General features: G+C 52.8%; 3 protein-coding genes across 3 annotated transcripts; 1 reads left to right on the forward strand and 2 right to left on the reverse strand.

Annotated features, from left to right (window-relative positions):
• Positions 1-20,571: 20,571 nt before the first annotated feature.
• Positions 20,572-22,502, reverse strand: CUNH1orf109 (chromosome unknown C1orf109 homolog). The gene is made up of 4 exons (XM_051770965.1): positions 22,249-22,502; positions 21,991-22,170; positions 21,800-21,918; positions 20,572-21,423 (listed from the first exon to the last, which is right to left on the reverse strand). The coding sequence occupies exons 1-4, from the start codon at positions 22,500-22,502 to the stop codon at positions 21,356-21,358; spliced, it is 621 nt and encodes a 206-aa protein (XP_051626925.1). The 3' UTR covers positions 20,572-21,355.
• Positions 22,503-22,594: 92 nt separating this feature from the next.
• Positions 22,595-26,325, forward strand: CDCA8 (cell division cycle associated 8). The gene is made up of 10 exons (XM_051770952.1): positions 22,595-22,973; positions 23,063-23,191; positions 23,396-23,436; positions 23,581-23,656; positions 23,993-24,132; positions 24,421-24,494; positions 24,811-24,909; positions 25,109-25,235; positions 25,687-25,773; positions 26,096-26,325. The coding sequence occupies exons 1-10, from the start codon at positions 22,892-22,894 to the stop codon at positions 26,150-26,152; spliced, it is 912 nt and encodes a 303-aa protein (XP_051626912.1). The 5' UTR covers positions 22,595-22,891; the 3' UTR covers positions 26,153-26,325.
• Positions 26,326-33,219: 6,894 nt separating this feature from the next.
• Positions 33,220-56,864, reverse strand: EPHA10 (EPH receptor A10). The gene is made up of 17 exons (XM_051770968.1): positions 56,763-56,864; positions 55,651-55,715; positions 54,130-54,799; positions 49,080-49,235; positions 47,985-48,326; positions 43,358-43,482; positions 41,613-41,775; positions 40,401-40,509; positions 40,255-40,310; positions 40,013-40,138; positions 38,705-38,890; positions 37,961-38,022; positions 37,670-37,873; positions 36,783-36,932; positions 36,390-36,583; positions 36,141-36,305; positions 33,220-35,785 (listed from the first exon to the last, which is right to left on the reverse strand). Exons 3-17 carry the CDS (start codon positions 54,731-54,733, stop codon positions 35,671-35,673), a joined length of 2,757 nt encoding a protein of 918 aa, XP_051626928.1. The 5' UTR covers positions 54,734-54,799; positions 55,651-55,715; positions 56,763-56,864; the 3' UTR covers positions 33,220-35,670.
• Between the last annotated feature and the right edge of the window lie 10,380 nt (positions 56,865-67,244).

Here is a 67,244-nt window from a genome sequence, read left to right on the forward strand (position 1 = left end):
AAATGAGAGTTAATTCCTCCCCCTCCTCCCTCATCGGGCTGGGTGCCAGTAACCATGTGTCTGCTCTGCTCCCTCTTTGAGAGCATCCACGGAAGCCACGGCAGATGTTCCCACCAGGCTCTTCAAGAAGAGGTTCTCCTCTGGGAGCCCTCAGGAATGGGAGTGCCCCTGGAGTCCTGGCTCAACCCTGGCACTAGCTTAGGTGGGAGCCCTGTTCATTTCCCTGCAGAAGGTCCAGCATTTCTTCAGCTGATATTGCATGAGCAATTTTTAATTTCAAGCACCAATATGCTTTATTTTCCTCATTGTTCATCAAACAGGCTTGAAAAAGCAAGAGGCCACTATGGTGAGCAGCGGTGGCAGTCTGTGGGGCTTGGCCCCATAATCCAGGGAGACAGCAAGGAGGGAAAAAACCAGAAAGAAGAGGTGAGAATGCTGGGAAAGAGGAGGCAAAATCCACTCCAAAGTGATGCGAAAGCTAAAGGGATTGAAAAAAAAAATGAAGTGGATTTTGTTTTGTTTTCTGGTCAAAATATTTCCGATGGAAAGTTGCAAATTTTGTTTGTTGTTTTTTTCAGAACACATCAGCATTTGCCAGTGTATGAAAACAGAAACTGCAGGGGCAGCATCCAGTAGCTCTTCCCTATGACTAATCTGGGACTTCCTGACACCGTCTGGCTCTGCAGGCTCCCGGCTCCACCCGCTGCCACACCTGCAACAGGTGCGAGGCAGAGAGGGGCTGTAACAAAGTCCTTGCTTAGAACTCAAAGGCACCTGCTGGGCACAGGGTGCTGGGCACAGAGTGCTGGGCACCTGCCAGTAATGGGGTCCCTGCTGTGGCACTGTCCCCTCTGGCTCGGGCACTGCGGGACTGGTGCTCACAGGCACAGACCACGCACGCAGCCAGGAACCCCCTTCCAAAAGCCGTCTCCTCCCTGTTGGGCAGCTGCATTTTCATGTTGGGAACCTGGAGGGTCTCAGAGTGAGCAAGAGACTGGGGGGCAAGAGGGAGAGATGGGGGACATGGGGCTCTCTGATGTCCTGGGACCAAGTGGCTCTCGTTTTCCCTGATTTGCACAAACGTGTCTGAAGAACCTTTATGGTCCCCATTGGACACTCATCCTCCCTGCCCACGGACTGCCTATTTGCCACTTCCAGGGCATCGTTTCCCTGTTAATTGGAAGTAATTTTCCTATAAAATGTAAAATTGCTTCTCCAAACAAGCCGTCAAGCACACGCTGCTCACCAGTGTGGTGAAATGCTGCGAGTGCGGCTCGGCGCTGGCACCGGGGTCACGGCCGTGGGCAGGGCTCTGCCTGGGGGGGTTTGGCAATTCCCACCAGCAGTGGCGGCTCAATGGACACAATGAGGCTGGTGGGCCCCAGGGCCAGCACCAGGCACTGCCCCTGTCCCTACCTACGGGATCAATGCGGGCCCTGGCTCTCACCGGCAGGGAGTGCGAGGAAGAAAGACACAAAAGCTTCAGAGAGTGAATAAACTCAATTAGATCGCTGTAATTGCAACAAGAATTAGTGTGGGGGTCGGGCACATGTGCCGGCACAGAGCAGTAATTAAAAGTGCCATGTTTGCCATGCTGGGGAGGTGGCCTGCTGGGTCCCAGCAGTGCCCTTTGAAAAGCTCCATGATGGAGCTTCGAGCCTGGATAAATACAAATGTCAGTGCCTCGCAGCCTGTGGGGGGACTCTCAATCCACACTCAGTGGGAGAATCCCCTGCTTTACATTCCCATCAGCTGGGCTAATTTCAGAGTCAGGCTTTGATGTGCTTTGGGGAGCCCTGTGTGCTACACACTTTCCCAGCAAGGCGTCCTCTCCCTTTCTCAAATGCTTTATTAATTTTCTCCTGTGGTTTTTTTTATCCTTTCTCTTGGGCCTGCCTGCAACTTCTCTTTTGTGCTCACCCAGCAGGGCTCATAGCGGAGAATTTATATCATTCTGAAATATATATAAAGAAGGGATAAAAGAGGAGATGGAAGAACATGCAGAGACCAGAATGACAATCTGTCTTGGGAGCCAGGGTACCCTTCCTCTGGCTACCAGCCCCGTGTGCCCCCAGTGCTGATAACACCAGTTTCCCAGCAGAACCCAGAGCTGCTCCTCCCCATATCTGCCATCAGCTCAGGGACGAGGATAGCTGATGCCCCGAGGGACAGCAAAGGTGGCAGTGGACTGTTAACAACCGTGACACTCCACAGCAGTGGGCAGGATGAAGTGGATGCTCAGAGGTCCCTTGGGGCCCAGCCTTTGCCACCTGCCCACAGCCAGCACAGAGGGCAGCAGTGCCAGCAGTGCCACCAGCATCTGCCAAGCACTGGCAGGGCAGGCTGTGACGGGCAGGTGATGGCACTGCTGTGGCACAGGGTGCTCCTGGTGCTGCCAGACACAGGATCCTCACCACCCCACCCCCTTTCCAAGGCACAGTGGCAGCGCTGCATGTGCCCAGCACAGGGCCCTGCCCACACTGCCGTGGTCCCCAGTGGTCCCCTTACCCCTGCTCCATCCCTGGTGCTCACCCGGAGCGGTCAGCACCCGCTGGGCACTGTGGCTGAGGCCATGGGAGCATTGCTGCTGGGGTGTGTGGCCTCCCTTCCATGCTCCTCCATGGAACTCCAGCCTCCTCTGCCCCATCACTCTCCCCTTGCCTGCCCCCACACCCCACCCCGGGCTGCTGCTGGGTGACTGTGACACTGCACACTGCAGTGAGCAGCCCCGGCTGCTCAGCTCCTCCACAACTGGCATCCAGCTCCCTTCCTGTTTTTTATTATCAACTGAATTTGGCATGGAGGGGATTCTCTCCCCACATCCCATTGGCACAAAAAAGGCTCAAAAACCAGCAAAACCATTGTTTGTGCTCGAAGGGTGGGGACCAGGGTGAAGAGAACAGCATGTTTAGAGCCCAGAGCTAGGAACCATGAGAGCATCTGGAACAGTTAGTGGGACAGGAGTGTTACAATTAAATCAAAATGGGCGATTACAGAACCATTCCCTGGCTCTGACACACACAAGGGCAGTTGCAGCACATGCCTGAGCACAGTTAGAGGGGGTTCCTCTCCTACAAGCCCGGAATAAATGGAGTTTTCAACAGGAAAGGCTGAGGTTGGTGTCACTTCTGTGCATGGGACAGAGGAGCACAGCTGCCCTTTGCCAGGACGTGGTGCAGAGGCACGTGGCTGCAGTGAGAGGAGCCACATTCCTGGGGCCCAGAGAGGCCTCGGAGGAGCCGGAACACGGCAGCAGTTCCCACTGGCTGCAGTTCCCACTGGCTGCAGCCGCTGCCACAGCCGGGTCCCCTCACATGGCAGGGAGGCTCCTGCGCCTGCCAAGCTCCCCGGCCCCTCCGAGGGTGCAGGGTGTTCAGCCTTGGCTGTCAGTTTGCAGCTGGAATGGAGACTTTGAGCCAGCTTTCTCTTTTAACAAATCCCCGAAGAGCATTTGTGCCCCATCCCTCCAGTTCCTGCTGTTTGGAGGGAACTGGCAGGGTTGGACAGCACAGCTTTTGCAGATATACAAGTCCTACAGAAAAAAATCCTACTGTTCAAAGACCTCAGCCCCATCCCCCGAAATGTGCTGTTTTCATTAAAACAGTGAAATCGGATTTCAAAAAACCCAGGCTTTGGACAGTGGCCCTTGATTTGGGCCTGATGAATAAGATCCAGAAGCAAAACAAAGGCTGTTTCCACAATGGTTGAAGGGAAAGGGAACCGGTCCAATTGCAAAACTTGGATCCTGGCACTGAGGGAGTCTTTGTGTGTGAGACCTGTGGCAATGGATGGCAGTGACTTTGGGAAATTCAATACTCGCCTAGCTCATAAACAGAAAACAAGGAAAATAAACTTGGGCAGATGGGAGGAAGCGCAGAGCCAAGCCGTTGATTTCTGCTGGGCTGGAAAGCAGCCTGGCTGTCCCCGGCCGTGGGTCCTGAGCTCCACGGCTACCGAGGCCGTGTCAGGGTGCTCGGGGTCACAGTGGCGGGCACTGGGCACCGGGCTCTGGGAACTGAGCTCTGGGCACCGAGCTCTGGGAACCGAACACTGGGAACCGAGCACTGGGCACTGAGCACTGGGCACTGAGCACTGGGCTGTGCAGCTGCGGGAGGCAGCATCCACCCCTCCACCGCGGGCACCGGCTGGGAGGAGAGGCCACGGGGAGCCGGGGCAGGAGGGGCACGGCGCGGAAGCGGCAGGGTGGGAGCCCCTGCACCGCCAGACAGGAGCAGGGAGGTGCCGGTGCTGGTGCCCACCGCAGCTCGCCCTGGGCGCGGTGGAGGCGATGGCGGCAGATTGCCTTGTGTCACTCCTTGTGGAAGCTGGAAACGCTTGGCCGCGGCGGTGACAGGGGTGGGATAACCACTTGAATAGAAAAGAAGTTTCTCTGCCAGCCTCCTCCCGGAGCGCACTGGTGCGTGGTGGTGCCGCTGGATCCCTCATGCAAACCCTCTGGTTGTGCAACGTCCCGGGGCAGCTCCTCGTCTCGGCGGTTTCACCTCCTCCCGCCCGGTCCCGGCCCTCGGGCGGAGGAGGGCCGGGATCCGTGCTCAGTGCCCGGGGCTGGAAGCGGAGCCTTTTTGGCTCACACCACTCCCCGGGACCGCCGTGTGGAAGGGGAGCTGCCCCTCGGCGCACGCCAGGTGAGGACGGGATGGCTGAGGATGCGACGGGAGCAGGGAAGGGCTGCGGAGAGATGAGGGCAGCAGTTAAACGTTCAGTGAAAGAAATTACTTTTGAAAAAACTTTTGAGAAACAGAGACGATGACTCCATACAGCCTCAAATCTGCTGCCAGACGATGCCGCCTAGTTCAAAAACCCAAGAGCTAACTGTTCCCTCTTGGCCACAGACAAGAGGAATCAGTATTTAGACCATTTATGGGCCACAGAAGGTCAGCGGAGATATGAAATCTGTGGATTCATTGAATTCCCTCAGTACCACAACCCCACATTTGCAATTACAGATTCATGGAGCTCAGCATCCCTCCTGCCACTGAGCACTGCCTGTAACCCTGCTGTGTGCACAGCCCTGGAGCTGAGCTGGCTGCCCCATGCCAGGCACTGGCCTTGGGTGCACCCCAGAGGGACAGCATGACACAAGAGGTTCCCCAAAATCTGGTGCAGGGATGCTGGATTGTCCCAAGTCACCCGCCGCCTCCACAGGAGCAGTGTGTGTGTGTAGGAAAACCTGCAGAATCTTTATGATAAATTGTCTTTCTTTTGGCTTGGGAAGAGAAGCATCTTCCTCCCCTCAATTTGGGCAATTACACTTGGTTATTTCATGTTTTAAACTCCTGGCTCATAACAGAAAACAACCAAGAGGGGAGCAGCACAGCTGAGCTGTGCCCACTGGGACGTGGTGCCAACGCCTGAGACACTGGCCCACCATCACCAAACCAAGGGAGCAGGGTCCAAGCAATGCTGGCACCACTGTCCTGACCCCAGCCTGCTCCTGTTGGTGTTTGCAGCACTGGGGCCAAGGGGCAGGACCCAGCCAGCCCAGGGCTCTGACTGTCCCTGACATGATGAGAAGCTTTTGCCTGTTCAAACCAGCACAGCCGGCTTAAAGAAATCCAAGCCAGCCACCTACTGCTGCTCCTTGGAAATTCAGAGCAGCATCGTGTCTGACCTTCCTTTCTGACACAGAATCACAGGAGAAATGCTAGGGATAAAATACAGTGGATACTTTGTTGGAGAAAAAAACATCATAAATCAGTATGGGAAGTACACTTGAATTTTAGAGGAATATGTCAGATACACTGGCCAGCCATTAAATTTCACAAGTTCAGTTTAAGAACTTCAGGAGATTGCTGGCTTTGCCTGAAAGGGAGAAGAAAATTATAAACATATGCAGGGGGCTCCGAGTGAGACACAGGAATCTGGAGGATAATCCTTATCACTATCCAGGATATAACCAAATAGCCACAATAAAGAATTCCATTCACCTGCCTGGAGAATGACTGACCATAACATCTAATGCCAGCCTAATTAAAGACATTTCTTCAGAGCGAGTGGATCAGGAATTTGTCGACTGCCACAGGTTTGCTTCAGCCTTGCCCGGCCCTTCCCCACCCCAGCTGATCTCCTCCCGTGCCACTAGTCTGCAATGTTGCACAGCCCATCCCGCAGCCCAGCAGCCGAGCTCGCTGCCCATCGTGTGCCCGTGCTGAGAGCCCAGGGAGCCGCGGTGCCAGGGCACGGGGACACGGGGGCAGCAGTGCCCAGCACTGTGCAGTCAGATCTGGCCTGTGGGGAGAGGGTGTGTGGGAAACAGGGAACATCACTGTGTGGGGCAGCTCTGGGAGGGCAGAGGAGGAGATGCCATCTGCCAGAGTACGCAGAGGAAGTGAGGAGACAGTCACGGTGCTTTTGGGCATCTCTAGGCATAAAACTGGGCCTTTGGGAAAGCAGAGGGAGGTGAGAACTATGGAGCACAGGGCCACGCTGACTCCTGGGACACCCTTGTCCTTCAGACGTTCTTACAACACCCTCCTGCTCAGCCTTGGGCTCAGATGATGCTGAATGGCCACTTGGAGCACCAGGACATGGGATGCTGTACCCAGGGAGCACCAGGACATGGGATGCTGTACCCAGGGAGCACCAGGACGTGGGATGATGTACCAGGGGAGCACCAGGATGGGGGATGATGTATCAAGGTAGCTCCAGGACACATGATGATGTACCAGGGGAGCGCCAGGATGCAGCTCTGGAAATGTGCCCAAGAGCCCTGCAGGTCCAAACTCAGCCCTGGGAATAAGGATCTTGATGGAGCAGTGTCATATGGAAGTGAAGCACTGGGAGCTCAGAGAAGTCCCTGCAGACACAGTGGGAAAGCCAAGAGGCACCATCAGCAGGGACTGTGGAGCTGGAAGCCTCTGGATCCAAGGACATTGTTACTATACTTCAGATTATATAAATAACTCGCTGAATAGAACCACATGTGACCACATTCTGTTCTCCATGCCTCTGCTCTGCCGGCAGCGCACAGGCTCTTGCAACACTTGTTTACTGGGGAGACTGTATATAAAGTGAAAATAATTTGCTGGGTCTTATGTTTCCACTTTAATTCTCAGTGTGTAAAAAAACCTGTGAATTTGCTAATGGGCTTTGAAAACGTATTTTTAAAGCAAGGGCAGCATGACTCGGTGAGTTGTTACAAAGGATTACAGAAGGAACAAGGTTTGCTAGGAAAATTATTCCCTTGAGAAAATCTGTAACAGCTGAAAGGCCAGAGCCTGCTTCTTTCCAAGAAAATAAACACATTTCTGCATGCAAAATCAAGCTTCATCTCAGGTATGGATTGTTTTCTGGTGTTTATGTGCTTCCCACAGGCTTTGGTGTTCAGTTTGACATGTTTGAAGGCCAAACATACACTCCAGTTCTCTCCCTGAAGGAAGATTCCCGTTGCATCTTTGAAGCACACTTTTGGACAGAGATAAATGGTAACGAGCTTCAGGAGTGTCAGAACCAGATGGTCAATTGACATTCCTTTCTACGTTTCTCTATTTCAACCTCAGAGATGATCTTGCATAAAAAATATTTTTTTTAGCATTAGTTCTGACTTCTCTGGAGAAGGAGAATTTGCAAATGATCTGCTCAGGGGCCACAAACCCTTGGCTCACTCTTTCCTGGTCATTATAACCCACGTGCTTTGGGAGTTTTGTACCCAGGGCCAATTCAGAGCATTTGATTTGCTGGAGGTTTTTGTTAACAACGTCCTCATCCAGGGGAGCAGCTCCTCTTGTCATTGGGAGTGGGGGAATCAGTGTGAGTCTTGCACTTCTACAGGTAGTGAATTGTTACTCCTTACTCACCGTACCCAGGAGCCTAAACCTCCTGGGGAACAATCCCTGAAATTCTCCACAGACATTTGCCAATTCTTCCTCCAACAGCCAGGAATACTCTGACAGGTGGGAACGCAATAAGTGGGGATCAGATTTATGATTTTACAATTTAATCTTACAAGATCTGCTGGGGAAATACCCACATCCTCTTCCATCATTCCCGCAGTCCCTGATTGTCTGTGGGGGCTGAGGGGGCTCTGTCCTTCCCAGTGAGGGGACACGATGCCCACAGCTCTGTGCAGAATTGGGGTTTGGTCATAATAATCCAGCACATCTCCTGCCTCCAGGCAGTTTCAGCATTTCCCCCCTTTCCACAGCCATCTTGGTGTCTCCCCAGCAGTGCGGGGAACACGCTGGATTTTCTGCATCCTGTTAATCAGAACCAGGCACGACTGCTGCCCCTGGGCTGGCGGGAGAGCAGGAGTTAACCCATCCTGCGGGATGAGGCTGTAATTGCCACTAGGCTCCTAAGATGAATGAGCTTTTAAGGACTGCCAACTTCTGAATGGAGGCAGGAGGACCAACAACAGCACCGACTTAATAACCAGCAGCCAGCGGCAGGAGCACATATGGAGGCAGCGTGGTTCAGCTGGAAATAAACCCCGGAGGTGTCAGGGCAGAGGATAAGGGCTGTGCTGGCAGCGTGGAGGTGGAAAAGATGAAATCTGACTGCTGGGGAAACAACCAAGGCTGCCAGGCTGGACATGCGTGTGAGCCTTGCTTCCCTGCTCCAGCCTGGGGACCCGGAGCCCCTGCACGGGGGTGACTCAGAGGCTGCGGGGCGGGGGGGGCGATCCCGGGATGGGGGGCGATCCTGGGATGGGGGAATGATCCCGGGCTGGGGGGCGATCCTGGGATGGGGGAATGATCCCGGGCTGGGGGGGCGATCCCGGGCTGGGAGGGCGATCCTGGGATGGGGGGACGATCCCGGACTGGGGGGATGATCCCGGGCTGGGGGGGCGATCCCGGGCTGAGGGGATGATCCCGGGCTGGGGGGGCGATCCTGGGATGGGGAGGCGATCCTGGGATGGGGGGATGATCCCGGGCTGGGGAGGCGATCCGGGACTGGGGGGATGATCCCGGGCTGGGGGGGCGATCCTGGGATGGGGGGACGATCCCGGACTGTTGCAAAACAGCTGCCGGCTCTCGGCTCCTGCCAAGATACATCTCTGGCTGGGACTTGGATCCTTTGATCCCAGCTGAGAAGCAGCAGAGAAAACCATCAAATTAGGCACAGGGTTTGACCTCAGAAGACCATGGAGAGGCTGTGTGCCCTGGGACCCCACAGAGCAGCACCTGTGGGGGCTGAGCAGAGACCGAGGGCTGCTCCTGCCTGTCATGGGTGGGGTCACCAAGGGGCACCCGCCCTTCCACTGTGCCAATATCACCACCTCTACACCAGGCCCTGTGGCACAAAGGGGTCCAGGGGACCTGTTGTGGCATTGCCCTGACTGAGCAGCTCTTGGAGCTCTTGCACAGCAGCAAACACATTTAGAACATTGTACATCACCCTGCAAGCAGCTCCCTGAGCAGGGGCAGCGGGGCTCTTGTGGAGGAGTCACAGCTAAGCTTAAGCATCTGGCTCTGTGCATTCCTATATTGTAATAAAATAAGTCTTTCCACAGATTTCACGTCATCTTTGTCTGGGCATCACTGAACTGTGAAGAGAGGAACTTTTTTGTGGTTTTCCAAGGAACAAAGAGATGATCTGCATCTGGTGAGGTGTCCTGGCAGCCTCCTGCACTCCAAGCCTGTATCTCATGCTAGCTGTGCAGCCCGGTGTCCTGGGACAGCTGCCTGGCACACAGCACCCAAACTGCAGAGCCTGTGATCCCCCAGGCCCGGGGACTGTGAGAGAACCTCACTGCAGCCCACAAAGACCAGGAACAGCAGCCCCCAAAGAGAAAGAGGTACCAGGAACACACCTGCAATCTGGATCCCACCTTTTTGGCCCCTGTTCAAATGAACAGGCAACAAAGAACATAAAACAACTGCTTAAAAACTCACAGTCCCAGTGAAGTTCAGGGAGGACCATTCCCTGTGGCTGACCCAGGCACCCACAGGCACAGCCTCAGCACCTCCTGGGGTGGGCGCAGGGACAAAAATTGCATTTTCCCTGCAAAGTATGAACCTGCTTGCACAGGTGGCTCAGCATAGGGAGTGGGCACAGATATCTGTGGGGAATTAACAGAGCAAAACTGAAGCTGGATTGGATCATGCTTTGCGTGGAACATGGAGCTGTCTTTGTTCCCCAGGAGCAGCCACGGAGCCCTTTGCTCCCACACTCATGTCCCACAGGGTCCTCCCAGCACTGCTGCTGCACCATGACTGCTCTGGTGCTGTTTACTTTTGATCATGGCCTGCTGACAGGTGCCCAAGTGGCCCAGTGGGCTCTCTGGCCACCCAGCATCCTGTGAGGACAAGTGACTCTCTAGCATCAACAAAATCGTGAAGAGAGTCCCCTTCTCCTAAATTGGTCAATGCAGCCTGTAACCCCTCAGCCTGCTGTGTTTATTTGGTGCAGGCATGTTTGAGAGACCCTGAGCTTATTGTGAGTCTCCCACTTAAGCAGAGAAGACACACCCACAGGGCTGTCCAAGGTCAGGGGAACGTTTGGCTGCAGCCACCCCTTGCGGATGATAAATGGCTGATGGGGGAATGCAGCGGGAAATGGGATGGACTTGGCTGTAAATGTGAGCAGAGAAAGTGCGTCTGATGGAACCTGAGCATTCAAGGAGGGGAATGCAGCCTCCACTCCCAAGTCTCCTCCTCCCCAGGGGTCCGTGCCCCTGCTCCCTGGTACACTCTTGCCTGTGTCCCTGTAGATCAGCACAGGGAGACCTCAGCCATAAATCTTCAGCAGCCATTTTTCAGTGGGACTAGATTACATTTAGGCCATAACTTACCAGTCTGTTTGGGAAAAGGGATTTCATTCCTTTGCTTCTTCTTGTCAGAATGGATTTACTGATCCCAAACATGTTCCTCGCACTTTATTTAGGGCTTATTATGCATTATTTACATTGCTGAGCTGTCACCAGCCTGTCTGCACAGTACAGGCAGGCAGGCAATGCACTTTCCTGCCCTCTTGCTCTCCCTCCAGATGTGGAGCTGGGAGGATAAGGCAGTTAAGAGATCCCTTGTCAGATGCCATTTGCTTTTTGGGGGTTATTCCACTCCATGCAGAGGTCAGGCAGGCTCAGCACAGATGGATATCTTCCCCCAGCTACATTCCCAGGAACAAGGCACCTGGAACAGGCAGTTTTGAGGGAGAGGGTTGTATTTTCTCATTCAGGGGTGCCAAGTGATGGCTCTTGAGCCCAGAACCTTTGCCTCAGCCTGTACTGGGACAGGAGGTTCCCCAGTGTTGACAGTGCTCACAGGCCACATTTCCTCCCTGGCAGCCCCTGCTGTGCAGTGCTGTGGGATCTGCCTCCCTACCCAGCACCCAGCATGAGGAACAGGTGGAGATCCCAGACCCCTCCTCCAGAGCCACTTTCTACCTGAAAGGATCCCATGGCTCCTCCCAGGACTCCAGGAACTGCCCTGCTGATCTCTGGGAGCTCTGAAAGCAAAAGGAACAGTGGCATTAGATGTCAGATCAGTGATGATCACTTGGGAGGGAAAACACAGTTAGGATTTACATTCTGTTCCTTATGAATGCTTTGGCTGATGTACTAAAAGCTGGATGAAGCATAAAAGTGGAATTTATTCAAATTAAATGATTGCAAATGTCATACTGCATTGAGCCAGAAAATTCTCCTACACGCAAAGAGTGGAATTTTCCTGCTTAAAGCATGTGGGTTTTTTACCTGCTACTGCCCGTAGCAGGCCTGTCCTGGACTTCTGATCTCAAAAATAAAGAACAAACAGCACCACCTTGTCGTGGTGCCAGGATGTATCCAGAAAGATTTCAGAAAGGCAATTTTCAATTAAATGGCTGAACACCATGTGAATACCAAAGTTACCTTCAGATGTAACCATAACAGTGGCTGTTACTGTTCAGCATTTGCCCTTAGGCTCAGAACCACTCACTCAGGAAAGGAAAGGGGCATCAAGCTGGTGATCAGGGGGTGCTGATCCCAGTGGGCCTCAAAAAGAACAGGTTAAAGAGGGGAGGATCTCCCTCCAAAAGGCAGACTCCTTTGAGGCTTTTTGAGTGAGGACCCCAGATAAGAGACCCCAGAGCCTCAGGACCCATGAAGAGGTGATATGTGTAGGATGTTCTCTGTCCCTGGGCAGAGGTGACAATCCTCATCCCTGCTCCTCCTTGGTCAAGGTCCTCTCCAGCCTCGGGGAACATTCTCAGGAACCAGCTCTTCTTTTGGGGGACTCTTGGAGCAGAGATCAGAGCTCAGCACCCAGGGCAGAGCTTCCCACTGGGGCTGGGCCCCCCATCCTTACCTGCTTGTTTTAGCCCATGACTGCCTGACTCCAGACAACTGGATTATCTTTCTGCCTGCTGTTAAACACACACCAAAGTCTGGTGTGTCCCAGGGCTGTGCGTGCTGGGGGGCCGGGCCGGGGCTCTCACGGACACGGGGGCACCCCCCAGCTTTCATCACCCCGGGGCACCCCCCAGCTTTCATCACCCCGGGGCACCCCCCAGCTTTCATCACCCCGGGGCACCCCCAGCTTTCATCACACCGGGCACCCCCAGCTTTCATCACACCGGGCACCCCCCAGCTTTCATCACCCCGGGGTACCCCCAGCTTTCATCACACCGGGGCACCCCCCAGCTTTCATCACCCCGGGGTACCCCCAGCTTTCATCACACCGGGGTACCCCCAGCTTTCATCACACCGGGCACCCCCAGCTTTCATCACATGTGCCGGAACACGCAGGGCCTGCTGAAAACAACGGTTTGTAAATGCAAAGCCCCATCTCCAGTTGCTGCTCCCCTGCATCAGCCCGTCCCCTGCTCTCCGTGAGATATGTTCCAAATGATAGCATTTGTCTTTAATAAATGGGCACTACATAAACTGGCTCCTATGGGAAACCTGGGGGTTGTAAGTAAAACCTGATGTTTCCATTTCATTATAATGCATTTGCTCAGAGATGAATTCCAATCCATTCCCTGTTTAATATCAGCCGAAGGTGTGCAGTGCGTTTGTATTGCTATTTATGAAACTCATATCGCTGGGTTTAATCTGTTTCAGATTCCCCAGCTGTCTCTGTGTCTGTATCAGCTTGACCTGAAACAAGGATGTTCTTCTTCTGGAGTCACTGATATCACCAACATTCTGGGAGGATAAGGGGCAAAGCTCCTTCCATGGCTACAGAATATCTGACTGTAGATACAAGGTTCTTATCCAAATGTTTCCTTATGATATCGCCTGGGATGCTTCCTTTTAAGGCCAAATTTGTCTGTATTGGTCCCTACTCTAGAAAGGAATCTGAGGTGCAGAACCAGTTCTGATGGCAGAGCAGCATTGCTGCCACACTCCTGCACATGTTGTAAACCTGAGGAACACAGCAGCTGCAGCACTCGGCGTCCTGGGCCTTCTTGTGTGCCCCTTGTATGCCCCTGGCCTTAAATACACTGATCTGTGTGCACAGCTTGGACCTTGACATGCTTCAGCAGAGAAACGCTTCACAGGTCAGTGATTATTTCTCAGCCACTCGACAGACACCCATCACATCACGGAGCACAAAACCCACCCAGAGGATAACAAAACAGCACAGGGAGGAGCATCTGTGCTTGGTTCAGACAGATGGAAACCATGCACTGAGCGATCCCTCGAGTCCAGGGCTTGTGTCTCACCCATCCATCATGTCCTGGTGCTGCATCGCTCAGGCATTTCTGACAGAAGTGATGAGATAATCTCTGCCCCGTGGGAGCTGCTCTGCTGGTATCTCCTGTGACAGGAGAGGGGAAGCAGAGCGTTGCCTCCTCCCCTGCTCATCTTTGCAGAGATCCCTGTTCTGACTCAGCCTCAGTAGGGAATGCAAGTCCCTCAAATAACCTCCAAAGATTTGGAAATCAGGCTCAGGGAGGCACCATTGGTTTGTGTCACTGCTGGAGAGGGAAGGTATTACCTGAAGTTGCACAGAGTCATGAACAACTGGATGAGAAGAAATACATATTGCAGCTGGATTTCTCTGCTCCCCATTAAAAAACCACCACCACAGAGAGTAAATGGCTGAAACCATAGAGCCATTAGCTGAACTCTCCAGCCTCAAAGCTGTCCCACTTGGGAAGGTCTGGACAGGACAGCTGCCTGTGGGGACCCTGCCACACGTTGACTCATGAGCTGGCTGCCTTCATGAACCCTACTGAGAACCTGAGTTTAGTTCGTAGCAAATGTCCTCTGGGGATGGAAAAAATAAAAATTTTTAAAAAAAGAAAAAAGAGAGACTGACCCATTTGAGTTCCATCTGTTGGGGTTTATAATGTTCTCCTTATAATTGCCAACAGACAATGTGAATTGCAATTAGCTAATTGCTTGCTAACTTTCCGTTCTAATAATAGTCATGTTCCAGTGTTATACAAGCTTGGAGGCTGCTGCTGTTCCCTTGCAACTGGCAATAATAAATAATATCATATTCCCTCAGCTTTGCCATTTCTTCCAAGTTTCATCCCCATGCAAATTGCTCCAGCATGTCCTAATCCCTGACGAGATGGCAGAGGCATCAACAGCATTTATTTGCAGTTCCCTGCACTGGGAGGGTTCGACACTTGCACGAGGATGTGGCACCAGGAAGCTGTGACTCCCGTGTGCCATTTGGCCCCACTGCAGGGCCAGGAGGTGCCTCTCCTCATGGCAGGGCAGCAGGACCAGGATCTACACCCCTGGAAATCCAATCCCTCCCATCAGAATGTGCATGGTTACAGCTCTTTGGAAGTTTTGGGTTTTGTTTGGCTTTTCACTTTCCCTCTGCAGAATCAGATGTGGCCTTGGCCCCTGTAGTGACATATTTCATTACCAGTAGCTTCAATAATGTCAGCACAGACCCAAACTGGAGCTTTCAGGAACACACACTCTCCAGCAGCAGAACAAGCTGTACAGTGTCACTGCTGCAGTGATAAGGGGCGACTGGATCCTGACAGGGCTCCTGGGGGGCACAGGGGTCCAGTTGGGTGCTGAGGCCTGGCAACCCCAGGATGGGAGCATGGAGAGCTCCCTTCCACATGGGTGAACTTTTGGGCACCCCCTCTGCAGGCTGTCTGACCTCCAGCTCATTACTGCCTTGCAGATGCAGCTAATTGAGAAGCAGAGCAGCAGCCTGATCCAGTGAAGTCAGGGCCAATGAAATGAGCAACATCATTCCCTGGCGCATGAGGAACTACTGAACAAGGAGCTGCCAGCAGGCTGACATCTCCAGAGCTTACAGACTAATCTCATTAAACTCAACCAAAAAGCCTTTCAGAGCTGGGGGAGCCACGTCCAGCAAAAGCTGGGCTGGATTATTCACCTCAGGGGTTTTTCCACACGCCTGGTTCCCTGTCACTCCACCCCACAGGCAGGGGAGTGTGGGCCCCAGCTGCAAAGCAGCCCAGGATGGGGGGTATCTGCCCAAATCCCACTGCTCCAGGGCTCAGCCTACAAGGGCTCCTGGCTCCCCATATGGGACTTGCACAGAGGGCAGCAGGGGCTCTTGCTCAGGTTCTTCATGAGCAGAACTTTCTGTCACTGCCTCAGGTGCTGAGGCACTCTCACAACCTGCTCTCACCCCTCCCCCAGGGCTTGGGCAGAGGTATCAGAATTGTACCATGAAAGGGAATTCTCCTTGGCAAAGCCACACCAAGACCTCTCCCTTGCTTTGCTCAGCAACTGGAGATGGCTGTCCCCTCCCCACAGCTCAGGTGCACAGGGCAGGAGGAGGCTGCTCTTGCTCAAACCAAGTAGCAGGACATGAGGAGCTGGAGGAATCCAGCCAAAGGAACAGCTTTGCTCACTTCTGCTTTGGTTTCCTCTGTGAACGTTTTCTCTCAGCACTGGTTGATGGGTTTCAGACTGAGGGAATGTTGGGAAATTAATGGGAGAATTCTGTGGCACATTGCATGAGGTGCCAAGGACCGGTGGTGATGCACAGCAGCTGGCAGAGCCCTGGTGTGCCCCTCACCTGGGCTGCCCCCACGGGACCTGCACACCCACGGCCACTGGTGCAGCTCCTCTGCTCACACCAGCACCTGCTGCTCCACACCCACAGTGTGGCACTGGCTGGGCTGTGCCAACAGTTTGTGGAGGGTTTGTGGCAGAAGCCACTCAGGGCAGGGGATGGGGTGGCAGAAAAGCTGCCAGGGCCTGGCAACTGCCAGCTCAGTTTGTCCCCAGGGCTACTGGCACACAGTAGAGGATGGCCATGGCACGGGGAGGGTGAGGTGCCACTGGACACGCTGCATCCAGGGGAGTGGCCCTTCTGCTACCCCTGTACCAGTCACTGCCAGGTGCTCTTGGACATAAGGCTGTGAGGTTTGACCAGCTTGAATTCACCTCCCGACCTCAGGAGAGCAGAGCAAAGGTCTCGTTGGGCTCAGGCTGGTCCCCAGCTGACAAGTGGCCATGGACTACACACAAAAATGCTCTAAAGCTGACAGCACCAAATGTTTCTTCTCCACCTAAAACAGTTGTTTGGGATTCAGTTAGGAACAAAACTGCATCTTGTAGGTTTTAATAAAGCTTTTGGCAAACAGTTCAAACACTGTGGGGGGAAGAAGAAGAGAGAGGTTGAATTTATGGGAGTGGGAGGAGATCATTTGCTTTCTTAGGAATTGGAAAAGATTAATAGTGTGCAAAGGCTCTTGGATTCATTCCTCACATAGCAGAATGATTAGGAGACTTACTGGCTTGATGTTCTTCATTCTGCCTTCCCCAGGTGGCTTAGAGAGTGTCTGGGCTGCAGAGAAAACGACCAGGGAGAACAGAGAGCCATCCCACATCAGCCCCAGGGAGGAGGTGGCTGTGGCATGCTGGGGGATGGAGGAGCATTGAATCACACAGATGGCTTTGCTGGGAAATTAAATAGGTGCTTAATATTTCTGTAAATGCTGATCTGTGGGAAGGCACCAGCACCTGAGAGGTGGTAGGAGTACAGGTCAACAAGGCAGGTTTGTCCTTCCAGCATATACCCACTCCTGGACCCGGGGTGCCGACAGCACAGAACTGTTCAGTAACAAGAATCTGAACCTGGAGAAGGTCCTGTCTCTCTCCCACCACCGGCATTTTGCAGTGACCTGGTACTGTGTGAGGTGAATCCTGAAGCAAGGAAAAAAGGAAGGAAAAAGGCAGGAATTTCCCAAAGGTTCTTTCTAACAGCCAAAACCTGATGCAAGCCTCACTGTGCACAGAGTGCAGGGGAAGGATGAAAAGCCACTGGACGCACATGGGGAACCACAGGACCTGACTTCCAGACAAGTCAGAGGCTGTGCTGGAAAGGCAGACTAGACTGGCTCAGGCACTGCTTCAGTCTTACAAATCTCATTTGGCTCTGGGATGACAGACAGCCCGTGTCCCCAGAGACCTGTGCCAACACAGCCTTTAGTGTGGCCCGAGAGGCTGCAGCAGATCCACCCAACAACCAGGACAGGACACACAGGTCACCTGGAGAGTGTGAGCAACAGGAGCCACTGACCGTGTCCCCTGCCTGAAGACAGTCATCTCCCCAAGAACAAAGTAAGCTGGAAACTAGATGAGAGGATGGGCAGAGCCACTTGCTTTCCATTGGTGGTCCCAGTCAGAGTAACATTGGATAGACCTCCCAGTTTCTCCATGCTGCTGTAGCAGGGACAGTCCAAGCCAACACCCGGACACTTGGCCGGTACAAGCAGAGCATGCAGTGTTTTCAAGACTCCATAGACATCCCTGGAGCTGTCAGCTATGGAAAATAGGCTTCTGTGCTATTTATGGCCATCTGTTGTGCTCCAGTTCAGGAGTGGAAGACTGCAGTGGTGCTTAAAACATTGCACTGGGAGGCAGCAGCAGCTCTCAGGCAGCCACAATCAGTCTGAGTTTTCAAATAATATTAGGAAATATAATGTTTACTCTGTCAGAGAATGAATGAGGAACTTGAGCAAAACTGCTAAACATGAAAGTTCCTGGACATCTGGAAAAGATTAGTTAAGGAAGGTGCTTGGGACAGGGAGTTCAGGCGAGTTCAGGAGACACCTACTGCAGATCTGTGTCCACAAGAGGAGGGAGGAGGAGCAAAAGGCTGGGGGGAAAAGCAGGAAGGGAGGATTGAAATAAAATCTCTGCAGGATGGGCAGTGAGAACAGGCTCCATCCTGCAGTGACATGCAGCACAGGCAGTCCTAGAGGGTCTGCAGGGGGTGAAGGGGTCAAGGGCCAGACCACGGTGGCAAAGAGCTGGCCAGGTAACAGCTCCTGCCCGGACCTGCAAGGGCAGACACGGGCACTGTGCTGAGCACGTCCCACCTTGGGAAAGCACATCACTGCTTCCTTGCCACGTGTCCCCACCCACCACACATCCATCGATGAGCAGGTTTTGTCCCTCTTGGAGCTAATCGACAGCTCAACAGGGCAAAGGCTGTGACAAAGTCAAGAGCACCAGAGAAACACTCAAGAGAGCTGGGCATGGGGGACAGAGGGACACACCCAGTTCATGGGCCGGGAGAATGTTTGCTTTATTTCGAAGCAGACAAACACTCAGGCAGCACCTTGGGCCCTGCAAAGTCACAAAGGAGTTCTGCTTCAGGCCAAGATGAAAGTCTCAAAAATGAAAGTCTCACAAAAACCACAGGGGCTTGTGAAACCCATGCTTGGTTTATTAAATGAATCACAAAGCTTTTTATCACATATTTCTGCCTCCGAGTCACTTTACACTTCAGTTCACGTGCCAAATTCTTTGTCTTTTCCCTAACTGTGGACCCTTGTAGTACACTCTGTTTTGGAATCTGTTTGAAATCCATGAGCTTATGCTGAAGCAGAGCTTTGGGGTTTCTTTTGGAAGCCTGGCATTACTCATAGCAGGTCTCCATTTCTGAGCAGAACTGTGCACAGGCCCCGCTGCAGCAGAAGTCAACGCTCACCCTGTAGGAGGAAACAAACCAACAAGATATAAGTCAGGCGCTCCCTATAAATGTTTGTGGGCCTTCAAATTTAGTAACTGAATATGGTTTGTGCTTCCCCTCTAAGTGAAGAATAACTATTTTCCAATGGAGTTAGCAGGAGGTAAAGCTGAAAATCAAAGTGTGAGCTTTGTGTTTCCTGACAATTTTCCTTTAACAAGGTAGTTCCAGCTGCTAACTGCATTTTATTGCATTCCTCAAAGACAGATCTCCGTGCGAGAACACTTTGAGAGCTCTGCTCCAAAAATAAAGGTACTTGGAGCTATTTTTATGTTAGGTATATTTTACCAGTTGGTCTCAGAGCCCTTGGTGCTGCCCTTACCCAGAGCCTCACTCAGGTATGGCACGGGCTGGAGCCCCTGGCTCTGCGTTTGGTTCCCAGGCAGCTGGAGCAGCGGGTGCTGCTCTCACTCACCTCCCTCCTGTCCCAAACTCAGGAAGGTGCTGAAATCTGGCACCCAATGACATCCCTGTGCCACAGGTATCTCACTCAGCCATGCAGGCTTCCAAGCACGGGAGGAAGAAAAGTGGCCTTTCCACCTGCCTGCTGTCAAGTGCAATGCTGAAAGACTGAATGCCCACCCTGACTGTCTTCTTGGGGGAACCCTCCAACCCCCAGAGACTCCCAGGTGAATGCTGACTGAAGGAAGTCCCACACACATGAAAACCCATGCCCTTGTTAGCAATGGGGACCCTGGCAGCCATCCTGACTGAACATCCGGATTGGAACGGAACGAGCCCACAGCTGATCCCAATTAGAGCATTCTGATGAGGAGATTCACTCCCACCCTTCAGAACACTGCAGACAAATGCAGCTGATGACATGGCCCACCAGCCAGGAACAGCACAGAGCAATCAATCACCCCAAAACTTCAATGAGCACCTCTATCATCCCATTTCAGTCAGTCAGAGTCAGGGCACGGCCACTTTCAGTGCAGAAAGCTCCTTCAGCACTTTTAGCAGGGCTGTTGTTAGCCCAAAGACAGACATCGGGGGCCAAACATCTGGGGGAAGCAGAAGGGCCACCACCAAAGTGTGCTGAACACCTTCCAGAATTTAAATCCATTTGTTCTTTGTGCAGATGTCCTGGACAGAGGCTGACAGAAGAGAGGTGTTGAAGGGCTGTGTAGTGTGTGCACACATAAAGAAAATTCTGCATCCACACACACTGTGACCTACTGGTTTGTGATGATGATACATCAAGGCCTGAGCAAGGATAACACCCCCAGCTCACCTGCAGCCATCAGCCTGTGTAAGGAGCACAAGGCTCTGCAGCCAAGCGAGCCCCCAACAGGACCTCCAGCCCCCACCCTGCCAGGAACAGAACCCACCTCACACCCACCCTGGGTAAACGTTGGCTCCCTCAGCCAGGACACTCAACTCCAGGAGGGGGACTGTGGTTTTCTTTGCAATTAGAACTGGTGCATGAAGCCCCATCCCATGAAGTCCCTGTCCCTGACAGGGGCACTGGCAGCCCGGCCCTGCAGCCAGCAGCCTCCCTACCTCCACACGCCGCTCCTCCCAGCACCCCGATCTCCTCCTGCACCCCTTGCACCCCGATCTGCCCACGAGCCCTGCATGCCCCTCTCCCCCAGCACGCCCCTCTCCGCAGGTCGCACAGTGCCCTCAGGTGGCCGCAGGGACTCCCCAGGTTGGAGACAGAAACGGGAGCACAAACACGACCACAAGGTGTCCAACACAATTCTTTATTGCCTTTGCAGGAGAAACTCCTGTTTCTTACCAAATACGTTATTTAGGGAGAAACATCCCACGGCTTCCCGGGAATGAGAGGATCAGCAGGTCAACAAAAGATGTCCCCACAGTGTCAGCAGCTGCTGCCACCAGACAATGAAGTTTTAAGACTGATTTCAGTGGGCCCTGGCAGATGTATCAGAGTAGTGTACTCTGACACCCTTGAAAACTGCCCGTGTCAGAACTCAGGCGTCCGTGCACCTCCATAATTACATTTTCAAGCGAGATTTGCTCCCTCCTCCTCCATGCCCAAGTGGGATGAACACAAACATACTGTTCAGAGGCACATGGTGCCCAGTGTTTGTAAGCCCTGATCTGAGATCTTTTCTTTATTTGTAAGGACAGAACTCAAACATCTTTCTTACATGGCATCAGCCTGAGGGAATCTGTGTTACACTCGTGCATCTGCAGCACCTCATGTCAGTAAGTCTCAGCATTTTTTCCATGATACAAAGCATCTGCCACAGGAGAACAAAAGGAAAGTTCCACAGCTGGAAGTGACTCCCTTCTATCCTCATGGTTTGTTCAGCTCAGCCTCTTCTTCAGACACCAAGTCCATTTCAACTTGAAAACAGGACAGTCCAAGCATTTCCTGCTGAGGCCAAGAATCAACTCATTCTGCTTCCAGAAAGCACCAGTAGAGCTCCTTCAATTCCTCGTCCCCTTTGCAGCATTCCAGAACACACCAGGCTGGCAGAAGCTGGTCAGTGTCAGTCCTTGCTGCTCTGTCAAGAGATAGGTGAGCAGAGCAGCTCTTGATGGTTCTCCACAAACAGCGAGACCTTCAGGAGTGTATCTGAGTCAGAGAGAAAACAACAACCTCGTCAGCTTAAGGCACTTTACCTATAGTCTGTACACCCCTAAACCTATGCTGTTTCTAAAGGCAATAAAGAAAAGCGTAAGTAAAACTGACTGAGCAGTGAAATGGATCACTGAGCCCTTGTTACATTGGAGGATGTTGCTTCCAGCCGTGCCCAGGTGTGATGGTGAGTATTTTCAACTGAAGCTGACCGAGACCTCACAGCAGATCACAAAGATCAACTGAGCAGGATGAGCTGCTGCTGCCGAGCCCGGCACAGCCACCACGGCCAGGCCTGTCTGCTGTCACCAGGGCAGGGACAAGACCACTGAGCCCCAGGAAAAGACCCTCAGGTCTGTGCACATGGAACTACCTTGAACAACGTCTTCCTTGTGGTGCTCCAAAATCCTCTCCCAGGACTGCGGGAGGGCTTCCATGTCTGCCAGGCTGTCACAGCTGAGGCGCTGCAGGAGCAGTTTGCTGTCCAGGTACCTTCGTGCCCGGTAAGGACAACAACGAGAGAACACCCCCCCGGCGTTGCCCAGAGCCCCCTCAGCAGGATACAGGTGCCGGTAGTAGCGCTCCACGTCCTGCAGCCCCTCCAGCACGTCGGACAGCGAGGGGCAGCGCGGCCCGCGCCGCAGGGCCCCCTCCAGCCCCAGCTCGGCCGCCCGCTCCTCGTACACCCGCAGCACGGCGCCCGCGGCGGCGGCCGCGGCGTCCCGCACCTCCCGGAGCTCCGTCCTGCGGGCACAGCGGGGTCAGCCGGGATCGCGCCCCCCGCCCGCCCCGGCCCCGGCCCCGGCCCCGCCACCCCCTCACCGCCGCCCGCCGAGCTGCTCCAGCAGCGCCTCGGCCGCGCCGCGCTGCTTCCGCCACAGCCGCGCCCGCAGCTCCGGGAAGGCGCCGAGCGGCGCCGCGTCCCAGGGCAGCCGCCGCGCCGCCCGCATCTGCGCGGCCAGCGCGGCCAGCGCGGCCAGCAGCGGCGCCCAGGCGGACAGGGCCGCTCGTCCCGCCGCGTCCGCCCGCGCCGCCGCCGCCGCCCAGCCCCGGAGCGCAGCCGCCACCGCCGCCATCGGGGCCACCGGGGCCACCGGGGCCATCGGGGCCACCGCCGCCATCACCCCGCCCGGCACCGGTACCGCGTCATCGCCGCGCGCCGCGACACCATTGGCCGCTCGCGGGCCGCGGTTCGTTCGAACGCGCGGTCGCGCCCGCGCCCGGGACTGACGGAGGGAGCGACACCGAGCGAGTGACCGGCTCCGGGACACCGAACACCGAGCGGGGCCTCACCGACACCGACAGCGGCACCGCCATCCAGCGAGTGATCGGCACCGAGACACCGAGCGAGCGATCGGCTCTGAGACACCGAACACCGAGCGGGGCCTCACCGAGACACCGAGAGCGGCACCGGCATCGAGCGAGCGACCGACCCCGAGACGCCGAGCGAGCGAGCGGCCCCGCCATGGCTCCCGCGAGGAAGAAGGGCGGCTCGAGCACGCGCAGCAGGAAGCTCGCGGCCTTCCTGAAGGATTTCGACTGCGAGGGTAGGAACGGGAACGGGGCCGGGAACGGGGCCGGGAACGGGAACGGGAGGGAACGGTGTCGCCGGGGCTGACGCCGCGTGTCCCCGCAGTGAACCAGCGGCTGGAGCGGCTGCGGGCGGACGGGGAGCGGCTGGTGAAGGAGGTGGAGAAGCTGTACGACATGGAGATCCTGCGCCTGCCGCTGGAGCTGCGCCAGATGAACTGGCTCGAGTACTTCGGTAACTGGGCTGGCGCTCCCTCGCATGACAAACCCCGACGGGAATAAGGGACCGGCTGGGGTCTGCTGTGCGCGGAAATCCCGGGGGGGCGGCCCGCGGGCTGCCCGGGAGCTGCTCCTGCTCTCTGAGGGTGAAAACTGGTTTGAGCTGGTTTTTGCACTCTCCCGGACTTGCACTGACTGGTCTGACATATTTTCTTTCTAGGTAAAGAAGGAAGTGGAAAGGCACTGGAGGAGGTGGCCATGGTAGGTTTCCAGCAGAAACACACCAATGCAGGGGCTCCTTGGGCTGTAACGAGCTGTTCTGGCTGTAGAATAGTTAGAGGTTTGCTCTACAGAACTCTGTGTTGCCAACAATCCTAACAGTGTCACAACTGTTTTTAATTTTAGGCAGACTTGGAAATAGCAGAAATAGACAAGCGGACAGCAGAAGTTATCAATACTCAGTTTGAAATCGTCAAGAAAGGTCGGTTGGAGCGCTGTGAGGCGACTGGGGAGGTGGAAGCATGTCATGGTTCCTTAATGGGAATAATAATTCAGTTCTTGCTCACATCCCTCAATATATTTAAACCAGAAAAATAATCCAGCTTTTATCCCTAGTACCTGCAGTAGGTCTAATTTATTTTATAAAAACATTCAATATAATTCAAAGTAGTGCTCTGTAACCATTGGGATTGCACTGGAATTTGGACTTTAGAAGCAAATTTTTGCCAGAAGTGCTTGTAGTCGTTTGCTGTTTGGCTCTGCTGCTAACTAATAATTTAAAGTTATTATTTACTTAGATAACACTTTCTCTTTCTAGTGGAGAAATCCAAAAGGAGTGTTGAAGCCATTGAGGAGGAAGCAGAGCCTCCGTCACTTCCTCTGCCAAAGAAATCCAGAGTTGACAGTCAGTGTCCTTCAGAGACAGAGGCTGAGAGTGTGAATCCAAGAACTGCAAAGGTAAATAGCTGTTCTGTGGGATGACTTTATCCCCAGGATATAAATTCCTGACTGAGCTGATGACTAGGGCTGTCCAGGATGCTCTGAGGGAGACTTCAAACAGCTTCCCTGAGAATTCTAACGATAGGGGAAGGTCACAAAGGCTTGAATGGTGTTTGTTCTGGGCTCTTGTGCCATGAAAAGGAGACTGAGCGTTTTGTGTGGAAGTATCTTATCTGAGTATTTTGTGTGGACTCAGCTGTCCCATGAGAGGGCAGTAGCTGATGTGGTGAGTGGTGTGTCCCTCAGGTGAAGGCGTCCACCAAAAAGCCGCCCGTGTCCAGAAGACCCCGGTCAGCGAGAGTGAAGCGCATGAGCAAGAGGTAATGGGGATGTCTCTCTTTCATCTCCAGAAATGCAAACTGAGAGTGTAAATATATCTCTTTCATGGGATGGAGTTTGGTTCAGCAGGGGGTCGGGGAGTTGTGCCATGTTACAGTAAAAAATTGACAATCTGACAATGAATGAAAGATGGACAACTGCCCCTCCTGTGAGGACCAGCTGTCCCCAGCTTTGCAGGTCACTGATGAGTGAGAACCCCTGGGTTTTGTGGTGATTGCCTTGTTTAAGCCTTTGATAAGTGCTTCTACAATTTGTTAAAGGTCATCTTATGAGCAGATGTTTATTTCTATTTAACAGATCAAGCAAAAACAGCTTTATCACTCCAGCTACTGGGAGAATGGGTGATTTCTGTGCTCGGGGAGGTACCTCCATGATCACACCCAGATTTGATTCTAGGTTTGTATTCTGTCAGGTTTCTCTGTTGGTCTGTTAACAGAGAAAATAAATCTCTTTCCCTTCTACCTCTGTTATAAGCTGTTTGCTTTATGTCACCTGTTTCCCACACAATCTTTAGCGGCTCTTTGAACATGAAATGAAAGACTTTGACTAGAAGTGCTTTGAGCAAATCCTGCTCACTAATAACTTGTTGTTTCAGGGTGTTCAAGACGCCGGGTTTGCGCACGCCCGCGCTCAACGAGCGCGTTTACACCATCTCTGCCAACGGCAGCCCCCTCGCCGACACCGGGGACGCCTTCCTGACCCTGCCCCTGGGCGGAGGGGAGGTAATTCCTGACACTTCACCTGCAGGGGCTGGAGGGGTGCACGGGCGAGGCCAAAGCTTTGAACCTCTTGGTGCCTCACCAGTTTCAGTTCATCCGCTCGTGTCTCTTTAGCTGTGCCACTGCAGTTCATCAGAGGATTGATCAAGCTTAAAAAGAACCTTAGGAGACTCTTAGTCAGAAGTGGCAGCTGCTTACACTGGCCAGAACAGAATAGAAGGATGTTTTGCTGTGCATTCAAGTAACACTTAAAGTAGCAGTAGTGGCAGTAATGCATTAATGCACTGCAAGGAGGATGTGAGTTGAGCTGTTGGTCAACCTCAACATAGTTCTCTGCCTGTCTGTGGTCTCCTATTATGCTTAGATGTAGTTACTTCTATTTTTTATTTTTTTGCTGCCTCAAGCTGCTGCAGCTGACCAAAAGAAAACCTAAGATTTGGGTTTGTTTCCACAGAGCATACGTTTGACAGCAAAGGATTTGACCAAGAAGAATTTTCTTCAGCTGAACCCCAAGGCCCGGGGGCTCATGAAGAAGTTGTCAGTAAGTCTGGGTGTTTTTGGCAGCCATGACCTGAAGTTGTAAGGCAGTGCTGTCACTGTCATCAGTCAGGGGACTGCTGAGCTGCAATAGAAACCTCTGATTCCCTGCCTGGCCTTGTCTTGTATTGTGGCTCATGTCAGAGGTGAAGAAGCAGCACAGAGCAGGGAAGGAGAGGGAGGGGCTTTACATCACGTCTGGCTGAATACACACTGGGGAAAAGAACTGTTGTCAGTGCTCTGGAAAACAGTGTTGTCTGTTGGGCCAGAGCTGTGGGTGTTTGGGCTGCACCACTGTCTGAGCACTGATTGCTCTTCCCTTACAGGTTTGTCTCGCCCAGGCTTGCAGTGAGGCAAAGAAACCCGTGGATGGAAGTCACTGAACGATGCCATCCCTCTGCAAATATGTGTTACATTTAGGACTGCTACCTTCATTTAGTTCTTCTCATTTGTGTTCCTTTCATTAATTTACAGAATGAAAGCTAAGAGCTAGTTTTTCTATCTATAATATGTACTGTATGTAATGGAATCAAAATAAATTGCATTTTTTTTTTAATTTTTGAAGAAAAATCAGTCTTTATTTCCTTTAAGGCTGAGACCATGACACAGTTCTCTTGGGTTTGCAGACCAGCAAGTGGGCAGAAAGGCTGTTGATTGGCAAGTTAAGAGCAGTCAGAGCAAAGAACTTGGCTTCTCTAGCTCTGTTTAGTATTTTTTTTCTAAAAATTAGCCTGTTTCTTTGTTAGTTGGTGCACTTTGGAGATCCAAGATGTTACCGTAATGCAGACCTCAGCTATATACCATGGATTTGGAAATCTATTTAAGAAGTTTTGGCAGGTTCTAAGTCCTAACTGCAGGTGGCAATATAAACCACTCAGCTACATGTACACCTGCCTTGCTGTCGGAATTCTGTGAACATATTAATTAAAAGCACCGATTAGTTAAGCTCTACATAAAAATTTTCCGCATTTACAGACGTGTAAGTCAAGATTCTGCTTTAAACACGTCTTTACCAGGGAAATTAAGCTAGATTGCTTAGCCTGCCCAGAGAATTTGCTCACCGAGTCGCAGTTCAGGGCCACGCTGAGCAGGGCAGCACACGAGCTTCATACACAGTTTGAATTTAACTCCTTTGCTGGGGGGTAGTAACAGGGAATGGCAATAAGGTCTCAGGTGCTGTTGTGACCCCCTCCCTGAGTGGGGCTGGGGCCTGGCTACAGCCCCAGACTGAACACTGCCCTGGGGGAAAGCTCTGAGTCTGGTGCTGTTGGATGTTCCTGAAATAAAAAAAAAAAAAAATTTTAAAAATTGTGAATTTTCTTCCCACTTATCCCTGAAACGGTCTGAGAGCCCTGAGGCAGGATGGAGGGGTCGGTGAGCAATGGCAGCCTGCAGTTCAGGGTCTCTCCCCTCCCACCGTGTGGCAGAGTCAGGGCTGTGGTGGGAGGGGGCAGGAGCAGGGCTCTGCTTCAGCTGGAAAGCTTATCTCCCACGGAGGGTGACCTTGTGGTCCAGGAGCCTGGGAAGCTGGATCCTGATGGCACTTGATTGATGGGATCTGAGGAGTCATTCTCCCTCAATGTCAGTCGGCTGCCTCTGCTGACTGCAAATGAAGGCTCGAGAAATGGGACAGTAATCGATGCCAGATGGGAGGTGCAGTTGGAAATGCCCCTGTCTGGGAGCCTCGACCAGGACAGTGCTGAGGGCATGGCTCGAGCCCACTGAGATGCTCCTGCTTTGTCTTTCTGTCCCTTTTGATTTCACCAGGGCTCAGGATGCAAAGATGTGCCAGCACAGCCCCAGCACTTTGGCTCAGCCTTGCTGTGCCCAGAGAGTGGACAAAGGGATCACGGACAGAAAAGGTCTTTTTGCTTCTGCCTTTCCACCTGTCACCTCCCAGAGCTTTTCAGAGTGGGGGACAGGGCAGCATCTTCCACCTACCATGCTTGAACGGGCCCATTCTGTCCCGTCCCACGGCTTGAGGAGTGACTGTGGCTCCACAGGGAGGGACCAGAGCTGCTCACAGGGCTCTGGGTGACAAATCACCGTGACATTGTTGAGGGGAGCACGTGCATGCAGTGATGGGGTTGTAATGAATTAAGTGCTGCTAGAATTGCTGCGGGACTGCTGTAAGGAATGTGCATGTGTTGTGAGGAGTAGGACACAGGCGTGATGGATATTGTCCATCAGCTGTGATTAAAAGCCTATCATCCCGATATATATTTTCAAAAACTAATTTAAGGCTGAAAGAGATTATTAAAAATGAGGAGAGGAAATTGTCTGGGATATATTTTAAGTCCCTTGCTAGGTAAGATGAATTCCAGAAGTCAAAATACTGCCTGTGGGGTGAAAGGAATCAATGCAGGTGTTGTGGTGGCTCATGATAAGAAGACAGGGCAATTCCACTGCCAGGGGAGAGCATTTGGGGAAGGACAGCCCTTGTCTGGAACTGGTGTGCTGGGGACCAGAAGGCTGAGCTGATCCCACAGCACAGGGACCATCCTGCAGCTGTCAGCCCTCCTCAAGAGAGTGGAGCACAGCACATCTCTGCCCTGAGCCCGGGGTCCACCTGGTCCCCTCCCACCTCGGTTCCCTTCCCGAGGCTGTGGCCGCTTTGCAGCTGGGCAGTGGAGACACGAGCTGGTGAAGGATCCTGGGGGATCCCAGGGGAAGTAGCTTCTGCAAAATGACATTTACGAGCAGCCTTGCCTGGAGATGCTCGGGAGAGAAGCCCCCACACCTGGTGCTGGGTGGGCTCGGGCTCTGTTCCTCTGCATTTTATTCTCTGTCACTAAGAGGACACATGTCCCTGCACCCCAAGTGCTGTGCCAGCGTGGGTCTAAGGAGGCAAACATGGCCAGCCTGCAACCTGCCATGCCCTGGACATCCGGAAATCTGAGTTTTGATCTTGGCTATTCCCTCACTCTTTCATTTATCTCTCTGTGCTGTTCTCCATGACAAGATCATTAGAAACCCGGTTGCTGTTGCTGAGCTCTTCCTCCTGAGCCGTGTGTAACCACGGACGATGTCTGCAAGACAAGAGGCTTAATTGTGTTCTGCCAGCAGCGAGGGGCTGTCAGCCAGGCAAATTTAAAGCCAGGCTGGATGGGGGTGGGAGATGCACCTCCATTACTCACCAGCCTGGATGAGGTTTAGCTTTATTGTATCCGGAAATAACCAGAGCCTGGGAGGTGCTGATTGAAGCCATTTGAAAACACGACAACATCCCCGGGACGAGAGGTGTCTAATCTGATGAAGCCAGAGTGCATTAGGTAAGAGCTGTGCAAAGCGAGGAAAACACAATTAAAGCATTCTTGGGGACAGCTGTCGACCTGCGTCAGGGACAGCGGGGCTGAGACACGGGCACGTGTCTGATGAAAACAATCTGTTTGAAACACTCCTCAATAACAGAGCCCCAGCCACTGCTGGGCTCAGCCTCGGAGGGTCCCACCAGCCACAAGCTGGTGCAGGCCCATGCCTATGTGGGGTTCCTCAGGCAGGGCTGGTGGCACCTGCCTGTGCAGCACTGGGGGCATGGCAGGGTTTTGTCTTTGCAGGAAAACAGCCCAGGAGCAAGTCAGTGCCTCATTCCCCAGTGATGGAATAAGGGAGCTGCTGGGATTAGTGCCCCTGCATGGCACATCAGGGCTTTTCCCAGACAAACACCCTTCCTGAGGCTGCCAGACTGACACCTTTCTCACAGTGTGTTGACCAGGCAGCATCCCTTCCCTCCATGCAGAATTTTGTAAGTTTTTGTCTCTAAATAACCCCTTAGAACCCTTCAGGCTGGTGAGGTGCAGGGGTCAGTGCTCTGGCCAGGGAGGCAGCAGTCTCCCTGTGTCACCACTGTGGTGTTGGGGAAGTGGAAATGGAGGAAATGCTCCTTTTCCTTCAGTGCTCAGAGTGTATTGTGCTTTGTACTCTCTCTTCCCAGATCTGCTGTACAGGAGCTGCATTAAGGATCTGGGTTTCCTGTTGCACATTTGGACAGAGACACCTTCCGCTCTCCCTTTAGACTCCTGCTGTTATAAATAGTGATTAAACCCACACACTTCTGTAAATCGCTGGCAAAAGGAACTTGTATCAAATCATGCTTCTTTGGCAAGAGTTTAAATTGACAGTGACAAGCTTATTTCTAGAAGAAGGTTCTATTTTGGGGAGCTTGATTCATTGTGCCACTTGGCAGTTCTGATGCAGTGTGATGTGATACCTGACACATCCTGTTCCCTGCGAGGCAAAGCAGGGATTTATGCATTGCTGTGAGACAGAGCCACCCGGCTCTCATCAGGTGAGACAACACTGTTAGCAATGATTTTAACAGGCTCAGGGCAACTCTTATCCTTTTGGAGGTCCCTGAGCCTGTTTTTCCCTGGGGATGTACAGCATCCCTGATGTACATTCCATTACCCTGAGAACCTCTATTTACAGTCACAAACCACCATTTATCCAACACACAATTGCCATCACCCAGGAGCACCTAAATCTCACAAAAAGCCTTTTAATTGCCTTGTTAATCTCTGTCTCCTGGCATTTAATAGAATTCACTTAAAAATATTTCACAGCATAAACCCCCAGGGCTGAGTGCCATCCCTACAGCTGCCTGGAGGGGCAGCCCTACCACCTCCATGCCTGGGACACTGGGAGCATGTGGCTCCACTGTCCTCGCATCCTGGCTGCTGCCCCACTGCTGCCCCATCACACCTGAGCACTCTATCTAGCCCCCGGGGAACAGAGATGCCACATTCCCCTGGGAACTTGTCAGTGGGGAACAAACTTCATTGCAAAGAAGGGACTTGCAAGAAAAACCTGAATTACCCAGTCCTACCAGAAGTGCCCATTTGCAGGGCACTCTGTAAACAGTTGTGCAACAGTCCTCCTGGCCTGACTGACTCGACAGCCTGGTCTGCCAACAGATCACGGCTCATTAAAATGACCTTTTAATTACTGACATCCTCAAAGTCAGACACCATCCTGAAAAAAAGGGTTGTGGGGGCAGGTGCCTGGGGAGAACACCCTGTAAGTGCTCTTCATTGTAATAGAAACTCCAGAAACCTCGGAACAACTTCCCATCTCTCCTCTTTTCCCTTTGCCTCTGCTGTTGGGGCTCCAGAGGTGGCAGGAAAAGGGCAGCTCCTGCTTCCCCAGTGATGGCCAAGCCCATGCCACAGCAGTGGCTCTGGGACCAGTACAGACCTGCTGACAAAGCACAGCTCCTCTGCTTTTGTCTGTGCCCCTTCAGGGGTGGCAGCTGCCCAGGAGCGGCCGCTGTGCCGAGCGATAACGGCAGTTCTTTGTTTGATGCTGAAGGTGCTTGTCAGCCTCAGCGAGATAAAAAGGCCAAAGACATTTATAATTGTGCAATTAAATGTCTCCTGTGCCTTCCAGGTGGCTGTTGCTGCTGTGCAGATGTCCCTGCTGTCAGCAGGCAGCCACGAAATGGAGAAGCAACTGCAGTCACCCATGGCAAGGCTGGTGGGTGCTGCTGGATTGCACCCAGCCCTGTGCCAGTGTCTCACAGCACCGTGCCAGGGTCACCCAGCCCTGCACCAAGGCTGCCTCAACGGGGATGTGCCACAGACCCCAGCACTTGTCTCACCCCTAGCATCCCTCAACAGCTGGCACAAGTGCACTCACCTTGTCCCTGGTCGAGGTGGGTGCAGGGCACCGAGGCAGCCTGGGGGGCACTGGGAGCCCATCCTTTGTGAGGCAGGAGGAGCTGAGGGGTCTGGCCTGGCAGGGCACTGGGAGCCCATCCTTTGTGAGGCAGGAGGAGCTGAGGGGTCTGGCCGTGTTGCAGCCTGTGCAGGGCTCTTCAGGCACACCGAGACCGTGGGAGGTGAATATGAGGAGGAGAGAAGGATCTGTCCTGGCAACACTTGAACTGAGAGATCCCTGATTACAATGATAGATGGCACCTGCTTTTCCTGATAATTAGCAGTCATTGGTATTCAAACCTTACTCTTCCTCCAGAGCCAGGCTCTTTTAACATTCCCTGGGCAGGGGGACACATGCCAGGAAGGCCAGGCTTGTCTGACCCCAGCATGCTGCTGTCAGGGCTGCAGTGGCTCATCCTGGCCTCACCAGCCATCACAGCAGAGACAGAGCTGTGCAGCCTCGTTGCTGGGAATGTCCAGAAGAGGAGCAGGGAAAATGATGGATTTTGTGTCTGAGGCTGGTGAGTGGGAGTGAGGGGTAAGAGGAGAAGCCCTGGCTCCTCCTTTGCCCTCCCCAAAACATGGAGCCACTGGTGGGGCTGACCAAACACTGTGGCAAATGCTCTCAATCAGCACCATGCAATGAAAGATTTATTTTAAAAAATCCTCCATATGAGCAGCACCTGCCAAGTGCTGAGGCCATCCCTGACTGAGCACGGCTGCACCTTGGGGTTCCCTGGCTGAGCCATAACAGTTCACTGCTCCCCACTTGTCACCAGAGCTGTGTCCTCTGGTACAGCGTGGGGATGAGTGGGGTGCACGGGGTGCAAGGCTGGCGCAGGGCTGGCACAGGGGGGTGCCAGGAAGGTCACAGAAGAGAAACAAACCCATTGCCACAGCCCACAGGAGGCACAGCTGCCAATAACTGGGTAAAATCTGCCTCTGCTTGGCTGTGACTGAGAATTTGCTGTTCATCACCCTGCTCCAGAGCTCTAATTATTTCTTTATGGTGCCAGTACAGCCCTGGCCAGGCTCCGAGCTGAGGCTGCCTGAATTAATTGACCAACAGAAGGCAAATAGACTTTGCCCATTCTAAGCACCCATTCAGTCCTTTCCCAGCAGCTGTCACTGCTGTCACTGCACCAACCAGGGCTCCCGTGCCTGTTCCTTGGCATTGAGCAGCCTGGGAAAAAAGAGATGTGAACAAGTGAGAGTCGCATCAAATAATTTCTAAATATCATTGTGCAGAGTTTGCATTTCATGTGCTGGCCACACACAATTCTCATTTACTCAATTGAACAATTAATTACATGGTTTGTGCACGGGAACTCTGCAGCATTTTCCCCTTGCTCAGCAGCATCCCCACACTCACAATGTATGACTGACTATTGCACTTGAACTGACAGCTCCACACTGCAAGCACTTCCATGGTTATCTGGTCCTTGGGATGATGGGAGGGATTCCCACCTGCCCAAACAGCATCTGGCCTCACAGGCCAGGCCATGCACCTTTCTGTTCACACAACACACACTAGCAAAGCAAAGTAGGTGTTTTTGTCCCCACTATGAACTGCCAATAGCAAGAAATCACACCCTTGCTAAAGTGGCACTTCCCCCCAGAACACTGAAATGACCCACACAGACAAGCCAGGGCAGGATTAGTGGTTGGTTTTACTCAGGTATTTAGATATCTTTTTATTGCCATCTTCAGTCATGGTTCAATAAATACAAAATTAACAAAAATGTCAATAGATTTTTATTACATTTATTATTGTTGTTGTTATTATTATTATTAAATATTCCAAACCAACTGAGATTCCCTGGAGATGTCTGACTATAGTTCAAACATGAGATGCACACAGTGTCTCTTGTGATATTATATTACATTTATCTCAAGATTATAAAAATATATATTGACTTCTTGAGTGTGTATTTACAGTATTTAACAGGTGGCTAATGAATATAAAAGCATCTGGAGATGAACCAACTTGATTCCTGTTTGGTTTCATGTGAGGGGGGTGTTGCAGGTGCTGCTCCCACAGTACTGGGGCTCCCCCAGCCCAGGGAGGAGGCAGGAGCCTCACGCTGTGCTAGAGGCTGGATGGGAAGAGACCAGAATCATTTTGAGGCATTTCCCTTGGTTGAGCAGCTCCAAAACAGCATTGCTAATTAATTTAATTATACCACTTCCCCAAGGAGAGGGTCTGAGAGGATGCAAGTTAATTTTAAAATCATAACAACAATCTATAGTCTAATCTACTCATTTTGTTATTCCATCCTGGCGAGGAGCTCAATTAAAAGTGTTTATTGTTGCAAGAAACTGGGCTAGGAGCATGTTTCCATTGTGGGCTTTCCTTTCCTTTCTTGAAGGAGAGGCTGGGAAAGCCAATGACTCATGTTCCTGCCGAGTTTGAGCCCATCCCAGAACCCCTCTCCTGTGGGACCCCTGCCCACAGTCACGGCTGTTTCCCACAGGAGCCACGGCCCCCAGCCAACCACCAGCCACTGCAGCCCAGGGAAAAGGCCATGACTGTAGATAACTGTGCTGAGGTCTATCTCTTTTCAGCTGGGCAGCATCTGTAGGGACAGAGGAGCAGGTCCCAGCAGCTCTGAGCACAGCCATGGGTGGCATCCACAGCTGGCCCCTCCTTACATCCCTAACTCTGGAGACAGTGTCTGTCCTGGGGGGTTTGAGGGCACACATCACTGCCTGCTCATGGCCAGATCTGTTGCCCAGACTGAGGCACTATCACCTCATCACCAAGTCCTGCCTGTCCCCAAGCCTCCTTGACAGCAGCTGCACCAGCCTGGAGCCAGCTCCTCCAGCAGCCACTTCCCAGGGGAGCTCCTGCATCCCAACAGACAGGATGAGCAGGGAGAGGGGGAGAAGACCTGGAATCAAACTGGTTCAACCCCCTGCCTAGAGACCTGTAATATACTTTCTCTATAGATAAAATGTAAACATGAAGAACACATAAATTGCACTTGATCCTTGGGATTGGGCATTTCACCAAATGCAGGGCTCAGTTCACTGCTCTTCCTCTTCGGGGTGGAAAACAGTGGGATGGCAAGTGACCAACCTGACTGGACATGGGCCAGACTTAATTTATTTCTGCTAAAACCTCTAACCAAGAGACATTGGGGAGTGTTGTTTGAACTACAGAGGGGGTGGGAAGGAAAGAGCTTGTTTTGCTCACAGTGTGTGCGGGCAGAGCGATCACCGTGCTGGACCCAAGGGCTGCCTCAGGGCCCTTCACTCAACCCTCATTCAGATCCCCATCCTCTGGGAGCAGGCTAACAGGAAGGTCTGACTGGAGCAGATTTCCAGCCTCACTGTGAGCATCTCCCACAGCCTTCATCCCCTTTGTAAATCTTTGCCTTTCAGCATTAATAATTCACTTGCAATACTTACGGATGATAATAAATGCCCTACAAAACTCCGTGCAGGGCTGCAAAGACACATCTAATGAACTAACTTCAAGGAAATTGTATTATTAAGGAGATGCTATTTATGTCTTCGTCAGGGATCGGGCTGCAGCCATGGGAGCTGCCAGTGTGCCAGGCAGGCAGCACTGTGCTCACAAAACAAAGTGTGGATGTGCCCTGGACTGCCTGATGTGCCCTGGATTGCTTGGATGCAGCACCATTTGCTCTGCTCTTTACCAGAGACACCAACTGAGGTGTCAAACACTCAGTGAAGTAACTCTCAGAGAAGAAGGGATGTGGCTGGGAAAGACTTTCCTTCAGCACAGATGGGGAAAGTCACCTCCCAGGAGCTGGGTGAGAGCTGTGCTCTGCTCTCTAAAAATAAAAGCAGTAAAAGCTCCTTGTGGGGTTGCTGGGATCTGTCAGGTTGTATAAAAGTATCCATGGATTCATCAGCAGAATGCTAGATACAGAAACATCAGCTCTGGATTAAGACAGTGCACAAAAGTCCATCCCACCCTATGAACTCAATTACCACCTAAAATGGCATCACTACAGTTTGACTCATCTTACGAAACAGTGCCAGGGAAAGCCACACCCACCCAGGCACACCACATTATCCCAGGAATCCTGGGCTGCCCCGGCTCAGGGGACGGAAGCCCTGCTCTCTTGCTACATGGAATGACGTATTTGGCAGCACCCAGATATTCCCACAGCCCACCTGAGACCACCAGGTTTCACAGACAGGGCTGGCTGGGGCCAGTGGGCAGCTCCTCCCCAGGAGTGCCAGGCTGGTGCTCTGCACCTTTGCAGGGCACTGCTTCACACCTGCACCCCTCGGCCGTGCATCTGGATCACCTGGGCCCGGAGGGTCTGGATCCCACTCAGGATGGTCTTCTGGTGCTCCACCAGCGTGATCCCCAGGCTGAGGATGTCTCTGCAAAATGAGCCCCATGTCAGCCAGAACAAACCAGCCCTGACTGCCACGTGCCCCGACACCGACTGCTCCCAGGCAAGGGCAGCACCAGCAGATTCCAGACATGCAGGAGTAAGAAATCCCCAGCCTTTTGTCCCAGCTGAAGCAATCCTGACACTGAGCAGGAATCCTGGGCTCACAGGAGCCTGTAGCACGCCAAGCGTGGGACAGCTCCAACCCCACCACCCTGTGCTGTGGCACAACAGCTTATCAGTAAATCACACTGGATTGGGCTCTGCTCTCTGGCAGGGGAAGGAAACACTGATCTCGCTGTGCCCACAACACGAGGTTACAGCCAGGAAACCAGGTCACTTACTGGGCTGTCATCCTGGCCACTGACTCCAGGTAGCAGTAGCCCGCAGCAGTGAAGTTGTCTTTGTACCTGCCCATTTCTATCGTTTCCAGCCACTCGCCTACAGAGCTGAAAGATGGGAAGGCTGAGAAGGTTCGCTCGGAGAAGGGGATGGATGTGCCATGGGACCTGCCAACAGAGCAGGTGGTGAGGAGGGAGTGGGGCATGGCACAGCAGTGGGGGGACGGGCAGGCACGGCAAGAGAGTGGTCACCTGGGGCACGTGGAGCTGGGGCACTTCGGGGGCTCCAGACTCTGCACCAACTTGCTGAGGACATTGTGGATGTGGGAGAACTTGGGCCTCTGGCTGCGGTCCTTCTGCCAGCATTGGAGCATCAGCTGGTGGAGGGGGGGCTGGCAGTTCGCTGGGGCGGGCAGGCGGAACCCGTCCTCCACAGCCTTCATCACCTGCAGTGAGGGGCACGTGAGGGGCTGGGGTCAGGTGCTGCAATGCAAATCAAAGGCAAACTCTGGGGCAAACTCTGGGGCAAACCTCCCTCCTCACACCCCGCCCAGGAGCAGCAGCAGCTCCTCTGTGTGCCGCAAAGCCACCACACACCATCAGCAGTCACCACACCATCATCTACCGCGCGGCCGCGGGACTCACGTCCTGGTGGGACATGTCCCAGTAGGGTCTCTCGCCATAGGACATGACTTCCCACATGACGATGCCGAAGCTCCACACGTCGCTGGCCGGGCTGAAGTGGTGATACTGGATGGCCTCGGGGGCTGACCACAGCACCAGGCTCTTCCCACGCTGGACGGGCAGAAGGGCAGGGATGACGCGCTCGCCCAGCGGGACGTGGCCAGAGCTGGCAATTCCCAGGTGGCCATTTATTGGTCAACGTGCCCTGCCTGGCACCACAAACCCACGGGCCACGAGCACGTTTAGTACTAAGAGAAAACTTTTCCCTCAATTTGTTTAAAATGACAGTGCAACTGTACACTACATGGGAGTGCAAGTCCTGAAATATTAATGGGAGAGGAGAGTGTCCCCAGGAAGAGCTGATGGCATTTTATACATTAATATTTAATGAAAACCACCTCAGAGCTGCACAAACACAAGTCCCTTTGCCCTGACTTGTTCTCCTGTAATGAACCATCCCCATGCTGGCATCTGCAGAGCCCTCTGCAGACACACTTGGGGAAGCAGGTGACAGAGACCACTGCTAATTGTAATTAACAGCGGGGAGACCTTGACCCCAAAGCCACACAGCCCTGCTGCAGCACAGTGGGAAAAGCCAGGGCTCCTGCTGGGCTGTCCATCCTGTGGCTCTGCAGGAGGCTCCATCCCCAGGCACAGCAGGGCGTGGCCGTGCAGCAGGGCTGTGGCTGGAACAGGCGTGGTGCTGGGCTGCTGCTGTGCAGTTCCCTGCCCAAACACACCGGATTTCTGAGAAAGAAGCTGAAGGTGCAGAGGTCCTGTTCATACCTGAGGAAGGAAATGGGAACTTAGAAAAAGTGTTGACAACTGAATGTGGAAATGCAGCTCACCATGGTGGAGAAGATGGTTTCCATCTTATCTTCTTGTGGCCGTCTGAACCCAGTGATCTTGCACACCAGGCTGCTGCTCACAAGGACCTTGTGTGCAGCCAGGCTTTTGTGCACGTAGCCCATCTCTGCCAGGTACGCCATGCCAGAGGCAATGCCCTGCAGCATGCAGACGAGCTGCGAGCCCGTGAACTGCCCCTCGTGTTTCTTTGAAAGCAGAGGAGGAAAAGCCAAAGGTGAGCAATGGGGACACAGCCAGCAGAGCCTGAGCTGGGCAGACCCCCCAGAACTCACCCTGAGAAAGGAGTCCAGCAGGCCATTCCCCAGGTACTCCATCACTATCATCATGGTGCTCCCTGCACAGACAGACAAGGAGCACAGCGTGAGTGCCACCATCACTCGGGCAGTCTGGACACCACAGGGGTTAGAAATCCAGGTGCCAATCCCTCCATTGCCTTGGAGAAGACAAGGACTTTATCTTGGCCAGGCTGCAAGGAGCAGTGGGTCCAAGGCTTTCCTGTCATTCCCAGCTAGGATCCTACTGAATTCCAGTATCAGAAATTCCTTTCATCAAGACTCTGAACCACATCACAAAGGACAGCACAGCCCAGCGACAGCAAAAGCACCCAGCTCAGCCAGAATACTTCCTTTCCTAATAAAAAGCCTAGTTAGCACACGTGCTCCAGTTCCTTTGGATTTACATGAATACCCATTTAACTGCTGCATCTGGAGCCTAGTTCAGCACACACACTCATGGGAGAGAGCCAGAGCAGTCAGTCTCATCTGTTTTACTGACAGAATCTCACTTCAATTTGCTTTTATTAAAAGTCCACGGGTTTGGTTGCTAAGCCAGTCCCACTACCTGCATTTATTAATCTAGCTGGAAGCTTTCTATTAATCATCAAAATGCAAAACCAGCTGATACACGTGGGAACATCTGATCTCCCAGGAGCCAAGTGGACCTCCAGCATCAGGTCACCGCTCCAATGCAGCAGCAGGAGTTCATTCCTGCCCAGGAGCCTCCCGGGACCCCCATACCTCTGGTGATGACCCCCTCCAGGCGGATGACATTGGAGTGGTCAAACTGGCCCATGGTGCAGGCCTCAGCCAGGAAGGAGTGCTGCTGCTTCTCCGAGCAGCCTGCCCGCAGCGTCTGGATGGCCACGGGCAGCTCCCGCTTGCTGGGCAGCTTCAGGCACCCCCGGCACATCTCCCCGAACTCTCCTGTGCAGCAGAGAGATGGGTTAAACAGGTCCATGGCTGCTCAGCACCTGCCCTTCCCGAGGACCTGCCCTGGATCACCCGCGGGTGTTCTCTCCACACTCTGCTCCAGTGCATATTGTGTTTTATCCTACAGGAAGAGGATTAACCCCTTGTCACTGAGCTCATGCTCCAGAGCCTGGCTGCTCTGCCTCCCAGCTTGACATGTGCAGGGCCTTCTTTCCAAGGAGCCAAGCATGGCAGGGCCAGAGGGCTCCTGCAGTGCTTGAGGGGGAACATCCCACTGCAGAGCCACACGCTGCACAACAGGAGCTGTGGAATTCCCAACATAAAAAGCCAATATTGGCTTTACAGCAAAAAGTGTATAGCTATGAATAGCTTTATTGATTTGAAAATCAGGTTCTTGTTGGATCAGCAGTGAGACAAACACACCTCCAAATTCCTTAGATTTAAACATTTTCCTGACTAATTTATTTCCTGATTTTTCAAACACCAGTTTGATTCTGAAAGGTACAGGGGTTCATCTGAGCTGCTCCATGCCACAGCTCAGAGACAACCTTGTCCCCTCCTCAGTGTCCTCTCCGCTTCAACACTGTCCTTCAGCTGCAGGAAAAGCCCTTCCCTCCTCCCTTTCTCCACCTCTGCTGCTCCTGCAGCTGAATTTCTCTTTAGGAAAAGAAATGACAAAGAATGATCATGTTTCCCACATTCTGGCACACAGTAGCCATTAAGGCTCTAAGGCTTGGCCAGGGGATTTTAATCTGCTTTTAAATTTTAGGCAGTGAAGTTGATGAAAATCGATAAATCATTAGGTTCACATATTTATAAATAGTTTTCATGTTGCTGTCAAACTGCCCAGATGCAGGTAATTGCTGATGCTTTCTGGTCCACATGGCACTCGCTTGGCTGTGCTCAGTGTCTCAGGAAAACACCAAGAATGTGGAACCAAGCTCCCAGACAAAATCCTTGCCACCCCCACTTGTAACCTCCACTGCAGGCAGGTGCCCCTGAGACAGGAGCAATGTCACAGCACTGCCATGGCCCAGAATGCTGGGGGCGAGAGGGGAGTGCTCTGGCTGGGCACAGGCACAGCCCCTGGCATGGCCACCACCCCGCAGAACTTGCCTGTCCTGATGATTCTCTCAATTTTTATGCTGGCATTATCCAGCTCCTTGGCAAAGAGGTGCACAGCCTGCATGGGGTCTTCGCAGGTGTCGGGGTCAATGTACGTCCTCCTGGTCGGTATTTTAACTGCAGGAAAGGCAGAAACAGCAGATGAGAAGGGCTCAGCAGAGCTTCCCCCCACCCATCCCTGGGTTATTAACAGCAATAAATTCGGGATCCCCACAGTCGCACCAGCCACTTACAGTGGAAGTACAGCTCCTCATCCCCATCCTGGCTGGCTTTGCTGTACCCACACTGCCTGCAAAGAGAATGAAGATGCATTCCAGGACCTGGGCAGCACCCCTTGGCCCAGCTCAGACCCCTCTGGTCCGTACCCAGCCCTGCTCACCTCCTCCAGACCATCACACCGATCACAGTGGACACCAGCACTGTCAGCCCTGCAATGGCCACCACCACAATGATGAGGACGGGGTTCTGCTCACTGGAGGCCACTGTCACTGTGGGAGGGAAGCAGAGCCGGTCAGCTACGTGCCCTGGGGCAGGTCTGAGGAGAGGGACCACCCTGGTCACTGCTCCCATGGCCTGCCCACGTCCTCCAGCCAGCAGGGCCGTGGGAGTAGCCACCCGCTTGCTTTTCACCATCCTCACAACGATTCATGTTCTGGTTCAGCTTTATGAACTCAAGCTGGTGGGATCAGCCCAACATGCTGGGCAGTGCTGCAGGCACAGATGGAGCAATCCAGTGTTGCTGCACTAGCTCCTGGTTTTGTTAATCAGAGCTGAGGAAGATTCCTGTTTATCAGAGGGACATATCAAAATTTATGGCTTACAAATAGTTTTCCTTCATCACACTAGCTCTTCTCTTCCTGCTTTTGCAACCAGGGGTATTAAAAAGCTACATTCTCTATAAAACTTTTATTGGCTTCAATTCATTCTGAAACGTCTTCTGTGTGGCAAATGGAGGCAATTTAAAGCCCTGTTAAACACAATCTGCAGGAGTCGTACTGAGTCAGCCAGCTCAGGCTTGCACTTCCAGCCAAGGTGGGGGATTGTGCTGAAGCCCAACATTCTTCCTCCAGCCGTCTTTTAGTGAAATAAGATGCTTCTGAACCACAGTTATGAATGGGAACTGAAAAGGAAAAGCCCCAGCAGACAACATTGATGCTGACTGCCCTGAACCAGCCAAGCAGAGGACAAGCCAACTGCCTACTGAGCCAGGACAGCAGCAGGGTGGAAGGAAGGGGGAGCAGTCACATGTTAAGCACATTTTTGGGTAATCTCAGCCAAAGAGCAGAGACTGTCCCAGTCTCCACACCAGAGAGCGGCTGCCCTCGCTGACACTGCACTGAGAAGAGCCAGGACAGGAACCCCCAGGACAGGCAGGGCACCAAGACCAAACTCATTAAAATCCAATGGGAAAATGCAAGGACAGCAGGTTCCTGGGCAGTACATGCCCTTAGACCTGGAGCAGCAGAACCAGAGGAACAGGTGCTGCTCCATAACACCAGGAGCAGTTGGGGCAGGAGCTGTGAGCGCAGCATCCCCATGGCCCAGCTCAGAGCCCTGACAGGGACAGGGACACGAGCCTTGCTGCACTTACATTCTGCCAGCGTCTCCACTTCAATGCCAGGGTTGTAGTTCCCATAGTCTGGAGAGGAAGATGTTCGGATTTGGAAGATATAGAGGGTACCAGGTTTCAGGTTATTGACCGTCACGGCCGTTGATGTGGTTTTCACAGTCGAGTAACTTTGATCTCTCTGATCCTGTGAAATAATGAGATACCTGAGATGGAGCTGGACTGACAGCTGTGCTGCAGAGCCAGCACAGCACAGCCACATCCTTGCCTCTGGGCCCTGTCAGGAAGCCTGTCCAAGCAGCCAAGCTCCAAGAGAAACAATACCTTCACTGGATGTCTCATTAATAGAAATTACATGGGAAGGTCACAGGAAATGGCAGCTAGAGCTGGATGAGGTGCTATGAGAACGGGGGAGGATGGGGTGGTGGAGAGCAGCTGTGTCATCCTGCACAGCTCCTTCCCCCTGCACCAGAGCTCAGCTGTGGCACTGTCCAGCCCCGTCCTGCTCCCCTGCTGCAGTCATTTAGCCCTGGAGTAAATCCACATAGACTGGCAAACACTGAGGAATCACAGCTGGAAGGTGGAGCCCCGAGGAGCACCCCAGGCCAGTCTGGCACAAGCACAGGCAGTGTCCCAGCCCCACATCCAGCACAGGCAGTGTCCCAGCCCCACGTCCAGCATGGGCAGTGTCCCAGCCCCACATCCAGCACAGGCAGTGTCCCAGCCCCATATCCAGCACGGGCAGTGTCCCAGCCCCACATCCAGCACAGGCAGTGTCCCACCCCCAGGTCCAGCACAGGCAGTGTCCCAGCCCCACATCCAGCACAGGCAGTGTCCCACCCCCTGGTCTGGCACAGGCAGCGATCGCTCACTGCACCACTCACATCGCTACCAAATGTGTTTTCCATTTGATATACTTTTCCTCTAGAATCTCCACAGTTAAAGCAAAAGCTTTAAAAGCAAAGATTAGGAACTAAGTTGATTTTCATGTCAGCATCAAGAGCCTCATTTCAGTGAACAATTGCTAAACTACAGTTAAATTTCCTACCCAAGCAGGACGGATCCTCATTTCATACCCCAAATATTGTGTTGCTGCAGCCCATTTGCACAGGAATTACCATCTCGGGCTCCAGCATTTGCCCTCCCCCACAGATCCCTCCTCTCAAATCTATCAGATGCTGAAAATCACATTAATATGAATCAGCTTCACGGTAGCTGGTTTCTAAATACAGAACACTGACACGTCACCTGCGCAGTGTGCCTGACGTGCCGTCAGCTCCATAACGAGCCTGAGCACACGCAGATAAGGTAATTTGCAGAACTGTGTCATAAACTGCATTTATTTTGATTTAAAGCTTGCCCTTGCTCTGCCCACCGGTATTTCTTTTAAAATTCCCAACCCACTGTCCCTGTCAAAAAGCAGCAATTTTTAAAATCAAGAGACTGTCACTCCTCCTGTGTGAAGGGCCACTCACAGCTCACTACAGTGGCAGGTTCATGGCCCTTGGTCCCAAAACAGTGCAGAGCACAAGATCCAACACTGTCCCAGAGAGCAGGCTGGGAACACAGAGGCCATCTCCTCAAGGAATTCACTGTGGTGTCACAGTCCTGTCTGGCTGGTGTCACACGGTGGGTGGGTGACTGGGACTGGGATGGGGGGCACACGCAGCACCCGGTACTGTGCTCCTGAAAGCAGACCTGGCTGGCAGGAGAAGGACCCAGAGTCGACCGGGGCACAAGCAGAGCCCGAACCGGTGCCCAGCACGTACCTTCTCGTAGTACCTGACCTCGTACTCGGTGCCGTTGGTGCTGGGGAAGCCTGGCTCCTGCCACGACAAGGAGACGCTCTTCTGCTCTACTTTATCCGTGCGGATGTCGGTGACAGGATTTGGTGCTGGAAAAGTGCAGAGCAAAGGGGCAGTGACTGCAGTGCTGCCTCAGTAAAACCCTCAACAATTTAAACAGCTGCAGAGTGTGCAGCTTCTGCAGTTCTTTCTCTCTGAATCAGGACTGAAATAACTTCAATTTGGTGACCATCCAATGGGAGAAGATGGTGGTAAAACACAGTAGCTTTGTAATCTGTGAACAGTCAGGAACACTCCAATGGAAAACTGGCAAGAATCCTAACAGCACCCTCTGCTCTCAGTGCTGCACAGGCATCCGAGCACTGGCTCACATCCTGAGCTCTGAACCCCTGCTAAGGATTTCTGGGAAAGACAAAATGCAATCTTTGATCAGGAGGGCTGATGGGACACACCAAGGCCTCCTCAGCCACTTGGTACTGGATCTGCCCCATGCCAACAAACAGCTGGGAGTATGGGAGGGCCACCCACCCGCCTGCCCTGCTCTGAGCACAGCCCGTGCCCCAGGAGCTGGCTGTGTATTTCTGGTCAGCACGTGCTCCACGCTGCAGCTCCCTCCCTGACACACGTGAACCCATTTAGTTCATCCACTGCAAGATGCACTTGTCAACTACTCCCATTTTAACCAGGTTTGGCTCCAAAACTGTCTCCAGCCTGTGCAGCCTGGTCACGACCCTCAGGCACAGCAAAAGGTGCAGAGGGATGTTGACTGTTGACTGTTTCCAGCTTGTCCCACTTCCCATGAAATCAGGACATTTGCTGGACTGGTCTCTGTCCCACAGAGATGCCTGTGGAGAGGAACAAGTCCCTGGAAAGCAAACTTAAGTATCCGTGAAATTTTGTATTTATTACTTAGCTCATTAATCTTCACTGAAGAAAAAAGCCCTCCTTATGTTTTATTCACAGTGACTTGCTCCTTGATTCCAAGTCCCTTTGGCTTCCAATGAGAGTGTGAGCGAAGCCAAAGGGGCTCCCACGTAGCTCCCAGTGCCCACACATGGTTCCCTCCACTGTGACCCACCCCGTGGCCTGGGACATCATCAGACATAATCCCCCAGGGAATTCACTGGCCCCAGAGTTGGCCTTGAAGGAGACACTGAACTGTCCCTGCGTCAGGAACAGGGAGGGAGCTCACCCCCAGCACGAAGCACAGCAGGAAGGTCAGTGGTGCTCTGTCTGTGTGCTGGTAAAGGGCCAGCACTGGCAACACCCACCTGTGGTGAAGGTTGCCCCAACTCTTGCCTCGAGTCCAGCTCCTATAAACTAAGCTAAGTGCTCCTTGCTGTGTTACATGATTCTCATCAATAAAATATCACACAACTGCCCTCCTGTACCTCTGAATCCAGCAAATGGACTGGAGAGACCTGAACGTGTGGTCTTGACTGTTAACAAAGTCATCAGGAAAAATCCCACTCACTCAGGAACAGGTTGTAGAGCAGAGCCCATGGTACATGCCAGAAAAGCAGGCACCAGCCTCAAACAGGTTTAAAAAGCATTAAAGAAAATCACACAGGCTATAAAGCATTTCACACTGTGAAAAAAATGTGTTTCCCATCAATATTTTAAGCTCCCCTAACATTGCCTCTATTCTGAAAAAGCAAACATTAAATTATTCACCACTCTGCCTGATTTTATAAACTCCATTCCCTTGTACGTGGGTTTTCTCCTCTTGATTAAGCAGAGCAGCAGCAGAACAGGCATAAAACTAGATGTGGGACCGTGTCCCTCCTTGGAATGATCCACTGTATCCAAAACCTGCCCTCAGTGAGGGCACCAAACGCCTCTGTGCCCTGCCCTGTTTGTGCCCAACAGAGCCACCTCTCCCCTCCCTCACCAGTTACTGACATCCCAACACAGAACACGCCCTGGGCACCATCCTAGCCAGCTCCCACCTCAGAGTTCTCCATTCCAAACCAGAGAAGCTGCCTCTCAAGTCAGCAGGCAGCTCTTTCAGGGCAAAAACCCCAGGAGTGCAGACCCTCACCCCAGAACCAGCTCATCCCACGGCCCCACTGCCCCCTGGGCACTGCACCAGCCCCGGGCACACGCAGGGAAATCTGCTTCAGAGGATCAAATTCCAGCCAAAATGCCTTCTCCACTCTCAGGAAGAAGGATGCATTCAAGCACTGGCTGCATTATTAATCTGCAGCAGATTTAAAAGCCCTTTAAGGCAGGAGCCGATCCCTGCCAGAAATACAAATGACACGGGCCCAGAGTGCACATTTACATGGCTAATGCAGCTCTGCTCCTGCAGGTAAACAGCTCTGCTCACTCCTCAAACACTTTTATTTAGTCCCATGCTGGGGCCAGATTAGAAAAAACACAGTATTAATTTTGCCTCCTGCAGACTAAATTGCATCTCTTCTTTTCCCTGCAAATACGGGGAATGACGGCCAGTTCCCTCTGGTGACTGCTGGAGAGGAGGGGTAGCGCAGATCTGCACTCAGAGCTGGATTAGAGGGGCTAGATAGGGTCCTGTTTCTTGTTTAATTTTTCCTCTGAACCTGCATATCTGCAGCCAGAGCCCCCCTGTTGCTGCAAATGACTTCCAAGATCACGGCATGACAGCCCCCATGGGCTGTTCAGACATCACTGCTGTTCAGGCATATCTGGAGTCTCCTTTCTCTTGACCTCTGGCCCCATCAGGCATTTCTGTGGTGGCCTCTAATGACGAGGGGCTGCAGGGCTGGGACCCCAGGAGATGGCATGCTCTGCAGAGCAGCTCCACACGCCATCCGTGCCAGCCATGGCTGCCTGTCCTGCCTGCACAGGGTCCCCTCCTCACAGTGGGGTCTTACAGGCAAACTCAGCTGCACAGCTGCCTCTCCAGCAGAGGACCTTCTCCCCACCTTCCCCCCCTCTTTGCCAGTGGGCACAGGTTAACCATCACCATCACTCCTTGCCCAGAGTGCCAAGGCAAGAGGAGCCAGGGCACTGGTGCCTGCAAGACAGGGCAGCCCCAGCCTGGCATTGCCCATGAGGGGACACCTTCAGCAGCAAAAACTGTCCATGTTCCCAGAAACTTCCCAAGCCTCAGCTGCTCAGGTAATTCCAAGCCACCATCTGCATCTGGAGACTTGACAGCTCAATGAGAGACATTGATTTTGAACAGATTACAGGATTAATTATCCACATCCTTTATGTGCATTTCAGTTCCCTCAGGAGTACACAGTGTTGAGTAAGAGGCTGAGATTCCCCCTTCCCAAGGGGAAAAGCTGCTCTGAGCAGCCAAGGTACAGGCTGGTATCACGGACTTGCTGCTTTGCTCCCTAAGAGGGCAGGGCATTTGCTGCCCATACCTGGCCTCTTGTGTCAATTCGGAGCCCCAGGCAAGGAGACAGCTCCGGAGCACTGGTCCCTCTGCCTGCACCAGACTGGAGGAACCGCTCATTATTAGACCTCCCCCTATTAAGCTCACCCTTCCCCAGCCTGTTCATTGGCTCACTGGCCTGAGCTTGAGAGGCAGGAGATCTTCCCAGAGCAAAATCCATCCTTGAACAGCCAAGATCCTAATGAGAAATGACACTTCTGCCGAGGAGCAGTCTGCAGCACAGCATCCCCCAACGGATCCAGGGGGGTTATGGTATGAGGGGAGAGAAAGCAACAACATGCACAAAAACATTTGATCAAGTGGTGGGAAAATTATTTATAGTAAGATCAAAGTTTAATCTCTTCAGATGAAATTGTTGGCCAATTCCTGCCAAGAGGTATGTGAGGATCGTCTGTCTCCATTAACTGTGGTTTGGCAAAGGGTTTTCATGCAAATTAATAATGTAACTGCAGGGGAATGGACAAGGACACAACAAGCCAGAGCTGACTGTCCTTTGGCACAGCCAACAGCCAAGGAAGGACTGACCCCTCTGGCCAGGGCCCCATCCACAGGCAGCCAGGAGCCTGCTTCCCCTCACCTGAGGGAACAGAAATGCCAAATGGGAAACAGAAGGGAATAATTATGACAAGAAATTGTGTCCAGAGACTAGCGCAGGATAAAGAGAGAAAATAAATTTTTTTGTTTCCAAAGGATAGGCAACATTTGAATTATCTGGATTAAGGAGGATTTTTTGTGAATGGGCTGAAAATGTTGCTCCATCAAAGGTATTTTTCTGTGATCTGTAAATCCATCTGCAGCTGGATCATGGAGCAGGCTCATCCCTCGGCAGCCCAGCCTGTCACCACACTCACTCCTTGCCTCCCCACAGCACCCGCCATAACCCCCTGAGAGTGCCACGCACCAGTCTTTGTCCACCCCTCTGCCACCACTGAGCACCACGCCTGTGCCACTGGGGAAAACCGAGTGGAATCAGGGCACTGCCACAGCACAGGCCTGTGGAGCCCGAGGACAGTCCCCATACCACCTCCAGACCCCGTGTGCTCCCAGCAGCAAAGACACCGGCCCGTCTTTGGAGCAGACCCACACGTCCCAGAGGTGACGTGCCAGAGCAGAACAGTGCCAGCCACTGCCCCTCGGCACAGCGGGGGCGAAGCACCGACCCCAGTCCGTGTGTGCCACCCCACACCCTGCCCGTGGCCGTACCTGCGTGGCCGGTGGACACGTTGACCTCGGCGTACTGCGGCCCCGCCAGCGGGCTGACCCCGGAGACGCCGTTGACGGCTGCCACACGGATGGTGTAGTTGGCGTGAGGCAGCAGGTTCACCAGGGTGACGGTGCGCTCCACCAGCCCTGTCTGCTGCGGCACGAAGCCCACGCTGCTGCCACACTGCTCACAGCGGCCCCGCAGCGCCGCCGGGCACCGACCACACCACAGGCTGTAGGTCAGGTCGCTGCGGCCGCCGGCGTCGGCCGGGGCACTCCACTGCAGCACCAGGGACGACTGCCGCAGGCTGTACACCAGGTTCCTCGGGGCAGAGGGCGGGCCTGGAAACAGAAGAGTGTCTTTGCACAGGTGCCAGGACAAACCTATGGGTTCTCTGGGAGCAGCAGCACAGGCTGGCAGACCATGAGAGCGTGGTCCTGGACAGGCACATCACGGGATGGCACAAGGGGACACGGAGGCACTGGTGTGTGCAGCACAGTGGGATGTGGGACAGAGGATCCCTGCTGGAGTGACGTGTGTGCACCACAAGTCACAGTTCACACTGTGTGTGAAAAGCACCCCACTGGGCCCAGCACCTCCCCAGGGTTCGGCCCAGGGGCCCAGGAGCACACCAGTGGTTGGACATGCCCAGCCACGCCCGGCAGAGCTGGAGGGCTCCTCATTGCTGTGCCAGCAGCTGGTCAGCATCCATCACTGAAGCAGCTGGAGTCCAATCCAATTAACTAGAGGCCATTTAATTAAAATCTGTGAACTATAGCGACTAAATGACTGTGCCCCAGTTTTACCGGGGAGTCTGAGAACCTGACCATGCATCTGTCTCATCAGACTGCAGCCTCAGCCTGCGAGCTCCATGGCACAGGGACAGCCCCTCCATCCCCTCCCCTCTGCAGCAGCACCCCAGTGCAGACAGGATCCCCAGGGATGTGCTCCCACAGGTGAGGACATAGTGCAGGCGGGGGACAGGCTGGGACAGCCCTGGGCACCCCCCTGGCCCTGTGCTGTAGGACAGACACAGTGCCTGAGCCCGGTTCCCTCGCCACGAGCAGTGGCTGCCCCGGTGAGATGGGACGTACGTGTGCAGGACGCGGATGGTGGGTCTGACGGAGACCTGGAGTAGTTCTTCTGGCACGAACAGAACGTGGAGGCTTCCTCGTGCGTGAAGCTGTGCTCAGGGCATGGGGAGCAGAGGGGGAGATGGAGGGAGACCTTGTAAAATCCTGGAAGACAAGCTGAAAGAGAGAGAAGGAGTTATGGGAAGAGCCCCACAAGCTGACTGGGAACACATCTGATGACTGCATTTCCCTGTTTCCTGGGACATCTTTTGCTGCTGCTGGCCAGCAGACACCACCCTCCAAGCTTTCCTTGAGCATCTACATGATTCTGGCACAAAGCAAGGTGTGCACTGGTTTGACCCAGAAGAGACATTTGGGTAGCTCTGCACTGACTTCCATAGTAAATGTCATTCCCTACCTAGGGCACTAGACAAACCAGGAAAAACTATCAACCATTAAAATTATTCCCCAAACTTCCAGCTCCCTCTTTAGATTTGAGAAACCAAACCAAAACTAAGATTACATTCATAGAATGGAGACAGAGCTTGCTTTTTCCTTTAGTTAGGCAGCACTGACCACAACACAGGGCAGAAATATCACTGCATCAGGCAGGACAGGAAAATCAATCCTGTTTACAAACATGACAGGATCCAAGCACTAAGCCCAGAGCCCCCATCCCTTGGATGTGCCTGTCACACAATTCTGACATTTCATCATCGGAATTTGAACATTTCCATTTAGAAGCATCTTTCAGACTGTTCCTCCCTGTTTTCTAACAGCCAGATGTAACTTTACCAAAGTATCTGTCATTAATAATGTCACAAAATGCCCCAGTTTGCACATCCCAGGAACAGGCACCACAACCCTGTGCGAGCACATCCCACAAGGAGTCGTGGGCTTTACTTGCTAATTTTGTTCCTTGGCTGTCCAAAACTTGCCCTTGAGAAGAACAAAGGCACCCAGCACATGTGATGCATCATGTGTGTGTCTCTGTTTCTTTTTTCAGATAAACTCCCACCCTTTTCCACCTCGTCCTACGAGTATTTTTCTTGCTCTGTTTTAGGTGTCCTTGTCATTTTGCAGTGCTTATTTCTGCAGTGGGTACGTGTCAGCTCTCGAGAGATCAGGTCATCAATTTATAGAATGAAATTCTCTTTTCTGTACACTCTTTTCTATCCTGTTCCTTGTCCTCTGGTACTACCACAACTAAATTGTTAAACAATAAAATTCAATAATTCATTCTCCCAGAGGCAAAGAGAAGCAGCCATATGGGTCAGACGGATCAATCATCTCTCTCCAGCTCCACCACTGCTGACCACAGAAGCTCCTCAAGGCGTGCCTGATCCACGTCACTGACAGAGAGAGCACGTTCCCCCTTGGATGTAACACTGCCTGCACACACAGTCAAACCAGCAGCAGAACAAGCCACACTGATTTGTGCTGCAGGTTGGTTGATTACCCAACACAAAGCAACCATGGGAAGGGCTCCTCTCACCACCTCATCTGACACAGCTCCTCGGACGGGAGTGGATGTCTCTGTGAAGAAACAGCAATGATTCCCAGCCTGTGCCATAGGGACAGAGGGCCAATTGAGGATGCAGAGCTGGAAAATGCATGATTTCCTACTCCTGTGGCACAGGACAGCTTTCATTTTCCCTTCCCAGCAAAGTCCTGCCAGCAGCAGAAGTGCTGCATGTGCCAGCGTGGATCAATAACGACCGTGGCCTCACTCAAAACACCTATACTGGCATCTATAATTAACACCACAACTTGGTTGTCTTCCAAAATCAATTCCTTTCTAGTTTTTGTCATGGAATTGTATCTGACAAAGTTCATCTGCTTTAATGTGTGTTAATTTTCTCTGTTGAAGTAGACATTCACAAAAATGATCTTTAGGAAAGCCACACCTGGAAGAACACGCAGCCAGCACTGGGGGGTGTTGCAGTGAGAACTAGAACCTGGGGGGCTGAGGTTCCCCAGTAGCCTGACAAGAAGAAAATTAAATACACAAAAATATTTAGTAAGACAGTCTTGAAATATCTAACAGAGTGCATTTGCTGAATCCAGCCAAGACTGACAGAACCTTGTTGCTATTTATGCCGGAATGTTCCTCAAGGACACACTGAAGCAGGCACATCCACTGAGCCAAGTGCAATTTACTGTTGTCTCTCTCAGTTCCCTAATGGATCCACCAAACAGTTCCCAGGGAAGGACTGGCTGACCGACCTCTCCAGGACACCCCGTACCTGCCGAGCACTTTGGCTCACACAGATCCCTCAGCAAGACACGTCCCCACAGTATTTCAACAGCACATCCAGCATGTCCATCCAGCAGCCAGGTATCCATAACCTTAACCTGACAGGAATTCTGCAAACTACTTGTGATGCTTATAATTTTTGGAGTAGTTTGCTCTGAAATTGTCATGGAGCAATTTGTGTCTGGCTCTGCTGTGATTTCCACAGCCATAATTATTCCAGACATACTGTGAACCAGTGATGTAAAATACAACCCAAAGCCTGATAATTACTCCCCAGAGACTGAAGAGAGAGCCCATTTTCCACAGGTGTTCCATGTGCATGGCTGATGGGAAGCAGCACCCACCATCCAGCATTACAGCTGCTGCAGGAGGTGTCACTGATGGGCAAGGCAGATGGATATTCCAGATTCATTCAGCAGAAAGCTCTCCACCCCTTTGGACTGTCACTTTTCCCAGGTCACAAAGGGGCTCCAGCCATGTTCTGATAGAGCACAACACCCAAGAGGAGAAAGCCAAAATGTAGCTCACGCAGGAAACCAAAGTACAAATTTCCACGGTGATTATTCCTCCAGTGACAGGCACAGATTGGCTCCCACAGCCCCTGCTCGCTGCCCTGATCCCATCCCACGGCCCCTGTGGTGTCCCCAGCTCTGGCCCTGCCAAGGACCAGCTCAGTGCAGCTGTGCCAACCCTGCAAGCACAGGGCCTGGCTGTGGGATGCCCACGGCTGCATCTGTGATGAAAGTAAAACCTGGGGCTTTGTGCAACTTACAGAGTCCCAGGAGGAAAAATAAACTTATTATGCATAATCCTCCAGTATCAGTCAGCAGATAAAATACACTCCAGGAGCACATACAGATTTGTAAGCTAATGTATAAAAGATGAAACAAATAAAAAGCCCCAAGTGCTGTACATTTGTCAGAGCCCCTTTGGAGCAGTGGTGCAGGACAGGAGAATGGACAGGAAAAAGCTTGGCTTTCCTGCAGCAGGAATTAGCAGGGTCTGAAGGCCTATTTGTTTTTTTTTCATCTCTCCTAATTTCACAGTGAGGGCACAAACATTATCTTGGCCCAGCCCTTTTGGCACTTAAATCAGGGTTACAGGGATGCCAGCTCTGACCGAGTTCAAACGCCTTCCCCAGCTCACCTCCTGCATCCCCGGCTGTGCCACAGCTGCCGTCAGTGCCACAGCCCTGCTGCCACCACGGCCCTGCCACGCCACGGGCACCAGCAGCAGCAAAACCCCCACCACCTCCAGTCCACCACCCAGACCTCTCAGGCCCACAAGAGCTGTGACAGAGACTCTGGCCAGGAAGTTTCACCAGCAGACTCGTACCTGTTGAGCTCTCCAAAGCCACAGGTATGGGACCACAGTGGTGCAACCAGGTGTGCTGTGCCATTACCTTACCCCAAACTCCCACTGTATCTACCTGCCTCCAGCTCAAGGGCTTTTGTCCTCACTGAAGAATTTCCACAGCCCTGGCTGCTTTCATCAGAAAGCTTTTAAAGCTATTCACTTAGCACTATGCTAATGCGGGGCTGCAAAACAAACACAAAACTTTCAACCCTTAAAAACTATTTTCTGATATTTAACCAGACATCAGACGCTGCTTCACAGAGAGTGACTAATGACCTGCTTTCTGTGAGAGGGGAGAAAAACTTAATTATGTCCATTAAATTACTTCAAATATTTTTCCTCTGAGAATATGAATTATTTAAACTCAACACAGAGAAACCTGAAACATTAGCAAAAGCCTTCTGGGACTCGCTATGTAAATCCCCACTTGAAACAGATGGGGAAAGCATGGCAAGCTGCCACGCAGCCAGGGAAGCAATCAACAGCACCGAGATTTCAATTCGATAGCTTTAATAAGGTCTTCTTAAGGAGAAGCCACTGTCCAGAGCTCTGGGAAGAGCATCCCACTGCCTGGAAGAGGAGGCACCATCAGCACAGTGTAAAACTGAAAAGCCTCGAGTTGTTCCTGAGGGACAGATCCGATTCCGCTGGAAAAGCTCACTCTCCTATTGCACCACCCGCCTCAAATGCAGGAGACCTCTACCTGTCTGGGACTTATTCAGCTGTTTTCTCTCAATCCTTATTGGAGGTGAAAAAGGAGAGGTCCAAGGTATCACTAGGACACAAGGCATGGGCAGCAAAGGGTCTTTTCAGCTGTGTTTTACTGAAGAACTCACCCCCTCTGCCAGGTCCCAGCTGGCAGTAAGGTGCCCAGGGACAGCATTAGCCCTGGAACTCTCTTTGTTCAGAGACTGACACACTCCAAGGAGGAGCACAGCAGCCAGTATCCCACATTCAGGGTTGATCGCACACCTGGCTCTCACCTGCCTTCAAAAGTGAGATGGAAGTAGTCACAGAGCCTGGCTGGTTAGTGGGACACCCATTAAGGCACATCCATCTTTACAGCTGTCATTAAAAGTAACCTTCTGAGCTGCAAAGTCACCACATTATTAAACAGTGTCCAAAGCAAGACAACAGCAATCTTAATGTTCCAGACTAATTTTAACATTATGGATAAAGCTGTGGGAAATGCCTGATGGCATCCAGAGCTCTAGCACATCTGCACAGCCAGCACCGTGCTGCAGAGCAGCCCCGGGCAGCGTGTCCCATGTTCCCAACCACCACCCTCCAAATGAAGGTCTGGTGGTTTGCTGGGGAGCTGCCATTGCCTAAAGAAACATATTGCTGACAATAGGCAATTCCACTTGTCCAAGCTGTGCTCAGGCACCTGAGTGGTCTGGCAGCAGTACAGACTGACACAGATAAAAAACTGCCAGAGGACACCAACGGCACCTTTACCTCTGCATCCCCCGTCCTTCTCCTCAAAGCCGGGGCCGCACGTGCATTTCCCTATGGGGACCAGCCACTCGCCCTCAGTGCTGCAGTGCATCCGGGGGGGATTATCCACGTCCACCTCAGCATGAGCGACACAAGCGCCCTTAACTTCCACCAACGTCGCAAAGGCCGTCTCTGCCACCGTGTCTGGGAACACGGCCAAGTTCTGCACGGTGGTGAGGCATTTCTTGTAATAGACTCGCACAGAGACCAGCGCCACACAGGCACCCATGTCCTGGAAGCCCAGGTGGAAGCCTCTCTTGCTCAGGTGCCCTATCTCCCTCAGCTCGGTGTTCAGCTTCATCTTGCGCTCGCCCAGGTCCCCCTGTGTGAAACTCTCATCAGCAGCGATGGTGTCGATCTTGGTGTGTTTGCTCTCGTGGACGCTCCGGCCCAGGTCAGAGTCAGACTCGACATAGTACAAGTTGAAAGTCTCCTTGCAGGTGCTCATCACGCCAGGGATGCTGTTGCAGTCCCGCAGGGTGAACTTGAGCTCGATGAAGATCCTCTGACCGTCGCGCCTGGCGATCCAGCCCGTCTGCAGCCAGTTGTTCTGATTCGGCTCCATGACGTTGCACACCTGGTACGTGCGGATCGGTTTGTAGTTCTCATCCACGCCGCTGATCTCTTCCCACTGGGGACAGAATACAAAGGTGTAACAGCTCAGGAGCTGCCCCGGCAGAGACACACTAGTCACACCATCATATGAGGACATCAAACATCTTTGCAAACAGCAGCAGCAGCTTCTCTGCTAGGAGAAGTTTTAGCTGGAACAGGACAAATCCTCTGACTGCAAGTGAAATGGTGTTTCCCCAAAGCTACCAGCAGAGATTCTGATCAGTGAAATGATGATTCAACCCTCGCAGCCTGAATGACAACCTGGCAATTTCCCAAAGCAATTCTTTCTGGGGGTAAATTTATGCAAAATAGCCAAAATGTACCCAAAACAGAGTTTCTTCTGCAGACAAACAGCTGGGCCACACAGATGACTCCAGGATCTATCACTATTCCCTCTGAATGCTTTATTTTCATTCCAGAAAAGCAGCTGTAGACCGACCCCAGCAGCAAAGCCAGGGCCTGATCAAACAAACCCTACATGACACAGAGCTCCTGACAACTCCCCCAGCCACAGCCCTCAGATTCCAAGGGCTGGACTGATCCCCAGACCTCCTGCTGGTGTGCAAATCACAACACAAAGCCTTAACTGGTCGGTGTTTATCTGCTTGTTTTAGGAGTGTAAAATCCATTTCGAGGAGGGACTCCACACTAGTTGCACTCAGCCAGCACCTCTCTGTTCCCTGGGGTGCCCGGTGACAATTTGCCCATCGCCCCTGGAACGAGGAGACCCCGCGGCTGCCAGTCCCCCCCCCCCGGCTCCGTGTAAGCAAAGTGCTCATACTACAGGACTTCAAATGCTGCTGAGCACCAAGAGGCCAACAGACCCTCTCGGGTGGTGCAGGGGGGCAGTCCCACCATTGTGCTTACCCCGTTTGATGGGTGCGAGGTCCAGCCCAGCTCTGCCTGAGATTCCTTCGAGTCCAGCAGGACAACTGCAGGGAAGATAACATGTTAGCAAACCCACTGACACAGGAAACGCCGGTAAAACCCACCCAGTCCAACCACTGGGAAGCTCAGTGTCATGCTGTGCTGGGTCCCAGGGCACGGGAGCAGCTCCCGCCCCGACTCCACCAGCCGTGTCGTCACCGTGTGAGGACCGTGCGCTGCAGAGCTCCCACCTCGCAGGTAGCTCACCAGTGCCCTAACGAGTGTTCCATCCCAGGGACGATCCCTCTGACACCGCAGCCAACCCCGCCACTGTGCCGTGCCTGTAGCGTGCGGATACTGGCACTGAAAGGTACCGGCGGCTGCTTTGAAACAGGGATTTCCCTGGCAGACGACACCCTTTTTCCACAAAACAGCCAATTCTTTCTTTGACAGGAAGAGCTATGTTCCTCAGTTCACAGCTTCACGATGCTTCCACGTTGCCAGCCGGCAAACAGCCACAGCCCCGGACCGGCAGGTTGAGCCTCGCCTCGGGCTCACACACCGGTAACGCGGGGCGCGGCAGCGCATCCCCGGCGGCCGTTTCGCTCGGAGTGCTCCGGGATGCTCCGGGATGCTGTTCCCGGCGCCGGGGCCGGGCGGGTCCGTCCGTGGCGGGGCACCTCCGCGCACACGGACAGCGGGGCTCGAACCGTGAGCCTGTCACGGCACCGGCAGCGCGGCGCGGGCAGCGGCGCCGCACGAGCCCATTCCGCCCAACGAGCTCGGTGATCGCGGGAACCGGGACGTCCCGAGCTGACCCAGCCACTCCGCGGGGACCCGGCCGCCCTCTCCCGCTCCTCCCGCAGGTCCCCGCGCCCCGGACAGCGGCGGCACATCCGCCCCACGACCCGGCCGGCCGGCCCCGGAGCGTCCCCGCCACCGAGCCGAGCCAGCCTCTCCCGCTACCGCAACGCGCAGCCCGACCCGCCGCGGGCGAACAACGTCGGGTCCGAGGCGGCGGCACCGGGCGCGCCGAGCCCGCCGCGCACGGGGGACACGGCGGTGCCGGAGCAGCGGGGACACGGGAGCCGCCCTCGGCCCGCCCGGCTCACCCTGCTCGGCGGCGGCGCGGGGCAGCGGCAGGAGCGGCGGGAGCAGGAGCGGCGGGAGCAGGAGCGGCAGCAGCGGCAGCAGCGGCAGCAGCGGCAGCGCCAGCCCCGTCTCCATGGCGCCCCAGCCCCGCGCCCCCCGCGCCCCCCGCGCCGCCGCCGCGCGCGCGTTCCCCGCCCCGCCCCCGACCGCTGACCCCGCCCCGGGGGCGGGGCCGCACCCCCCGCGGCCAATCGGCGGGAAGGGGCGGGGCCGAGGCCGGCGCGGGGGTCCGGGTCCGGGTCCGGGTCTGGGTTCCGCCGGAGGAGCCCTCGGCACCGGGTCCGGGCTCGCTCCTGCCGGGACGGGCGGCACGCCGCGGGCCTGAGCTTTGGGCCGCCTGCGGCTGCTGCCCAGGGCAGGGGCTGCCCGCCCCATGGAAGCCAAAGGGCTGCTGAGGCAAGGGCAGCCCTTGCTGATGCTGAGACGCTGCGGCCACAATTAGCAGTGCTGTGCCGCCCCCATCGCCCAGATGATGTTTGCTCCCTGCTGGTGGTAGCTCTTTTCTGCAGCACGGGGCCCAGGAGAGCAGCGGAGTAAATCTCATTCCTGCCCTGGCCTGCAAAAGATGCCTGAGAATGTCAGTTTTACGTCGAGCCCTCTATCCTGCCTTTCTGGGTTGAAATTTGGTTCACAGCTTCATCCCGAGGTCCTTCAAGCCCAACAGCTACTGTAGAAGCAAAAGTGGCCAGAAACCCTGGGAAAAGGCAGGCCCAGGCAGAGTGGGTCCTGCCGGACCCGTGCCAAGGACAGTGCTGTGGCAGCAGGCGCGGCACTGGGAAGCTGTGGGAGAGCTGCCTGAGCTGGGGTGGTGATTCCTGGCTCACTGCAGCCTAGGTACATGCCACCAGGCCCACGGCCTCCTGCTCTGGAGGAGGAACTTGACAAGGTTTGATTACCACTAATTGTAGGTGTTGCAGGTCCCTGCAAAGTTTAGTCAGGCTGAACACCTGCCAGCTTCCCACCTGATGGTGGATACCGTGACACCAAAGCTTGCTTATGTAGCAACATTTGTTCCTGTGGGATGTTCCCTTTGCTGTGATTATGTGCTGTCAAATGTAAAACATTGCAAGTCTAGAATAAAAATACTGAACCTCCATCTGACTCAGCCCAGCCGGGCTATGGCACCCTGTGCATGGCCCCTGCTCACAGGGGTGGGTACTCGGACCACAGGCCAAGCCCAGCTGGACACCTGGAGCCAGAGGGTGTTTCCAGCTTTCCCTTCATCTCTCAGCACCTCTGCAGACAGTCACTACCTTTTCTTTCTGTGTTGACCTGGTGACAAAGTCTCCATTCATTTGTCAATGCTTTTCCCATCCTTGAGACCTCAACATGGGCCGGTGCTTTGGGTGCTGCTGCACCAGCCCTTGGAGCCAGATCCGCTCCCGCTGTGCAACTGCAGCCCAGCAGCTCCTGGAACAGCCCTGATGATTGGGGGCACAGGTTCATATGATCAAAACTCTCTCTCCATCACGTTACAGGGCAGGGAAGCAAAAGACAGGGTTTATTTATAATCTTCCTCAAGTGGAAACCAGAAGAAGTGACCCGTTATTACTGGAGATTTCTCAAGCCACCCAGGAAGAAAAGTGATATTTAGTTGTCGTTAAAGGCTCAGAACTGCATAACAATTTCATGCTATGTTAACTTCTAGGTTTTCCTTCGCATATAAATTTTTAAGGAGTAAAATAGAAAAACCGAAGCACTTGACCTTTAATCACAGTTATTTGTGTGATCAGTCAAGTGTGGGAAAAAGCTAGTTTGTGCTTGAAAGATGCCCTTTAAAACCAGATTGCTCTAATATGACACACAACTCTCACAGTGTAATACAAAGGATCTCGCTTGCCCGCCTGCAGGCACAGGAGCTCCTGTTTAGTATTCACACACTGGGTCTTGCTGCTGGGACAGTGGAAGGTATCAATGTCATGAAGCAAATCAGTCCAAGCCCCTGGGACAGCTCCATTCACTGCCGAGCCCCACAGGCGTGAACACTTTCCTGTCAGTGAGGAGCCAAGCAGGGAAGAGGATTTTGGATGTATATGGACGATTTGATGTTAGATATGTTTCACTAGAAGAAGGGTCTGTCATGCAAATATAGTACATGGCTTTTCCACTTATCTGAAATATTATTCCAAGCACTTATAAAATCTTTATATTAGAACAATCTTTTAATCAAGATTAAAAATTAAATTAAATTAAATTTTTTTAAAAAATTAAAAATTAAAAAATCTTTTAATCAAGATTTTGAAGCATCATATTGTTTTGGGGAAATGATCTCATGAATTTTTCTTTGGCAACACCAGATGACTAAAAGCCATTGCTGGGGTGAAGGAAGCAGAGCAGCCTTTAACGGAGACTATTGGATTTCTTCACTGTCAGGCACAGTGTATGAGCAGGGCCAGGCCTCTGAGCCCAAAGATGAACTAGGGAGCAGGACAGAGGGGTCAGGGAACACAGCACAGGGGTGCACAGCAGACAGCTCCTCGAGCACCAGCAGCACAACAAGGGGCCAGTTTCTGCAGGCAAAGAAAGAGGAATACCCAGATTGCTTCTCACCTCTGCTGCTCACATCCAGCTCTGGGGCTGCTGCTCTGACCTGCTCCAAGGTGCTGCCAGAGCTACAGATTGAGCCTGTGGAGACAAGCAGGAAAGCAAAGACACCAGGTCATCCAGGCTCCAGATTGCCAGGGGAACTTGTGCGACGAGCAGGGCCAGCCCAGAAAACGTGTAATTGGCCGAGCTGAGATATTACCTGCTCTAAGTGGAGACAGAAAAGTAGTTTTGTCACCACAGTGAAAATAACCCTCCTGGGGAAAAAAAATCAATACAAACACCAAGGAAAGAGAATCAGAATCCAAGACCATCAATTCCTGAGATAAAGAGTTGAAAGTCTCAGTGGGAGGACAGCCAGATCTGGACTGAAAAACAAAACTTTGCTTCTTTTGCTGACAAATTACTTTTTATGCGAAAGGACAAAGGAGCCGGGAGGATGCAGGCCTTAATGTATGGCTGGAAGAGCAATCCTTGACAAAAGACAGAGCAGGCAGAAACCTCATGGAAGCTTTTGCACTTCTCCTTTCTCTTCCACACTTGAAAGGATTTTCCTACAATGGAAAACAAGGGATTTGTGCAATTTCATATTGTTTTGGGCTTGTCACACAAACATGCTCCAGGACTTTTGTTGCCTCTGCTGTGACAAAGGCAGAGCCAGAGCAGAGGAGGCAACAGCAATACAGCACAAGTGTGTGTGGCATTAGGGAATATCCCACTGAGGAAAGTGGCTCAGGTAATCTGGTCCCATTGGCACCTCCCCAGCCCCCACTCCTATCTGATCCCAAGGATCAAACTCCACTTCCCAGGGGCACAACACTCCATCAAAGCCAGTGCTGGCCAATCCCTCTCGCCCTCCTACTACCTGGCAGAAATCACAGTGAAAATGAAAGCTGATGTAAAGCTTCCCTATAAATCTCATGTCCAAAGCTGCACAGCTCAGCCTCATGGCTGCAAAGGAAAAACCCTTCTACCTTCTAGGCTGTTCATCTGCAAATACAAAGCAACCAGAGCTGTGCAGTTGTTTTTAATAGCTCAGTCTTTTTGTCAGATGTGTACTCTTTGCTTCAGGATCTCTGCACTATAAATGTTTTGCAGCAGCTCTTTAGCTTTTAAGGTAATCACATAAAAGACCCTTGACTGCATAAAGGCAGCTAATCTGGGTAAATGCCTTTAAGCATCTTTACGTTTCTTGCTAACGGATTTCCAGGCAGCCCACAGAGATCCACGTTCTAGAAAATAATGTAAAATAGAGTAACTGTCTAATTTTTTTAAATGCCTCACATTCATCATATACTGAGAAAATTCAGAGCTCCAGGCAGCATAAAATCATTACACTTACATAAGTCATACCCATTCTGTCATCATCAGTATGAATCCAGCCTTTGGCTGGGGCACGGATCCACTTGACATTAAGTTCCAACTCGACCAGAGACAAATTACCACACATTGCTAATTAGAACCAGGCAGGAGGGATCCAGGCACTGCAATCTGGTGACAGAGCCTGAAGGGCACATTGAGGCATGCACTGATCTGGGGAGTCGTGTGTGGAAAAGCATGTGTGGGATCTCCCCCTTTGGATCATGCCCTGGGAGCAGTGGGAGGGCCCGGGGGGTGATGCCATGCTGTGCCTCCCACTACACTGAACCAGAGGTTGCCCAAGGGGAGAGAGAGGGAAGTGGGACCCCTCTGCAGGAGTGGGTCTCCCCGGGTGCCCTGGCCTGGTCACTGCTGACCGGCTGACCCGGTGCTGATGTTCACGTGGGCGGCACTGAGTGAGAGGAAACCCTTTGGTGCCAATAGAAAAGTAATTTAGAGCTCCAGAGGAATCCAACCATAATTCAGTGCTAATTAATGTCTAATTACTTTAAGTAAACATATTGAATTTGGGACTGTGTCCTACTTCCCCCATTCAGTCACTTCTGAGCAGCATGGCCAGAAACACTAACCTCCTATGCTCCCATGGCCAGTGAGCACAAGCACTTGGGCAAATTCCACCCCATCCCCCTAGGACCCAGAGGCTCTGGAGCTGCTCTGCCCCTTCACTGCTGGCAGCCAGCACAGACCTTCATGATGGAGACTTGCACAGCAGAGTCACTGTGCTGGGGGGCCTGAGCAGAGGGAGCCCCAGCTCCCTGGGGAGACAGGTCCTGCCCTGCAGAGATGCTTTGCTGATGGCAGGACGGCAGCACCCTGATCTTTGCACAGACAGGCTTCTTCCCCCTTAGCCTGCCTCTGCTGTGGCTTCACTTACGCTGCTTGAAAGGCAGAGGTGCAGAGTGAGAGCTCAGGTGTGTGAGCCTCTGAGAGCCGAGGGAGGAATGAGGATGTACCTCAAGTATAATGGTTCAAACAACCACTAAAGTAATTTTGACACCAATTTGAACAAAGGAGTTGTCCTACCTTTGATTTGCTCTCCTTTTTTTCCTGTCTGGTTTCATTAAAACCACTTACAGAGATTTGCAGCAGTTCTGTTTGAAGTGCTGTCACCAGGATTCTCATTTTCAGTGGCATTGGAAATGATCTTACAGCAGGCTGGTTACCTTTCATGAAGGGATCTGCAGCGTGTGGCCATCACTCATGGTTGGAGGCATTTCAGACAGGCCAGATCTGCTGGTTCTGTGGCTGCTGAGGTGACCATCTGGCCTTGAGCACCAGGGAAGAAGTTCCAGAGTGGCCACAGCAGAGGCCAGTGGCTGCCCTGGTGCCAGGCTCCCACCACATCCTGAGCTCTTCCCAGGCCTCCTTTGGTGGCTTCAAGCAGTGCTGCACATCTGCAACCCAAACCTTGGTTAATTTGAAGGCTAAGTAAGTGCAAGACTGGTTCATGCTGCTTCTGAGGGGAACATGCCAAAGGGGAAGCCCAAAGTGCCAGTGCACCTTGGGCCTGGACTTCCCAGTTTCATGGTGTTTCCCTATTTACTAAAAGCTTTTTTTATGTTTGAGTCTTTGTGCTGATCATCATTTAAAATTACCAAGGTTTCTAACTTTCTTGGCCCCTCAGCAATGTAACAGTAAATGCCCTTTAGCAATGAAGGCACTGAAGTTGCAGCACTGAGCTGCCGTGGATTTCCATGGAGCGATGCTGTTCTGGCTCCTACTCATTAGGCAATCAGAGATGCAACTTGCATGGCACACTGATGAGGAAAGACACTTCAGGACACGCTCTGTAACTCAATCACCTCAAGACATTTGCCAATTATCCCCCAGTCATGGGGTGAGGGTGACAGGGAGGTCACACAGAGCGAGTCTTTTCCATTTGTCCATGATAGAAGAGGGTAATACACTTTGCAAATGATAATTAGCAATTTGCTCCAGCTGGGGCTAATTCCTAGATGCATTTTGCGCTCCAGGACTTGGCACTCGGGCAGACTCTAAATAAGGCACCAGCACGGTGTGTCCAGCTCCATTAGAGCTCTCCAGTAATTACAGAGTGCTCGGTGCACAGCAGAGAGTTGGATAGCTTTCCATGCCTGCGGTGCCTCTGCTACCCCACCACCCTGCCAGGGTGGGATGCAGGCCCTGGAGAGGGACCACCTGCCTCTGGCCACAGCAGCCCCCGGGACACCTCTCATGGGGGTCCCACCAGCTCTGTCCTGATGATGGAGAGAGAGACCCTTCTCAATGGCACCTCTCAGCCCTGCTCCCATCCCGGCTCAGCACTGACCAGAGGTGGAAGGGGGTTGGGGAAGGGGCTGCAGCTCAGGGAAGCAATAAATTCTGCTCCACTCTAAGGTGTGCTCGAAGCCCAGGGCAAGATTGCGGTTTAGGTTCACAAAAATCCTACTTAAATAAACAGAAAAGGAAGAAATCCTGGAGAGAGCATCAAATCTGCATCATAATTAGGGAAAAGAATAACAAATGGCAGAAACAACCTGTTCCCCTCTGCAGCTGCTGTTTGTTCCTGCTGTATCCAAACAGCCGTGCACCAAGCCTACCAGGAGCCTTGTCTGGAAATTGTTTCATGCAATAAGAGTGGGAAAAGAGCCTCCTTCTGTGTGTATTGCAGATTCTGCTGTAATGAAGCATCAGAGAGGATTTTATCAATCAGACACTTACTGCTGTCTCCAGCCTGGTACCAGAAGTGGAGCGCTCACCCCTGGAAAGGTCTCCATGAAGAGAGCCCACACGGGGACAGCAGTTAGGCTCGGGACCTGGGGGTCACCCTGGTGTGGGGCTGGGTCTCTGCCCCTTGCAGTGGTTCAGGTCACTGTCACATCTGACCACCCAGAGCAGGAGGGTGCAGTTCTCAGTGCATGCATTTCAGACATTATTCAATCCCAGGCTGACTAATTTATCCATAAGCCTTCCTAATGAGTCTGATAGTGTAGGAATGAAAGAAAGCAGCATTATTATCTGTAAACAGCAGCAGCTGACAGCATGTTTAATCACAGACTGCATAAAGGTGACTTCGGTGGAGGACAGGATTAGACAGTTCTCCAATTAGTCACACAGCAAAGGCACGAACGTGGAGCCTGAGGGTCACTGAACCCAAACACAAGAGCAGCAAAGATTGGAGCCAGAGGCTATCAGTGAGGGGGAGGCACTTGGAGCTGGGGGCAGGCTGAGCTGGAGCCCTCCCTGACATCCTGAGGGCAGCTGGCATGCGGGGAGAGCCCGGGCACCGCTGCAGAGCCAAAGCCACCTCTGGTACCCCAGGTCCTGCACTGCCTCCAGCTCTGCAGGCTGCCTGTGCCTAACAGGATTTTGCAATCCGTGGTGAATGTGCTAATGGGATAGAGAGGTAAGGAGTTCATCCTAGTCACTTTTCTCTGCTTCTTTCCTTTTTATTCTGAGCATCTCTCCCTGTTTTCTCTGGCTCACCTCTTCCTAAGGTCTGCAGATTAAAAGCATTAATAAGTCAGAAATTATTACGTGAATCCTATTTATCACAAAGCAAATGGGATCCAGTGGGCTGCAGCCTTGGGAGCCATGGCCATTGGTTTACAAGGAATGCTGTCAAGGCCGTGGGGGTTCTCCTCCCCAGCCCCCATTGTGGGGGATGCAGCTTTCAGGACTGGGGAGAGCACAGGAGAGAAGGGAGCACAGCTGCAGGAGCTGCTGCCGATGGGCCACAGCTGAGAGGGAGCAATGATGGTGTGAGAAGCACTTTGGTGGGGGCTGGAGGCTCTGCACAAACTGCAGGGTGGTGCAAGGCACCAGCAGGCAGCAGGGAAGAGCCCTGGCCCCAAGGTAACAGGGACTGCAGCATTACTGCTGCCATCTCTGCTTCCACAGCAAGCAAGGGTTAGCACATGCCCTCTCTTCTTCCTAATCCCAAATCTTGGGTTAAACCAGTAGATCCTCTGTGGTGAAATCCAGGTGTTTTGATTTATCTGTGAGAGATCTCATTATCAGCCACAGCAGCAGACTCTGACCTTTCATGGCAGGGCCCCTTTGAATTTACTTTCTGCCCCGAGGTACAAGAGAAACCATGAGAAATCAATTTTTCTTCCTCCAAGACCCCCTAGTTTTCAAGACCTTTTAAAGGACAGAGAAACCATAACTGGGACATCTGCCTTTAAAAAGGTCCTTCATCATGTTAGATTTTGATTAATCAGCCTCCTATTCTCCCATCAGTTCCACAGTGGAAAGTGCTGGGGACCTCCTGGCAGAGGAAGAGGAACAAGGAGAAGGAGGGGCAGAGGGAAAAGGAGAAGGAGAGGGAGGCTTCCTTGGCTGGGGGAGGCTCTAGCCCAAGTGCCAGCCTGCACTCCTGGTCCTTCTCCTGCTCCCATTAGGGAAATGCAGCACCATGCTGGGTGCAGGAGGCTCTCTGGGTGCTACCAGTTACCAGTTCCTGCTCAACTGATGCCTTTGGCTGCCCCACAGCTGCCCCTGAGCTTTGAGATGGTTCCTGGGCTTGCAAATCCTGACACTGCCCGACTTGCCCCAGCAGCCACCAGGCCCTTGGCATAAGCATCACCCTCACAGAGGAGCCTTGGGGGGGTAGGTGCTCATCCCAACCCCGGTCAGCAGGCACAGGGCCCCAGGGAGCATTTCAGGCTCTGAGTGACAGGAGGCAGCCTCCTCTGCCTGCCAGATAACATACATAATTCAGGTGAAATATTCATTTAAGGCCATCTGAGCCATGGCAATAATGCAGACATTATGACAATACAGATCAATAAGCCCAGAGAGGATCCTTCACTGAAACACACTGCAATTGTTCAAACCAAGTCTTAATTGTGACAGGAATTGATTTCCCTCTTCTAATATCCCTGACTTTTAATTAAAAAGTAGTTAAGTAGACAATACATTTCCAGGATCATTTAGAGGCAGGAGAACATCAAGGAGCACACACTTAAAATGCAGCAATGGTGCCTTGTTAATACAATGGGACCAACTGCAGCCTGGGGAGTTGCTCTGTGCAAGTCAGAGATGCCCGTGGCTGAGCAGGGCACAGGAACACCAGGACCCCCAGGCCAGCACCCACAGCCTGTGCTCCATCCACTCCAGCCTCAGTGGGAACATGGGCACGTCCCCACTTGTTCTCTCCTGCTCCCCAGGGCCCTCCATCCATCTGCATTTCACACCCTCTTGCACACAGGAGTGCCTCTAATAGCTCTGATTATCCAGCAGACTCCAGCGCTTTACTTTGCCCTTGGAGGGTGGCACGTGGCAGAGGCTGGCAGGGAGGACAGGCAGGGAGGGCAGGGGCAGGCAGGGCAGGACTAGGCAGCACAGCTCCCACCACATGAGGGAAGGGCAGTCTCTGCAGCACCAGCTGCCCTGGAGCTCAGGGGGATGGGCACAGCCCCGAAACAGCCTTTCCCCCACCCTCCGTGTGCTCCTTGGGATGGTCCCAGGATGTGCCCACAGCACAGAAGAGGCTGGGAGGAAGGATTGCTGAAGCCCCTGTGAAGGGAAGGGGTGAGCTTCTTCAGCTTTTTTCTTTTGATTTCCAGGCAGTAGAAGCAGCAGCACAGTGAGAACGTGAGGAGCCAGCTGTGAACCAGACGTTTCTCAACCATCCTCCATTAGAGTAAAATGCACCAAAGCACCTTAATCTTACTAGAGGGTGGCCATTAACATCAGAGACTCCATTAAAAGAAGAAATGGGCCTTTTATCTACTAATCAAGAGTCATAAAGGAAAAAACTTGGAAGGCACCCATAAATGCTCATGAGGAGGGAGGGGCTGCACACCCCCTGCTCTGAATCCCCCATGTACAGATCCTCCTCTGTGTCGATGAACCCACCTGCAGAGTGTTGTTCAAAGCCAGCAGTGGTGGAATTTGGAGCAGCAGCTCAAAGAAGGAGAGGTCCAGGTTCTAGAGATCATGTCTCTGCAAAAAGGGGCTGAAATAGCTTTTGACTGTTCTCACAAACATGTCTGGTATTTACTCTGTGGTGGGTATTTAAGTGGTCAGACACTGCGGCAAATCCTGTTTCCCCAGGACTGATTAGATTAGAGAGCAGAGGTGCTGGAGAGCTTGCTGATATTGCCAGGAAGGGAAAGCAAAGACTGAAGAAGATTCTCAGAAATATCCCCCCCTGCTATTCTCCCTCACAGCCCTTTTTTGCCAGTCAGAGATGCAGAAGCATCACCCTTGCAAACACAGTGCAATTATTTATATCCCTTGGCTCATCAAGTATAAGCCAAAACTCAAACAGTGAGAAATGGTCTTCTGGCTATTTGAACCCCCCCAACAGCCCCACAACACTGCATCCCTGCCAAAAGCCAGTGTCTGCCTGCCCCTAAAACCCCCTTCCTAGAAAGAGCAAATCCAGCAACCAAGCACTGAACAGCCCCTGAGGGAAGGACAGCGCTGGCTGGCAGGGTCACTGGTCTCTGGAAGGAGTGGGATAGCCCAGACAAATTCCCTGAAGAACCTGTGGGGCTCTAGCACCTTTTCATGCTATTAAGCTTTTAATTCATCCAGCTTTGTTACCTTGG

Source organism: Manacus candei, unplaced genomic scaffold, assembly GCF_025592945.1.
Source record: "Manacus candei isolate 608988 ecotype Guabito, Panama unplaced genomic scaffold, ASM2559294v1 h1tg000127l, whole genome shotgun sequence".
NCBI classification, from domain to species: domain Eukaryota; kingdom Metazoa; phylum Chordata; class Aves; order Passeriformes; family Pipridae; genus Manacus; species Manacus candei.

Excerpts from the sequence above, each read along its gene's own strand:
- CUNH1orf109 (XM_051770965.1), bottom strand. The coding sequence starts at position 22,502 with ATGGCGGCGGTGGCGGCTGCGCTCCGGGGCTGGGCGGCGGCGGCGGCG. Across the intron at positions 22,171-22,248 it reads GAGCAGCTCGGCGGGCGGCG|GACGGAGCTCCGGGAGGTGC; the intron begins GTGAGGGGGTGG and ends CTGTGCCCGCAG. Across the intron at positions 21,919-21,990 it reads GAGCGCTACTACCGGCACCT|GTACCTGGACAGCAAACTGC; the intron begins GTATCCTGCTGA and ends CCGGGCACGAAG.
- CDCA8 (XM_051770952.1), top strand. The coding sequence starts at position 22,892 with ATGGCTCCCGCGAGGAAGAAGGGCGGCTCGAGCACGCGCAGCAGGAAG. Across the intron at positions 24,495-24,810 it reads GTGAAGCGCATGAGCAAGAG|ATCAAGCAAAAACAGCTTTA; the intron begins GTAATGGGGATG and ends TCTATTTAACAG. Across the intron at positions 25,774-26,095 it reads GGCTCATGAAGAAGTTGTCA|GTTTGTCTCGCCCAGGCTTG; the intron begins GTAAGTCTGGGT and ends CTTCCCTTACAG.
- EPHA10 (XM_051770968.1), bottom strand. The coding sequence starts at position 54,733 with ATGGAGCCGAATCAGAACAACTGGCTGCAGACGGGCTGGATCGCCAGG. Across the intron at positions 38,891-40,012 it reads TGAGAGAATCATCAGGACAG|GAGAGTTCGGGGAGATGTGC; the intron begins GCAAGTTCTGCG and ends TCTGCTGCACAG. Across the intron at positions 36,306-36,389 it reads CCCAGCTCCACGTGCCCCAG|GTCCCATGGCACATCCATCC; the intron begins GTGACCACTCTC and ends CTCTGTTGGCAG.